A 54,266-nucleotide genomic window follows, 5' to 3' on the forward strand; every position below is an offset into this window, starting at 1 on the left:
AGAAGAAGAAGAAGAAGAAGAAGAAGAAGAAGAAGAAGAAGAAGAAGAAGAAGATGATGATGAAGAAGAAGAAGTGCTATTCAGCCACAGTTCCCCCATTCTATAGTTAGGGCTTTTGTTTTCTTGACTTAATATAAAATTTAATATTTATTATTCCAATTCACTTTGTCCCCAATATATTAACAATTAATTCCAACTTCCTATTATCAGCAAATTGGTCAAGAATGTTTTCTGTGGTTTTATTCAAATTGTTGATAGAAATCTAAAAGAGCGCAAGGCAAAGAAGAGACTCCTGGGGCACTCTTCCAGAGACCTCTCTCCACCCCCAAGTTGACATCAACCCATTAATAAGTTGACCAGTTCTCAGGTCTGATCATTCAACCAATTCCAACCCACTTGCCTGCACTACCTTCTAGTCTACATAGGATCATGAACCTGGAGCTGGAAGGGGCTTCATAAGCTATCTCAAGGTTAATCTAACCTCCTTTGACAGATAAGGAAACAGAGGCCCAGGGAGGCAAAGTGACTGACCCATGGTCACAAGATAGTGAGTAATAGACGTGGAATTGGTCCCAGTTTCTGTGACTCCAGAGTCATTGAAGGAGAAATTCTGCCAAATGCTTTGCTGAAGGACTATGATGTAGAAAAGGAGCTGTAGTATATTTTTTGTACCTCAGTAAGGAAGAATTAGAACCAGTTGGTAAAGGCTGAGTTAGAAATTAGAGGAAACATATATCAATGGGAGTGTTGTAAACTTGTTGGATGACCACCTGACAGGTATTCTATAGAATGGATCTCTACATTAGATGTGAAGTCAGATTTGGTGACTTCTGAGGTCACTTGTAAGATTCCAAGATACTGAATTACAGGGGACACAGATCTTTGGCTCTGTAAAAGGAATCATCTACTATTAATTAGAGCCTTTAGAGGTAGTAACTTACCTATCAAGCAAAAATTGGAGGACAGCTTGCTGGAGATGTATAATAATAGAAACATAGGATTTGACATTGGAAGCACCATTTGGTCCAGCCCCCTCCCCCCCACCCCATTTTGGCGCTAAGGACAGATGAGGCCTGCAGAAGTTAAAAGACATGTCTAAGCATCATTTAGGGAGGGTTCCATCAGCTCTTCTACAATTCCTCCCACACATGCAGACTACAATTCCTCTGAAACAGAATAGATTTCATGAGTTGTTATAGTCCTAAAACTCAAGCAAACATTTATAATGCCCTTTTATGGCATGGTCATTTATTTCATGAGATGTGGGAAGATATACACTCACTGGGTTGAGAATTGGACTAGATCACTTCTTGTGTTATGCTGAGATTTTATGATTCTGTGAACTGCCTTTATTACTTTCAGGTCCATAAAAAGATTATCACTTTGCTTTGTATGCCTGATATAATCAAATCTTGCTCAAATAGAGAGGAGAAATGGCCTATTCAGTAGAGCATTTCTCCATGTCCTCTGCCAAGGAAATCAAAGAAACAACTCATCATTGGAGATGTTTCTGTTCTAAGGCAACCTGCTGATACATTAGATGGTCCAGAATCCCTGGGGTCACTCTGCTGTGACATTCAGGGTATAGGTGTGCTTGCATCCTCCATTACATATGGATTCATGAAAGACAGGTACAAATATTTATGAATGAATTTACAAGAAATATAGGAATTATTAAGTATGAAGAATTTATAGAAATATGTTTAATTGAAAAAGTATGATGGAGAAAGGGTTAAGTTTTGGAGTTTGTTTGGGTTTTTTTTTCCATCTTGAGCTCTGGGATGTTTCTAAAACAAAGAAAGTCATGAGAGATAAAAGTATTTGGGAAATTCTTGTTGAAAGCATCCATGTGAATTAGGCACATCTTGCTTCGTTCCTTTCTGGGAATGTTGATTGGTTAGTTCATTGAAGGAATCAAAAATATAACATTTATGTAGTACTTTAAAACTTTCAAAATGTTTTACATAGTAATATACAGCTCACACCATTACCCTGTGAGGTATGTACTATAGGCATTATTGTTCCCATTTTTCATATGGGAAAAGTAAGTCTCAGAGAGACCCTTTACCCAGGGTCACATAGTACCAGAAGTGGGATTTGAACCTGTGATTTACTGAAGTCTTCTTGATCCCAAGTCCAATTCTCTATCCACTACACCTTAGTGTCTCCATATACTTCTTCCATATACTCCATATACTTTAGAGGCCAGATGATTGCGGGAGGGGGGCGGGGGGGGAGACGGGGCAGGAGTCCTTTTTAGCCCTGGAGGAAATACTAATCATACTATGCACCTCTGAAAATTTGGTCTCTTCTACCCTCTAGTGGCCAAACTAAGTTATGACTAAAAGCCTGCTCTAGTTAAGTTTCTCATCGGCACCTCAAAAAGATAGAATATTTTGTTTCCCAGATGAGCTGAATCACAAATGATCTTTCAAATGTCACTGCAGGTTAGAATAAAGGGCTATACATTAGTGCCTTCACACCCCCAAGCCATTTTTCTGGAAAAGGTGTAGAAGAGAATAGAAGCTTCTTTAAAGCCCATTCTGGTAGCAAGTAAGGAGGGTATGGGTATTCATGGAGGACCAGCAGCTCACGTGTGAGGGCTTGCCGAGCCCCTTTCAAGGCTTCTCATCCACCTTTGGTGTCCACCTGGCACACAACTCTTACCTGTGGCTCCACAAAGCTGTAGCAAGTAAATATCTGAGCTTGGAAAGAAAGAAGCATGCTGGGGTGTGCAAGCACCCTCTCTCTCTTTACCTCTCAGTGTCAGAATCCAGATGTTTCATGTGACCCATCCACACAGAATGTGGCTTTAGTATGCATGCTAAAATCTCTAGGGTTAACTTGCCTCTTTAAGTTGTGAAACTCCTGTGAACAATGAGAGGTATCTCTTCCCCTAATATTAAAATCAAAGAATCTTTCTGGGGGAAGTCATTACTTCTAGGGCACAGCATTTCAGAGCCCTCTCATGTAAGATGAGCAAGGAGGGTTGACTGAAACCTACAGAAAGAATGCAGAATGAATTGCTCTCTCTTTATCTCAATAGTACCTCTTCCAAAAGAGTTGCACTCTGTAAACATGACCTTCCTGCTCAAAGTTGGCTAGGTAGAGACAAATATTAGTTGAGAGGAAAGGGCCCTGAGATTAAATTCAAGGCCTCTACACAGAGTTCATGGGGAAAAAGAGTTCCCATTTTCTGGCTGACCACAGATCTAGGCACTGACCTCTTCACTTTCCAGCAAAGTCAACAATGCCTTGAGGGTACTTAGAGATACTTAGCCTTCCAAAATTATCCTAGTAACTGAGGATGACTGCCAGAGACTTGCAATCTCTGATCCAGCTATGCCTCAAAGAAGTCAAAGATATACAGCTTGTGTACGGCGTCATCCCCTAGCCCTTCGTGCCTTCCGGGACTTAAACCTCAAGCAGTTTACAGCAAAGCCTGGCATACAAGTTTTCTTCAGAAACACAGATGCATACACACACACACACACACACACACACCAGAATAGCACAATAACACTAGTAACACCAAAATGGTTGAAACAGACAAATGGGGTCTTATTCTGTACTCCAATTAATAAGACCCACACTATTCTTCCATGAAAAAGTTCTTGACTTTCTTGATCTACTTTGATCCATTATAATACCACTCTGTAACTGTAGGATAGGGTCCTAGCCTCAACACAAACCAGAAGTTCCAGATGTCCTAGCTTTCATATATTATTACCTAAAAGCATTCTCAGTATAGATAGGAGGAAAAAAAACTCCGCTCTTCTTAGGGCTATCGTCAATAGTTACCATGTTAGTGCCCTGCCATTTTGTTGTTTTGTTATTGATCTCTTTTCTGTGTTCTGAAATCTGTATGCAAAATGGTCATTTCACCTACCCTAGATCCCAAAGGTCGAAAATACAGGGAATGAGCAGGTCAAGTTAGAACCTCGGTAGTTACATATTAATGTCCATCAGGTCCAGGAAGCCTCGCCATGTCAATTCCCAGAAGGAGCAAATAGCCAGAGAAGATCGACCGTGGACATCACTATGTCCTTAGGTTTGTGGGTAAATCAAATCAAGAGAAGTATAGATATGTGCTAGGAGGAAGAATAGAAGGCAGAAAGAACTATCTGAAAGTGGGAGGAAATGAAGAAGTGAAAATCTATGTTGAAAAGTCCAAAGAAATGAGGTCTGGGAGATAGGTGACTGACCTAACTTAATGAAGGTATTCAGCAGAGGAATCTGATCAATTTGTCTTCTAAATCCTTAAGAGGGCTTACTACTGTCTGTATATGAATGTGTCTGTCAGATAACTCAAGCACCCAGGACGTTTTTTAATGTCAAAAGATTAAGAAACATCAAAATTACTTTGCAGGTACTCAAATATGTCACAGATGCCATGTTGACTACAAATTTATGGGACAGAGGTGCAACTCTTCAAAAACCAGATCAAAATCAAATTTCCCCTTCCTCAGCAGAAACAAAACCTAAACAAAGTAAGAATTACAGATTACACTAAAAGTTAACTAATAGTTGAACAAAGACACAGGTAGTTTTTCCCATATTGTCTTATTTATGTGGTCCATGACCCTTAGCCATAGTGGACCCTGTGCAGAGGTAAATTACATGGCCACTTCTATCATGTGATTTGAGAGTGACCACAAAGCTCTGTCCACCTCCAGACTATCTTATCCACCAGCCTACTCTGCCACCAAATACTCACCATTACGCTCATTCTTTTCAATTAGTCAACAAAGGCAGTGACTGTTACCAGTGTTACCCACATGCCCAAAATAGATTTCTTCTTCATTTCCACTTCTCTAAATCCTTATCTTTCTTCCATCCTCATCTCAGGCACCATCTCTTCTCTGATCACCTGAAGTGTTAATGCTTTCTTCTCTTCCCCTTCCCCCTACTTAGCCTAGTATTGACTCATCTGTGTATATTATATTCCCCACTCCACCCCCACTAGAGTTTAAACTCTTTGGGGTCAGGGGCTGTTTTGGTTTTTGGTTTTATTATTTTTTTTTGGTCTTCATGTGCCCAGTACCAAGAACTGTGTCTTGCACATAGTAGGTACTTTTAAAATATTCTGTTATTATTCTTATCATAGCTTTGCCTTTTTCACTTTGGTTTTCTTTTGGGGGCATCTTCTAGGACTATGTTTGTCAGCAGACCCTCAGACAGAGAACGATCTAAAACACAAGTGCCTACTATGTTTAAGACATTGTGATAGGGCTGGGGATACAGAGATTAAAATGGTGTTTATATGGCACTTTAAGGTTTGCTAAGTGTTTTACATATGTAAGCTCATTTGGTCCTTACAAAAACCCTGGAAGGTAGTCTCCATCTTTACAAATAAGGAAATGTAAGAGATTTGCCCAGTCACTCAGCTAGCAAGTGACTAAGCCAGGATTTAACCTTGTCTTCCCTACACTCAAAGAATTTACAATCTAAAGGGGGCGGGGGCAACACTAAAACATGTATAAGATGCCAGAACGAGGAATAAGATGCCAGTCTTATTTCCAGGGGCTCTGATCAAAACAAACACTAAAGCAACCTACTAACTAACCATGTTTCTCACTCCTCTCCTCTCATCCCACTCATATGACAATTTTCAGTCTGTTTATGAAGGAAATCTGGAGAGCCTGAAGATGTCTGACCTGCTCTAGCATATTCCCAGAATGCCCCTCTCCAGTCCTCCTTTAAAGAAACTTCTCAGAAACAATTCTTCCCAGCTGTTTCTTTTTATTTCCACTCCCATCCACTTACCCATCCTTAGAATGGCACAGCTTAAATCATTCCCATTGGGTTAATTCACCCAAAGAACCAAACATCTCAGTTCAGCTCACTATGTGCAAAACTCTTAGGAATATACAAACTAGAGGCTGCTGGCCGTGACAGCTGCCATTCACACTGCACTTAGAGGCTTACAAACTGGATCCTCCCAACAACCCCGTCTGGCAGAGTTGCTGTTGTTACCCAGCCTCATTCAACTAGTAAGCTAATGGGGTGGGTGAACTCAGGTTCTCTCGGCTCCTCTGGCCACCACTCTATTTCAGTTCTTCATAATCTCTTGCTTAGATTATTACAAAAGCCTTTGAATTGACCTCCCTGCCTCAAATCTGGGGAGGTTAGGTGGTGGAGTAAATAGAGCACTGGGCTTGGAATCAAGAAGATTCATCTCTTTTAATTCAAATCTGGCCTCAGACACTTACTAGCTGTGTGTCCCTGGGCAGGTCACTTAGCCCTGATTGCCTCAGTTTCCCCACCTGTAAAATGAGCAGGAGAAGGAAACAACAAATCACTCTGGTATCTGGCAAGAAAACCCTAAATGAGGTCACAAAGAGTCATACACAATTGAAATGACTGAACTACAACAAAAGACCTTAAATCTGACTCCTCTCGAACTCATCCTCCAGACCATATTAACTTAGAAAACCACAAATTGCCATTGTCTACATTGTATTTCAATTCATTTTGCTAAACATTACCCACTTACATTTTCATCTTGTTCCCACCTGGGAGTCTGACATCTCTAGTCCACACAACTGCCAAATTATTATTCCTAAAGCATGAGTCTGACCGTATCACTCCCTTTTGCTCAAGAAATTTCATTTCCTTCTTCCCCCAAGAATAAAATCCAACCCCCCTCGATCCAATTATTCTTCCTAGACTTAACCCACATTATTTGTCCTTGGGCACCATACATTCTAACCAGATTGCTTTACTTACTATTCCCCATACACAGCACTACATTTTCCGACTATCTGTTGTGCCCTCCCTGTGCCTGGAATGCTCTCTCTCCTCATCTCCAGCCTCTTGAAATGTCTAGTTCTAGCTCAAATGCCACCTCACACACTTGGCCTTCTATTATTCCCCTTAGCTGTCAGTCATTCCCCTTAGCTGTCAGTGATCTCTACTCCCAAACCCCTTCGTATATACTGTGAATTTTCTTATCTATTTACGTGTCCCTACTCCTCAGTTGCTTCTGCTTTTTGTCTTTATACCCCCAGCTCCTACAAAATAGTTGTTCATTTTTGTCCTTCATTCTCAAAGAGGATCATTGACATCAATAACGTGATGCCACGACTTGCAAGTGAATTGGATTTAAGTGAGGGAGGGCTGTGCAAAGTCACCAGTCCCGCTTTCTCCTCTGGAATCATCTGGGTCCAGTGGCCAGATAGAGATCAGAACGACTGGAGAGGATAGAGATAAAGACGGACCTGGACAAATGATTTCATGATCACAGGGATATTGGATAAGGAAACTCCTTAAGTGCAGGTTGGCACTTTCACTGGGACTTAAAATCTTCACTTCTCAAAGCATGTATGTCAGAGGTAAGACGTGAATCCAGGTCCTCCTTCCTCAGAGGCCAACTCTCTGTGCACCATATTTCCTCTCTTGCTGATAAACACTTGTTGAATGAGAAAGAAAAAAGATTGCCATGGCACCTGGCAGAGACCAATAATGACAATAAAGAGAGGACTTTCTTTGTATAATGGGAAAAGCATTGAAGCAATAGAGACAGAAAATGTAAATTGTTCTTTCAAGGAGCTGCTAATAAACAAGGGAAGAGAAGAGACAGCAACTCAAGCATATAGCAAAATTTAGAGAAGGTAGGTTTTATTTTTAGGTGATATGTCTACAGGCATGAGTAAGAGAATCAGTCCCCAAACTATATTACTCCAAGAACAAACCATAGATTATCTAGGACGGGGAGTACTACTTTTCCGGAAATTTATGGTTTTTTTTAGCACTTTAAAGTTTATAGAGCATCAGGCCCCAAAATGTACACGTCCACATATCTTAATATAAGTGTTTGTATATGTACATGTGTGTGTGCATACCTATATGTGTTTATATGTATATATAAATGTGCATGTGTGTTTAATATATGTATATATACCTATGTATATGCATGTATGTTGTTTGAACTTTGTTTTCAAAGAGGACTAATGATATCATAGGATGATGCTTGACTCATGTGTAGATTGGATTTGAGTGAGGCAGAGTTGCACAAAATCATCAGCCTCTTGCAGGATCATCATAGTCCAGTGACAAAGCAAAGTCAGGGTGCCTGGCAATGGCCCAGGACGCAGAGGATGACCTTGACTTCTTGGATGTGCCTCAGCCACCTTCTTGGCCATAGGAACAAATCCCCTATTCCACCAGGGGGAAGTCTCAGAGTAGACATTCCTGTACCTCAATGACAGGTTTGAGGCTTATCAGTTACCCTGGACCTGGTTCAGCCCCTCTGCTGATGAGGTTTTGCCATGATGTGGTCACTGCATGCTACAGCTTCTTAGAAGCTGTAGAGTGAGAGAGTTTGGGGGACGAGGGGACACCAAAGGTAGATTAGCAGCCCTAAAAGGGACTCAGCAAGCCCTCATACTAGGTGCTTATCCTAGTATGCTTGTCCTAGCACCATAGGAGGTATTCGTCGTCCTTAAACACCCATACATCCCATGTATATATGTGTGTGTCTGTGTATATATCCATTACACACAAATATACAAAGCATATTTTGGGGGAAGGTATAAAAACTTGTAAGAAGTGTAATGGTATTGGGAATTTGAAGATCTTCCCTACCCCTTAATAAGCCTACGGGAATTTGAAGACCTTCCCTAATTCGAAGATCTCCCCTGTCCTCTAAGAGGCTGAATGTAATCACATGGTGCTTGTGGTGGGAGGAGTTTGCTGAAGAGTAGAACAGAGCCCACAGGAAGCTGGAAGTCAGAGCCATTAGAGCTAGAGGGAGGAGAGAATGCACCCAAGGAGACAGCTAGACTTGTGAGTGTTGGTTTGTGGGAAGGCAAAAAGGATGGTGTGACTTGTGGTATATTAACTTCTATGTTGTTATGATGGATTTGGTTTCCTGGTGTTGGCGTTTGGTATTCTGGTGTCTGAATAAATGTTTTGCTTGTCTTCTATATGGGGAGTCTGTTATATTTTGAAATTGAGCACTCTGCTGGTATCTTCACAGTTGCCATTTGTGCTGTGAATATTGTATGGATGCTATAAGAAGCCATTCATGTTTATTTACATTTTTTATATTTTGACATTAAGGTTAAAACCGCATAAAGCAAGGAAGAATTAGCAGCTCAACAAGTTCACTTATTCTCCTTTACTTGACCTTGTTACAAAACGTCTTTTACACGTTTTCTCCAACCTCCAATTCCTTTAAGCAGTGAGCTGTTGTGAACCAGTGTGAATACAATGATATAGTGGTGGATTGTGTTTGCATGTTTGGCACTAAATTTGGTTTAGTGCCTTTACCCAGAATTGCATGGTTAACTATTATGACCTGTAAAACTTGGGGAAATATTTGAGGGGGAAACAAGAGAACAGACATGATAGAGTACAGAGAAAATTGTGGTTATTCAGAAGCTGGTTTTTTGTTTCCTTTTCAGAGTACAGTCTTGCTTATTATTCTTTTTTTCCCATCTCATATTTTGGAAGACTTTGAAGAATGGCAAAGAGTGAACCCAACACTAATATTGCTTGAAATTTTATTTATTATATACAGAACTAGCAGGAGCTGAATATTAAGAAGGAAAGAGGTTAGTTTTATACAAATATCTTTCCTTAAAGAAACACTTTGATGGGGGGCAGGGAAAGAAAGTAGAAAAATCAATAAATTGTAAGTAGGACCAGAAATGGACTTGCTCTTTATGTTTCTGGAAAAGAAGAGTCAACAAAAAATCAGATCATTTACTCGTTTGGCACTTCACCAGTAAAGCACCTGGGTAAGGCCAAATCTGGCTCTAAATGTAATATCCTGTAAGAAGCACAGGGACATTTTGGTGAAATATTATTAAGCTAGCATGCCATTTCTGCATCCCATTTTGGCTCAAGGGGTTTGTGGATAAATTTTCTTTCTCTGATCAGACAACATCTTGCCATGGACGTCAAAATAAAACAACAGCATTAAGTTTATCTGGTGTCATGCTCTCCCCCTAGTCAATGGACTTCTTTGCCCTTAGAATTTCATCCCTCAGAACCCTTTCATTAACGTGAAGGAAAACTGCACTTCCTACTGGCAATGATCACAGCAGATAGGTTGGCTTGTCTTATGGCAGTTGCCTAATATTGGTATTCTTGGTAAATATTTAGAAATTATGGGTCTGAAAGTCTTGTCCTGGCTGTTTCTCTGGGGCCAAAATTATTTGGAAAAAAAAAATGGACATCAATGATTAGGTAGATTGAGGGGAAATTTAAAAGATAGAACATTACTGTTTATCAATGACAAAAGGATGCTGGAAATTTTTTAGTTTCCTAGGCAATTCCTAGTAATTGATGAAAAACAGGTGAGCTCACAGCTGCAAGGGCGATGGGGTATCAGGGAAAGAGACTTGCCTTAAAGGAATAGGGAATTAAGTTTGGAGATGATAGACAGTTCTGATTAATCACAGCATCCTTGGTTCAAATCAGAACTTTCTTCAGTGTCTGAGTTATTTTTCACCTTCATTTCAGCTAGAAAAAGGGGAGAGTAGAAGTTGAGGTATATTACATCTGCTACTTTATGTAGCTTAGTGTTATACATTCAAATATCAGCTTGACCTTTACAATGGGCCTGCCTATTAGCGATGGTTTCATGGTAAGCTATAGATGCATTTAATTAAAAACTATCATCTCTCCAATGTATCCTTAGAAAGTACCAGGTGAGAAGATGAGAGTACAATCACAGTTTGGGGCTTGACAGTCCTTCACATGAAAAACACCTATGTGCCTAATATATGTGATTCTTCTAGTAAAGAACTTGGTTCATTGCTATTTCCTATTCAGGGAACATAAGTCTCTTCAAAATGAATTTTCAGGATTCACCTTCCTAACAGCAGCATCTATATTGGGTCAGGGGTGGCCCCTGAATGAAAGTGGCTCCTTATCTGATGGATTTCTTGATTAGCAGGGTTTCCTCCTGGATTTTTTAGTCTATGCTTTAGTCTTTTTGCTGGTTCTTATTCTCCACTCTCTCTCCAAGAGCAACTTCTGGGGTATCCTTGCTAGATAATACATTGTATGATTTGTGTGAAATATTCCTGAGACAGAGATAAATACTTCTTTAGTCTTTCTTCCTGGTCTTGTCTCCTTTTATACATTGAATCTTGAGGATCATTGATTATCAGTTGGCCATAGAAGCACCTATCCTCTCTCCAGACAGATGTGGACGGACATATTTCAAGTAAGTCCCCTTTCCTAGTCAATTTGATAAACACTTGATAAGCTCCTACTATGTGTAAGGTGCTGGGCTAGGATGTCATTCAAAACCTTTTTCTATGAGGTCGGCTTCTTGACAGAAACCTGGCCCAGAGCACCAAGAGAAGGCTGAACGGGAAGGAGCCTGAGACCTTAGAAGCACGACCCTGAACTGGATTGGGCATGGCACCTAGGCTCATATAATCATAGATTTAGAACTGGAAGTTGAGGGATCTGAGGCCCAGAGGAGTTAAGTACTTTGCCTGAAGTCACAGAGATACTACACGGCAAAGTCAGGATCTGAACCCAGGATCTCTGACTCCAGATCCAAGTATCTCTTCATTGTATTACACATCCTCCCTAGATAAGAACTTTTCAGTATAGCTCAGGTGTTCTTAACTGCCCCTTGGGCAATGCCTGGTGAATGGAGACTAGGGTCCCCTTCTCAGAATAATGTCTTTAAATCTTTATAGGAAATGGCATATATTTCAGTTAGAGATTTGTGAATAAAGATATGGGGCTTTCCCCAGCTAAATTCACAGACCCCCCCCTGGAAATCTATTCATGAATTCCCTTAGGACCCCAAGGTAGGAGCCCCCTGGTATAGGGATTATCTCACAAATATAATGCCAAATCTTTAAGACACTGACCCATTTGGGAAATCCTGGTGTTTGGCACATGGCAAGCAAGGGAGACCAATCTACAAAGAACCCAGGATGCCATTGGAAGAAAAATAAATCTGGACCCTAGAACTCCCCAATTCCAAACCCCGCTACAACCACTGGCCCTGAGTGATAAAAGCAATTGGCATATCTATATAGCCTGGATATATGCCTTTCCTTGAAAATCAATCATATTGTCCTGGGTCAGAATCAAGAGTTAAGGGAAAATCATTATCATCTTTACCAATAGGTCTGACCTAAGCAACACTAGAAAGATGAATTCTACCAGGCCTTCTGCTGATGGCAACATGCTTAAAAAAATAGGCATGACTTTGCCACTAACTCAGGACAGTGGTGAAGAACAGAACCAGTTCCTATAGAAATATTAAGTAGTCTGTCAGTATCATGGAGCTCTCTGATCTGCATATAAAGTGATCAAAGGGAGTGGAAATCCGGGGCCATCTTGCAATATGGAATCCTATTGCGCTCTCTTCAAGAGACTGGTTCCTGCCAACATTAAAATACGAGCTCCTTGGGAACTTCCCAGGGAAATTCACTTCTTCCAAAATGGCCATAGCATGCTGTCTTCTGATAAATTGGTTTCTTCAAGTCAAGGTCCCTAAGAGTTCAGCAAAAGGAAAGAAAATGTTCTGTTACTCTAGAATTACATCCTATGAATCACATGTATTATAAACACAGGAGAAGCAAGGGTAGGGAATACTGTCATTCTAGGCATCAGTTGGCAAGAGTACTAGTACCTGAATCACAGGGTAGTTATGGAGATCAAATAGTTGACATATGTAAAGAAAACACTAAAACACTCTAAAATATATTATTATTACTATTATTATATATTATATAAAGTTTGAGGTTTGGGGTGTCATGAAAACTCTTTGTTAGAAGATTTACTACTAGAGATGCTACTATAATGAAGAATGTTTTGACATTATTATTCCCTATGCCATGTTCTGCCATCTTTTATGGCCATATTGCCCCCTGTTCAAGAATTTTCAAGGGTTCCCTATTGCCTCTAGGAAAAACCACTAACTTCTTCAATTTGTAAAAATGTTTCACAACCTGAATCCAGCCTACTTTGCCAGGCTTACTGCACATTAATCCTATCCACATACACTTTGGGCCTTCTTGATATTTTCCATGTGAGGACATAGGGATATGCCTAGTCCTACATATTCCCTCATGCCAAGAATGCACTCCCTGTTCAGCTCTATCTGTTAGGATAGATGATGGCTCAGCTCATTCTTATGAGTGAGCCTTTCTATTTTCCTTCTTCCTCCCAAAATCACAATTCCAGAAGGAAGAAAATCGTCTGTCCTATTTCCTCTTTAGTAAATGAGGAGCGGAAGGGAGCAAAAAAGGCAGACTAGAGAAGGGGAAATGATTATTGCCTCTTTAAAAGTGTGTATTGTCTGTGTGTCTGTGTGTCTGTGTGTGTGTGTGTCTGCACATGCCCACTCATGGGAATTTTGAAACTATCAAACCATTACCTGACAATGACTCCAGGACGAAGATCAAAATTCTTATTCACCACATCTAACAGCTCTTTCTCTGTCCTTTGGGAGGTTCCATAGGTGAACAGGGAAATTGAGAGAGGCTCAGCCACACCAATTGCATAGGAAACCTTCATAAGGAGATAGAAGAGACAGATAAGCTGGGAGTCTCTACCATACCCAAAGCCATAGTTAGCAGTTCTGGAAGCAAGGTAAGCAACATGAAAATGCCCTTAAATCAGTCTTTTTTAAACAAATTCAATTAAGAAATGTATCAGGTATATACTTCAGTACTGCCCCTATGGGCAGAAATAGGCTATTGCAAGGGAGACCTTGGTGAGGAACTGGGCTATCACTTAGTCTCCTATTTTCACTCGTGATACTAAATAAGAGCTAATCTCACTTGTTGTTTTCTTATGGAATGTAAGTTCTATCAGAAACCCTAAATTTTGACACCCTAGGACAAATCACCCATTGTCCCTCCCTAGTTTTACTTCTGCCCATTCCTCATCCTAATCCAGGTCTTTATAAAAGCAAGGAATCTAAAGTATCTATTCCACCAGCTTAAGGCTAACCACTGTCCCACAAATATTGCTGGATTTACTATCCTCAATGCTGAAATAAGGTCTATTTTTTAGTCTTCTTCCTTCTTCCTAAGAGCAATATATAAGGGGAAAGGATAGCATGGGGTGAGATTGATAGAAAATAACCTTAGCCTTTAACATCCCAGAAATCACAGGTTTTAATCAGGAACTGGCCCCTGAAATAGAAAAGGTATGGGGGGGGGGGGTGGAGAGGAAGGAGAAAAGTGACAGCATACTTGCACCAGAACTCTCCGACACAGTTTGGCTTTCACTAGGGACTTTGCCACCCAACGGGCTGCATAGGCTGCAGAGCGGTCCACCTTGGTATAGTCCTTTCCGGAGAAGGCTCCTCCTCCGTGAGCCCCCCAGCCTCCATATGTGTCCACAATGATCTTCCGGCCAGTGACTCCTGCATCTCCCTGTAAGGAGGCAAGAATAATGGTCATATGAGCAGTTTCAGATTGAGGAATAACCAATAATGGCATCCAGAACCAATCAATATCTATTGAGTATCTACTATATGCCAGTCACATGCTAAGCTCCAGAGAGGCAAAAAGAGTCAAAATGTCCCTGCCCCCAAGAGGCTCACAAGAATGTTTTGGGCATAGTTCCATTTTCCTACACTGTGGCCACCACTGACAGAACTCAGGAGAGTAACTACCTTTGTTGACTTCAGTCAAGTCATATCTCCCCTTTAGACCTCAGTTTCCTCATCTGTAAAGTGAAGGGTTGGGCTGGGGAATGGGGGGGGGGGGGGAGGAGACCAAATGATGACAATGACTAATGAAATAATTCTCAAAGAGAAAATTAGCCCTACAAAGAAACTTGTAGTGTGGAGAATTCTCCACTAGATGGGGATATTGGGTCAGTGGTGTATAGAACTCTCCAGCGGGTCCTGCTTTCTGCACTGACTTCTAATCAGGCTTCCTAAGCAGGGCCAGCACCAGCCACAAAAGTATGCAGAACAGGAGATAATCGAAGTGATGTGATCAAAGTGGTACCAGGCAAGGTCACCTGTCCCAGGACCTCAGTGCCATTCATTGCTGTTCACCCTTATATCTTTAACCTTTTCTTTGGATCTTTAAGACTTTTGCAAATAACATGAAGGATGAGCCTGAACCTCTGCTTAAAACTGAATCAACTAATTTCCTAGTTCCAGTTAACCTCTTAGTAGAGACAATGAGAAATGAAACATAGGATCCTCTACCTGGCATAGGATGGTGCAAAAATAATAATTATAGTGATGATGAGAGAGTGGATAGAATTCAGGAAATAGAGTAAGGAAGACCCGGTTTCAATTCCTTCCTCAAATACTTATTAACTGTGTGACCTGGGGCCAGTCACTTAACTTCTCTATGGCCTCCGTGTTCTCCTGTGTAAAATGGGAATACTAATGGCACTTAACTTAGAGTGTTGTTGTAAAGATTAAATGAGATAGAATACATAAAGCACGCTTACAAAATATGCATACGTGAATCTATTTGCATATTACTGCACATGTTTGCAACCCTTAAAGTGCTATATAAATGTTAGCCATTAATAATAATTACTGTTGTTATTACCCTCATTGTTGTTATTGTTTATAGTGAAGAAATGGAGTACAGTGGGAAAAATGGCTCTGGAGTCTGAAGACCTGAGTTCAAATCTCACCTCTGACATTAACTACCTTGTGACCTTGAGCAATTTTTTAACCTTCTTGGCTCTCAGTTTCCTGACTTGTAAATTGAAGGCTTTGGCTTAGCTGGCCTCTGAGCTCCCTTCATGATCTAAATGTATGACCTCATGTCCCTATGGCTAAGAAATCTTCACCCCAGAAAATTCTAAGGAGAAGAGGAAAGATTATTTCCCTCATTCCAAATGTTGAGAACAAGCTGACATAAGCAAAAGAGATAAATGATCTAGGTGCTGGGGAGGAGAGGGAAGAGGAGAAAAGGAAGGGGAAAAGCAATCGCACATATACGCACATATATGTCTTATGTATATATGTATGCATGTATGTGTATGTGTTTATCATGTATGTGCCAGGCACTGTATTAAGCCCTTTTCAAATATTATCTCACCATAACTTGTGAGGTAGGTATTGTTATTATCCCCATTTTACAGTTAAGGAAACTGAGGTAAACAAAAGTTAAGTGACTTGCCCAAGGTCACACAACTAGTAAGTATCTAAGGCAGGAATTTAAATCAAGGCTTTTTGACTCTAGTCCCAGTGCTCTCGCCCCGAGAAGGGAAATGGCACTGATGTATCATAATCCTGTGTAGGGTGGAAAATAGAGAATCATCTGGGGAGAACAGGAAAAGGGCAGTCCACTATCTCACAATAAACCTTTCATGATAAGCAGCTGTATGGTCAGGCCATGGAGTTCATCCAGCAATGAATGTATCTAGGGCAAACAGAGAATTTGGACAATGGACCCATCCCAGAATGGAATAGGAGGAAGGGAGCTGATTTACATTTGGAAAGCTGGGCAGCATTCCACACCAAAACAAAGGCCAGGCCTACACTCTCCTGGTAGAACTTTGCATGGCCTTTGCTACCCTGCCTGGTTTCAGCTCTGCAGAACAAAATGTCCTTTCCCAGGACAAGCTCATTGTTTCTAAACTTACCGCCTCACTACTAACTCAAGCCTTGATGGACACTGCCTGCCTCACCCTACTCTACCCTTTGAGAACTCCTCCCAATGCCTTCCTTTATAGAGGCTGGAAACTTGACTCTCAGGTCCCTCCACTCTGCATCTGCTACTTGGCCTGCTTTCAGCTAGAAGGAACAAGATGCCTCCTGCTGTGTCTGACCCCTCCACCCTTTCCTACCTCTTTTTGCATGTTGTCTCCTCCTTCAGATTATAAGCTCCCTGAAGGCAGGGACTGTCTTTTTTTCAATGTATCCTCAGTACTGAGCAGTACTTAGCACACAGTAGGCACTTAACAAGTGTTTATTTGATTGGATTGGATAGAAGCATATGATTTCAGGTTATAGAATATCATAGTCTCTGAAAAATTAAAGTCATCTCAAGGTAGAAAAGCATGGTGGTCACAAATATATTGAATATTTTGCCAGCAAAAAATTGCACTTTAGGACAGACATGAAAGAAAACAAGGATGACATTTCTCATCCTGGGTAACTCCTTTCCATGTCTACCTGTAAACCTCCACAATCTACCTGGTGTTCTGGGGATGCCTGCCTCTGGATCTCTTGATATTGTCTGGACACTAGTGGGCTGCTCACCTGTTATCCCTCACTCGATCTAGGTTACTGGCAAATAATTCAATAATATGTTCAAGGGGGCACAGACGATAGAACATTGGCCCTGGAGTCAGGAAGACCCAGGTTCTAATGTAGCCTCAGACACCTATTAGCTCTGTGATCCTGGAGAAGACTCTCTGCACCTCAGTTTCCTCATCTGTAAAAAGCACCTACCTCCCAGTGCTGCTATAAGGATCAAATGAGATAATATTTGTGAAGTACTTTGCAAACCTTAATGCTCTATATAAATATTAGCTGTTACTATTATTGTTAAGTCCATGGAGCCCCTTAATATTTAACAAAGCATTTTTCCCATGAGAAGGAAAGTAGAATATCTCTTTTTTGGCAGATGAGAAACTAAAACTTAGGGGGATGACGTGATTTAATCATATATCCATAAACAATGGAGAGAGGATATTGAAAGAACTGGGAATATTTTAGCTCAGAGAAGGGAAGATTGAGGGACTGTGATAGCTGCCTTCAAGGACTTGAAGGCTGGTTATGTGGATGAAGTGCTAGACTTGTTCCTGTGATTCCAGAAAGTAGAGAGAAAGATAAATTCCTAACTTTAGGTAGGGCCAGATCCCACTGTGCCACCTCAAATCAACTTCTGTGCCTCCCTGGACATACATGCGGGCATGGAGCTAAAAGATGCCAACCATGACGGAGCACACTGCCCACCTCCTAACAGAGAAGTGCTTGACAAGGTGCAGATTGAGCAATTTTTTAAACATAGCCAATGAAGGAATTTGTTTTTCTTGACTATGCATGTGTGTTTCAAAAAGAGAAGGGTTGTTTCTCTTTTTTTCCAACAAAGGTTGAATGTGAGAGAGAAAGAGGGTAAATAGATTTTCACTCATTGCAAAAATGATAATAGTAATAGATTGAAGGTTTAAAAAGCACTTAAAGATCACTTCTTTTAATGATAGATAAATAGATGGATGGATGGATGGATGGATGGATGGATGGATGGATGGATGGATGGATGGATGGATGGATGGAAGGAAGGAAGGATGGATGGATAGATAGATAGATAGATAGATAGATAGATAGATAGATAGATAGATAGATAGATAGATAGATAGATAGATAGATAGATAGATGGGGAGATAGATGGGGAGATAGATGGAGAGATGGAGAGATAGATAGACAGAACAAATGTTCAACCTGTGGTATGGAACAGAATCAATATGACAAATTGCTGCCTGATTTGAATGCTGTGATATAAGGATAAATGAGACACCTGTGGCCCACCAATGACGAAACGCCCACTGGGCTGCAGGTGGTAAATTGTCTTTTCATCCAGGTATTTCGAAGGCACCACCGCTCGAATCACTTGGTCCTTTAAAGCCTGGCGCATGTCCTCCAGTGTGATGTCTTCGTTGTGCTGCACCGAGATCACAATGGTGTGAATGCGCACTGGAATGACAGCCCCGTTGTCCTGGATATACTGGACAGTGACCTGCATGGAGAAAAATCACGGGGATTATCATCCGTGTTCTCTTCACCTTGTGAGCAGAGGACCGGCTACATATTGGTGTTGTGTGGGTGATAGGTGATAAAGGTTCAGTACACAAGATCCTCTTCTCTCATGTCTCTTTACAGAATGCAGGTATCCTGGTGTTCTCAAAGGCTGTACAAGAAAAGGTTGGGGTCTGTCAGGTCCTACCAAATTGGAAAAAAAAATGGCATTTCTGTTGTCCTAGAGTCAACATGGCTAAATTTAAAAGAATATCAGCAATACCAATACCAATAAAAGAGTTTGCATTTATATAGTACTTTAAGGTTTACAAGGCATTTTACAAATGTTACTATTTTGTCCACACAACAACCCTGTAGGTAGGAGCTATTATTATCCCCACTTTACAAATGAAAAAAAATGACTTGCCCAGGGTCACACAGCTAGTAAACAGAAGAGGGACCCAAAGAGATGGATGTTTCTGTCCATAGCAAGTCACAAGAGCCTACTAGTTCACTAAGATATGAATGAGTTCTAATCTATATCACTGAAAGAAGTGACCACTGCAAATAAATTCACTTCAATTCAATAAGCACTTAGCTAGGGGCAGCTAGGTGGCACAGTGAATAGAGCCCCGGCCCTGGAGTCAGGAGGACCTGAGTTCAAATTCAGCCTCAGACACTTGACACACACACTTACTAGCTGTGTGACCTTGGGCAAGTCACTTAATCCCAATTTCCCTGCCTCTCCCCCCTCCAAAAAGACAAAAAAAAAAATAAGCATTTACCTAGCACTCACTAAATACAAGACTCTGTGAGACTTCATATAACGCAGTGGCACATGTAAGAACAAAGTTTAATGGTATGATAAAAATAACAGACAAATGTATTTGATAACTATTTAATGACAAATAATTGGTATAGAGTTGTGTGATTAGACATAAATGGCAAGTAATTCACATAAATGACTTGAATTATTATGATTATTAATCCTGTTGTTGTTCAGTCATGTCTGACTCTTCATGACTTCATTTGGGGTTTTCTTGGTAAAGATACTGGAGTGGTTTGCCCTTTCCTTTCTCAGTTCATTTTACAGATGAGGAAACTGTGGCAAAGAGGGCTAAGTGACTTGCTTAGGGTCACACAGTTACTAAATGTCTGAGGTCAAATTTGAACTCAAGAATGAATTCTTGACTCCAGGCCCAGCATTCTATCCACACTATTAACCTGGCTGACCCTATTATTTTTAAACCAGGTGGGTTTTTCCCCTCCTGTTCTGTTAGCCCTCCAGTGACATTACTTTCAGTCTAAGGCTTTTTGCTATTGATTCCCAAGTAAGATGTAAAATTGCATTTAATAGGCTAAATACTAGCCCTAACTCTCTAATACCTGAAGAATCCCATGTACCCTTCATAGTTAAGGATTGAGGCTACTTTTGCCACATCCATATTCAGCTATCTTAACTGAGAATATCTTCAACAGAGTGATTAGCTATTCCCTAATACTCAAGTCCAAATATTCTGGATTTACAAGGCACTTTGGGTCATGAAGGTGTATGTCTATACTGCCCAAGGAGTGGGCATCACTGTGTGCCAGGTATGGAATTAGTGAAGAACTAGGTCAGTCATGGTGAAGGGGCAAAGACACAGGAAAAAAAATGGATTATGAATCTCCATCATCTGAGCATCTTGGTTACAGAAGAAGAAAGAGACAAAGTCTAAGACTCCCTAACATGTAAGGATCTTGAGGAAGGGGGCCTTCCAGTAGACTGTTAGGTACAAAAACCTCTGATAATGAAACATACATATTTCACACTAGCAGCTCCTAGGAATATACCTTCATCAGCTGTAGTAACAAAGATATCCTCCCTCAGGGATCCCATCCTTTATCTAAAAGTATTGTCATGTTTATGATCAGGATCAGCTTTTTATCTAATCATAATATGATTTCAGAAGTCTCCATTACCCAAAATGGGGTCTCTCCCCACTATTGCTGATGCCTACACTTTAATTGGAGACATTCAACAGTTAGCCTTCATGCCACCCATGTCATCTACAGGGCTATCCATGCAAGCAACTTATTAGAAGTCTGCCCAGGGCATCTAAGGCATCAACCATTCAAATGGTAGGTACAGAGAACTCAATATGGGCTTGGTACCATACTGGACACTGGAGAGGAAATACAATGATCCTTGCCCTCAAGAAACTGGAGAGACAAAATGAATGTTCCTGAAACGGGATACAACTAAATGCTAAATGGTGCCTTACCAATTATAAGAACTAAATCAGTTCTTATGGAAAGGAGATCCAGAAGGGCTAGACTGGTCAAGAAGGCTTCCTGGAAGAGGTGGTACCAGATCTGGGTCAAGGATGGAAGTGGTTGACTTCATGGCTCAGTGAAGTCTTCATGACTCAGAAGGAAAATATGACTAAAAAAGTTCCCCAGATGTTGGGAGCTTGGCTACTTCAACCCCAACACTGGCTTATTTAGAAGTATGAACACATTGAAAGAGTGTTAGATTTGGAAGCAGAAGATCTGGGTTGGAAATCTGGCCTGGCAACTTACTACTTGTGTGACCTTGGGCTAGTCCCTTCAGCACTCTGGGCTTGTTTCCTCATCTGTAAAATGAAGAGGCTGACATCCAAGGTATTTAAATAAGTGATTATATGATCTCTTGACTTCCTGTGTGACAAGAGCTTAATCCCCAAATCATAGGGCTGGGAAAAGAAGTTGGAGAAGTTTGTGTTTTAGCCTTCAGGCAGAATCATGCTTAAAACTCACCATGTCTGAGTAGACTTAATACAGTGGCAAAGAAGACTTGGGTTCAAATTCCATCTCTGATGCTCATACTAGCTATGTAATCTTGGGCAAGTCACTTCCCTCCTCTGGGCCCCAATTAACTTTCTCTAAAATGAGGGGGTTGGATCAAATACTACCTGAAGTTCTTTCCAAATCTAGATCTTTGATTCTAAAAGGACTCTGGCATGTCCTTTACAATGCTAGGATTCTCTCAAATTCTTATTTAGTGTCCATTTCATAGATAGATACAAGAAATGTGGCTACTGGCTTTATTCCACAAGAAATATAGTCGGGAAAAATAAGAGTATTGCTCCCCCAAAAAAATCTGCTTCTCTTTGAGCATAAGAGAACTACCTAGGGCTCAATGAAGCTTCCTTTAGACCCTTGAAGCAAATAGTGATAGGAGGGAAGAGAGAGACAAGATATGTGTTATTATGGAGAATAATACAAATGCTATACTGGCCAGGTGAAAAAAAGGGTACATACTCTTAGTTATGGAGCCTAGGTGGGCAGTGAATAGAGCACTTTGGAATCAGAAAGACTCATCTTCCTGAATTTAAATCGAACCTGGCACGCCCAGGATGGTTGCTAGCACCAGTTCTTAGATCTGCTTCACTAGGAAAGACAGCTGTTTAAGGAGTCAACAATCTTTTTTAACTACATGCACCAGTTCAGGGGAAAAGTCAACACCCTGAACTTCAAAGAAAATACAAACAGAGAAAATACAAGCAGAGAAATAAAGACCAACAGACAGGACTCTGCCTGAATCAAAGCAATATTGCTATGCACTTGACATACATCCCTGGATCAAGAGAGCCTGCACATCTGAGCAGTTGGGGAGCTCTGAACATAGGGTCACTTATAATCTCGACCAGGGAATCACAAGACCCTTCTCATAAGTGAGCCCCCAAAGCAAAATACAGAGCCAGAGGCCATCACAACCCTCATGACTCAGTGCCTAATTAGAGATTAGCAAAAGGTGTGAGAGCCTTCTGACAAGCAAGCCTCCCTAAGAAACTTCCCTTAATGGGGGCTCCACATTAGTCCTGTTAAGGTAGGAAAAGACCTGTTAAGGAGGAAGATCTTAAATCCCATTGACATTACAGACCCTGGACTAGTCACTTATCCCTGTTTGCCTCAGTTTCCTCACATATAAAATGAGCTGGAGGAGGAAATGGCAAGCTACTCAGTATCTTTGCCACAAAAATTCAAAATGGGGTCAAAAAGAGTCAGGCGCAACTAAAAAAAACTAAATGACACTCTTAGTCATTCCTGCTGTCATCTGATCATCAATAATAGGTAACACGATGTTTTTCAGAAAGATAGACTTATCATAGGATCATAGATCTAGACCTGGAAGGAATCACAGAGGCCATCAAAACATTTTACAGGTAAGGAAACTGAGGCCCAGGGAAGTTAAGAGACTTACCCAAGGTTACACAGATAGTGACCATTGTTAGAAGTAGGATTTGAACCTTGTCTTCTTGGCTTCATACCTGTACTACCAAAAATAAATCCTGATTGAAAATAGAAACTCCATGGGAATGAGGCCAAAGAAAGAGAGGTCAGAGAGTTACCTGGAATATTAGTAGAGAAGCTCCTACTATCAAATGTCTGATCTCTAGAGAAAAGCCTAAATCCCCTTTCAGGAATCTTTGGAATAATCTATGCTAGCACAAATAATGAATGTTAATTCAGTCATATTGCAATTGACTGAGAAGGCAAGTAAGCCTTGCAAGAGTTGGCCAAAAAAAAAAATGTGTACGTGGATCCTTCATGTCCTCTGGGAAGTGTAAATCCAGAAGGAACTTGGCTTTGGATCAGTGTTTGCCCTCTCTCTCTCTCTCTCCTTTCCAGATCCAGGAACATTCCATTTCTCAGCACAGGGGCAAAGGAAGCAATTTGCTTTCTTACCTAAGTCAAATGGATAATCCCTTTCTACTAAATGCACTGCAAAAAAAAGTGTGTGTGTGTGTGTGTGTGTGTGTGTGTGTGTACATAAATATATATTTTTCATTGATCACCCAAGAAAAAGAAAATTCAGGAGGTTCAACTTATTACAGTTCAATTTCAGTATTTCCTCTTCTATGAAAACCATTCTATTTTAATATCTCTACATACAGATAAGATCAGACAACGTTTGCTGATTTTACTTGGTACAAGAAAAATATATATATTTTAAATTTCTTATCCTAATATCTACCACCTGTTCCTCTCCCAAAGGGAAGGATCTTGAGAACTGCCTTTAAAAAAAAACTCCACTGCTGATGCAATCTCTATTTGAGATTATGTGCATATGACTAAAGAAACCAGAAGACAGCCTGCTACCTGTTTGGGTTTCTTTTTAAGCAGCTTCTACATTGATGTTCTTTGCACCAATCAATTAAAAAGTTCACCTTCAAAACTGCCCAGAGGCAAGGTGGCTAAGCTCCTATAGCTAGGACATAAAAAATGAAGTCCAAAATGATTATTGAGTGGTACAATATGCAAAACTCTGGCCCACATGCTATGGATGATAAAAAAAAAAACAGAAATTTAAGACTATCCTTGTCCTCAAAAAGTTTTCAATCTAGTTGATGATTTTTTAAAATTGCATATAAAAATGCCTAAACTGAATGAATAAGAGTCATTTTCATGACAAAGTGTTAGAGATAGCACATCAAAGGAGTCAAAGATTACCCTGGACTGGTCAGGTCAGAGGAGGCTTCACCATGAAATGAGGACTTAAGCTCTGAAGTCTGGGTAAGAATGCAAGACAGATGAGAGAAGGGAAGGGAGGAGAATTTGAACAAAAAACATGTTCAAGAGCTACAATAAGGAGGGATCATGTGGAAAAGCAGATCACATGTGGAAAGTGGATTAGGAGTCATTGTCTAAGAACTCGATCATCTTACTAAATCACATGGACTTCGTTTAATGGGAAAAGAGGGAACCACTAACAGTTTTTTTTTAAGCAATTGGTTAAGTAACTTGCTCAAGGCTACACGGCCAGGTGTTTCTAGGTGGGTGCTAAGTGTCTGAGCCTGGATTCGATCCCAGGTCATCCCGACACTGGGGCCAGTACTCTTACTCGCTGTGCTACCTTGCCGCTCCGACCACTAACAGTTTTGAGCAGAGATGAAATTATGAAAGTCATGTGTTAGGGAATCTAATCTGGTGACTGTGTGCAGAATGGATTGAGGCAATCATGGGATCATAGACATAACTACAAGTGACCTTTGAGACCATTGAGTCCAACTTCTTTATTTTACAGATGAGGAAAGTGAGACAGAGAGGGCTTAAATGACTTGCCCAGGGTCACACAGCTAATAAGTGACTGAGGTAGGATTCGAGCTCAGGTCTTTCTCAGTATACCACCTAGCTGCCTGGTAGAAGGTATAATTGGTTATAGGAAGACCAGTTAGGAAGCTATTGTATTGATATGAGTCAGTTGGTAAAGGCGGAGATCTTAATAATGGCAGTGGTGACAAAAAGAAAGATGAATTTGAGACTCATTTCAAAGGTAAAATTGCCCATTTTTAGTGCCTAATTGAATATCAGAAGAAAGAAGAAAATTATATCCAAGATGACTCCAAAATTTTGAATGTAAGTAACTAAAAAAAATTACAGAGATTAACTATAATTCTGAAGGAGGAAAGAAAACCAAAGAAGGAGACAGAAAGAGTGGTAAGAAATAATAAAACAATAGAATAGTGTCACGAAGGCCAAAAAAAGTATTAAGAAAAAAGTGGCCAATAGTATGTACCACAGAAAAGTCACAGAGAACAAGGATAGAGAAAAAAACTAGAATTAATGATTAGGAAGTCTCTGGCACCAACATCTTGGGACAAAGGAGCCACAATGATTTCTAAATCAGTTATCCTAAGCACTCTTGGTCCTCTATCAATGTTGGCCCATGACACATTGTCAGGATTCCTTCCAACTACCATACTCCCAGTTACTTCCTTGCCTTGTCTCATCTCCTTTGGAGGTGTCCAGTGTCACTGTAACAGCAGGAAGCCACTCCTGTGTTCATTTCCATCTTCTACCATGAGGATCTTTCAAAGAGGGATCCCTAACCCTCTCCTGCCCCAACTCCCTGAAGCTCTTCCTGGGAGTTGCCCAATACCACCATGCCCAAATAGAGGCAGAGTGGTCTATGCCCATACCTCCATGCTGCCTGACCCCCAACTCATCTGCAAAATGAGGATACTCTTCACTAAAAGCTCACCTCTCTCTGTTCTATCCCCCTCCTTTAAGTGATTGCCTAGTTTGGCAGCAAGTAGGTATGGCAATACAACTCAGGACTTTGCAGCAGATAGACCTGACTTTAAATCTTCTCTCAGAAACTTATTCTGTGATCCTGATTATATCACTTAACCTCCATCAGCTTCATCTATAAAATGGGTATAATAGTAGTATCTACCTTTCAGGTAGTTTCGAGGATCAAGTAAAATAACATATGTAAAGTGCTTTAAAGACTTTACATAAATGCTAGCCAGGTAGGAGGAGGAGGAAGAGGAGCAGTGTAACTGACCATGGTTGAAGGTCCTCTGGAGAGTACCCCACCATTCTACTGCTGTTTCCCCTCATTCTCATCCTCTTTAGAGTGGTCTGGTTCAACTGCATCACAAGGGCTCTGATACTTCATTTACAACACCACCACCCCATCTCAAGACTGCACAAAAGACTGCCCCCCCATCTACTGGGGCCAGCTCTCTTCTATTCTTTGTACACTGAAATGTTTGTGTTTTGGGTGGTTGTCAATTTCATAGTGAAAAGATATTAAAATTGATCATTGTGTCTCTGAGTTAACCATTTTGAACTATCAGGGGACAAAATTTAAGAAGAGTTTGAGGTTGTTGAGATTTTTTTTCAGTGTCCCTCTATAGAAAATCAAAGGAAGACTTACCTGAGTTTTAGAGTCAGGTCTGAGCCAGGGGAGAACCCCTGTGCGCCTCAGATCTGCCATCCGGGCATTGAGCTTATGAGCAAGAATAATTGTGAGAGGCATACATTCTTCTGTCTCATCTGTGGCATAGCCAAACATCAAACCCTACATGAAGAAGAAAATTAGAAAGGGAGAGGAGAAAAAAACAGTTTAGTGTCCCAATTATAGGTTGCTATACCCCAGAATAAATTGGTTCTTAAATTTCTGACTCCTTGAGTTACCTGCTAACTAAGTCCCTTAACAAGTCCTGCCAAAATGTCCCCATTCTCAAGGTAAGTGATGAAGAAGGGCTTACTCTCAGGAAGGCAATAAGTTCATTTAAATGTAAACTGTGGTTAATAGCTGGATGAAAAAGAAAAAAATTGCTGTCTTAACAGACATGGAGCTTATTAAAAGAGAATGTCTGTTATTTCAAAAGCAGGAATCTATTCAGTCTTAAACCAACCAGATTTAAATTTTGAGGCATTTATAAATACATAGGTGTAGATGAAGGCCAAAGAAACTTGCATGCCTCAACATTTGAATTTCTTGAACTTGTAATTTAACTCTCAAAGCTGACCTTTGCAGATTCTGAAACTCCATTAGACTTGAGAAATGGTCATTTTGTTTTCTAACAAAATTACAAAAGGATTTTTTATTTTGGATATTAGTATCCATTATCCATGAGCAGAATGAGAAATTGATCAACTTGAAATACAGTAAATAGAAATGGATTAGTTATGAGGGCTATTGAGCATCTTTGCACTGGGAAGCTACTCAATTGCATTCCATTTCAATTTAAACTTTCCAAGTCAGACTCACTACCCATTGGAAAGTAGTTTTCTCCACGATATTTTGCTGTGACATTATGTCTTCATCTCTTCTCTTTCAGAACTAAATATATTATATACCAAACATCTAGATTTCAGTCCAAAAGAAGAATGTGCATGGACTGTTTTTTTTATTCTTCATTTTCTATTTTTTAAAAATAGATCTTCACACATCTCTCTCTCCTCTTTTTCACAGCCAAACTCCAAGAAAGAAAAGCTTTTTACTCTCATTGCCTCTATTTTCTCATCTCTCAGTTACCTCTCAACCCTTTGTAATCTGGTTTCTGATCCCACTATTCTATCAAAACTGTTCTGCAAGGTCACCAAAGATCATTTATTTGTTATATCTAGTTTCCTTTTCTCAGTTCTTATCCTTCTTATATTCTCTGCAATGTCTCTTGTACTGACCATATCCCTTAAAGAGTCTCCCCTTCCTGGATCTTCATGGCATTGTTTTCCTCTGGTCCTTCTCGTACTCTCCTGACCATTTCTCCTCAGTCTCCCAGTGGTTCCCATAATTACAGATAAGGCAAATAGCATTCTTAGACCTATCTTAGGCATCAGTTTAGTTTTCCTCATGGCAAGCATGAAGATTTATCATAGAAATTATGTCAAGCACATAAGAGTTTGGGATTTGATCTAATTTATGATTCAGAATTATTTACTTCTAGACTACAATGTCTCCTCTAAGTTAAATCATTTGTCCATTGTTTAGCTATTCTACTAAAAATAAATGGCCATATGGGGAAACCCCTCTGCCAATGCAGGTTGGTACCTTCTCTTCAACTTAGAGTCTTAGATAATCGTTTGTAGTTCTGAGAAATTAAGTGATTTGTCCAGGGTTACATAGGCAGGACTATCAACCCACTTCTTCCTTCAAGTTGACCTTTCTATCCATCACACCATGCTAATTTTCACAATAATAAAAACTTACACTTATGTAGTGATTTTAGTTTTGGGAAGCATCTTATTTATGTTGTCTCACTTTAACCTCACAGAAACCCTATCAGATATTTGCTATTATTATCCCATTTTACAGAGGCGGAAACTGAGTCTCAGAGAGGCTAAGTGATTTTCCCATGATCATCCAGTTAGTAAACATCTAAGGCAGGATTCAAATTTAGGTCTCTATTGACTCCAACATGCTTCCTATTATACAACCTGACCTTCTCTATATAGAGATAACATGTATCATGTGAGTTTATGAGTTTCTCATGCTCTAAAATAAGAAATATGCTGGTAAATATTTAACAACCATTTCTCTGGGGGGGGTAGTATACATGACACATTTTTTGTTTAATCTGCATTGTTAACATTTTCCCCAACACTTTTAAAAATCTAATCAATCAACAAGAAAATCAAGCTCTGATTTGTAGCATTTGCCAATTTCTAAAGCATAAATGCTCAGAATTTAACAATTGGTTCTCAGGAGTCAGTAGGCATCGACTTCAGCACATCCCTGTATCCTGTGTTAGATGTGTGGTCATCAAATTTATACATAACATGACGCTTTTATGGCGATTCTGACCTTTTAATACTTATTAAGTTTATTTTGGTTTACTTATAATTACTCTCTCAGAGTTTTCTATCAGGCCATATTCACATTGGCTGCCTGCCATCCAACCAACTGCAAATACCACATAGTAAATCAATCCTTCTTTGAGGGAGGATACTGAGAACTGAAAAAGAGAAGGAATAATATCGTCTTATCCAAAGCCCGAAGGTTCTTCCTAAGTCCTTAGGGGGGATAAGAAGCAAGAAAAGATGGTGGTGATCCTGTAACATACTGGCCTTGCCCAACAATTTGTAACTGGATAGAAATAAGAACATAGAAAAAACAAACACCATATGATATCAATAGGTAAGAAATCCAGATCATTGAGATATTCTAAAATCAGAGACCATTTCCTCCCTGGAATGAAGAGGCAAAGTAATTGACTAACTGGGACTGAATGATGGCTTTGCTAAGGTGAATAATGACTAGTCACCTGGTCTCCAGCACCAACATCTTCTTCATTTCTGTCCAAATGGACGCACTGGGCAATATCTGGAGACTGTTGTTCCAGGGCTACTAGCACATTGCAGGTTTTGAAGTCAAAGCCTGCAGGGGAAGAAAAGCAAATATGAGCTAATACACATTTCACAAGTGAGCTGGGCAGAGGCCTGCTCCCCAGGTGAACACATGATGACCTGGTTCAATTCCCAACCCAGGCTAAAGTTTCTAGCTTTTATTTTTTTTAATTTTACATTTTTCTCGTTTAACCCTCCAGGGAAATACTTTCTTTCTTCCTCATTTATCTAAGATAAGATCAGATACAACCTAAAACTAACCCACACCAAGGAACTTATGACCCAAGTGGGGATAATAAAACATCTTCCTCCCAGGCTTGTGGTGAAGGTAAAAATGAGGTAATATTTGTAAAATGCTTTGCAATACCGAAAATGCTAGCTAGGCATTCAATAAGCATTTATTAAGACCCTATGATGGGCCAGGCATGGTGCTAAGCAGTGGCGATGTGTGGAAAGGCAATAGACAGGCCCTGCCCTCAAGGAGCTCACAATTTAGTAGGACTACAACAAGCAAACATCTATGTACAATCAAAGTAAATACAAAATAAATTGGAGGTAATCAACAAAGGGAAGGCCCTAGAACTGTTGGTGGTGGTGGTTACCATCTGCCTGCCTGTAAACCCAAAGAAGGAAGGTAAGAGCTTGAAAAAGTCAAAGTCATAGAACAGAAAATGTAACCTGTCCAGTTTTTCTAGATAAAGGGGTCCCAAAAATTCCCCTTTTCTAAATGCCATCAGGGTCAAGTCACTTGCTAAGGGTCACACAGCTAGTAAGTATCTGAAGGCAGATTTGAACTCAGGTCCTCTTGACTCCAGGGTCAGTGCTCTATTCACTGTGCCACCAAAGTGGCCCTAATTTTAACTACTGTTGTTATTTGGTCAATTAGTTGTTGTCTGACTCTCTGTGACCCCTTTTGGGGTTATCCTGACAAAGATACTAGAATGATTTGCTATTTCCCTCTCCAGCTCATTTTACAGATGAGGAAACAGGCAAACAGGGTTAAGAGACTTAACCAGCATCACACAGCTTATAAGTATCTGAGACTGGATTTTAATTCAGGTCGTCCTAAAATAGCACTGATTGGGAAACAGGGGACCTGGGTTCCAGTCCCAGCTCAGTCACAGACTGCCTTGGAACAATCCCACCATCCCTGTGAGTCTCAGCTTCCTGTTTATGAAGAAAAGCAGGTGGGGGGTAGGGAAAGGAAAAAAATTACCTCAACAAGGGATAGTAAAAATGCTTCTAGTCATTTGATATGAAAATGATACAACACCCCCCCCAAGAAATCTCACTTTATACAATGAAACCATTCCATCTGTCATGACTAGAATTCTATACAATCAAATGCCATTTCAGAGCCAGAGGATTATTCCTTCTTGGTTATTGCTTGATTTTATATGCTGAGAAATGGTCTAATGTGAGCAACTCCATAAAAAACATAGTGGTCAAGGTGACCTGAGGATGCCAACAATATGAATAAATCAAGATTAAGGCCAAGGCATACTCCCTCCCCCCAGCCCCCACCCGGAGTAGCTGGGCTGAAAACACCTCCTAGGCTCTTCAAGGTGCATCTTGACAGCCACAACCTTTTCAGACATTCAGTACTAACCATGAATTTTGTATGTGAACAGAGAGCACTTCATGATGGACACACGTTCCAAAGGGCCTAGCCATAGTACAGGCATGAACAGAGTCTTTAACTACAGGGCTAACAAAAGGGTGGTAGAGAAAGCCTGACCCATTCCTCAGGAATTCACTAGTCAATAGTGAACTCTCCTTGCTTTGCAGGAGAACTGAAAGCACAGCAGGAGCTCAGAGGGGGCCTGTGTACCTCTGTTCCAGAGAATAGATAATGAGATTGAACTGTACCTCCCTGCTGTCCATTAGCGTGGTTACTGTGGAAATGGAATTGGCTTTAGAGTCAGAAAAAAATAGGTTCACATGTTCCCTCTGACAATTACTCCCTGGGTTACCTTGGACAAGTCACTTGCCTCTCTGGGTCTGTTTCCTCAACTGTAAAGGGAGGGGGTAGGTCTGTGATCCTCTCAGCAGAAAAGGTCACCCTGCCAGGTGTTTTTGTTTAGCTGTTTTCCTTAGTTACAAGAGAGGGTTCAATTCTTGGGGTGGCAGTATTTCCAGAAATAATGGTAACGTACCAACAAAAGGCATCAACTATACTTAAAAAAAAAGATGGAGTCAGCAGGACAGAAACAGAAGGAGCTGCAATGCATGAAAAGAAAGGACAAAGAAGTGACAAAGAAGGCTGGCATAAAACAACAAACGCACCAGAGAAGAGGAGAATGTGACTTTCTGCCCGACTGCAACAGCCAGACATTTCCTGAAATATCTTCAATGCCAGATGATGATCAAACAGACTCTAGCACCTGTGTGCAACAGTATGCGCGCACACACACACACACACACACACACACACAGAGTCACAGAGCTGCCCAGGCATCACTGGATGGAAACAACCATTTATTAAGTCCCTACTATGTGCCAGGCACTGTGCTAAGTAAGCACTTTACAAAGATTATCTATTTCATCCTTCAACACCCCTGGAAGGTAGGTGATATTATTATCCCTAGTTTACAGTTTAAGAAACTGAGGCAGACAGAAATTAAGGAACTTGGTCAGGGTCACAGAGCTAGAAAGTGTCTGAGACTGGATTTGACTTTAAGTCTTCCTGACTCCATGCCCAGTGGTCCATGCCAATTAGCAGTTACGGTCAACAGTCCATGTGCCATCTGCTACAGTAAGATGGGCTCATGAGGAAATAAAATGAGCTTTGGAGTTACTCTTTCACTTGTCTCTCCCTTTACCATTTCTAGGGGAAATCCCTTCTGGGAACTGTCTCTTGTAAAGACAAAGACACAAAGTCACTCTTGAATAAGCTCTGAATAAACCAAAATAAAGTGACTTTCTTGGTAGAACATGTTGACAGTTCTGTATGACACAACATGCCCACTTGGCATTTCAGGAAGGTTAAATAATGTTGAACAGTGTGTTCCTTGGAGAGCTGTCATAAAAGAATGCTTCTAAGAACTAATAGGGAGGAGAGAAATGTTTACTTTCAACATGCCTTTTAGCCTTCCTAGGCCTCAGTTTCCTCATCTGTAAAAATGAGGTTTGACTAAATGGCCTCTGAAGTCTCTTCCAGCTCTAAATCTATGATCTATGATGGTCTGTTGCAAAGAGCTGGGTTCAAATCCTGTCTCAGATACTAAATTTTGTAATGTGGGCAAGTCAATTATCCTCCCCGTGTTTCAGTTTCTCTATCTGTGATGTCCATTGGCTCTGAGGAATCTTTTAGTTCTAAATAGATGCTCCCATGATTCTAAGATCCTCTTGTTTCTAGGGCTCAGAGTGATGGCTGAGCATTTGGGGGTATTGTCTCTTTTAGGTACACCCAGGACAGCTGGAACATCAAAGGTGTTCTCTCCTCTCCCCAACCTTGCCTCCTTAACAGTAGTCCACAGAGACATTAAAGAACAGCCCAAGAATTCTGAAGTATCTAATGTTGCTACCACATTCTAAACTATGGTCAGCTTGACTTAAAGCTATGTTGCCTCCTTGGAGAACAAAGATGTAAAAGGGTTAGTTTTACATATTCCTGTAATCTTCTGTCCACCTAATGTAGAATTTGTGCTCCTCTCCCCTTCCCTTTCTTACCGATATTATTGGCTGGCTGAACTTTCAATCACACTCAAACTCTCAAGGGCAATACTAACAAGAAAAGCCATCCAAAACTTTCCCTGGTTGACCTGATACTGGTTGATAACTCAGCCAGCCACTGATATGTAGAAAGGTGGAAAGGGGGAGAGGGAAGGAGCCAGAAAATTCTACTTTAGGGAAAGCATGCACAAATGCAAGGTACTTTATCATGGGCAGGATTTTATTAAAATCTATGTCTCTAGAACTCAAATCACATATTCTCCTTCACTGATGGATGTGAGTAATGAATGGACAATGTGTATATGTGTATACATGTGTATATGTATGTATATATGTATGAGTATATATGTGTGTATGCATACACACCATAGAGAGATACTATCTATTCTACTGATATTACAAGAATTACTATTCCCATCTTATAGATGAGGAAACTGAGGCTCAGAAAGGTTAAATCACTTGACCATGGTCACATAACTAGTAAGTAGCATAAGCTAGAGATAAAGTTGAGGATAGGGGGTAGATGTGATTTCATTGGTGTAGGGAGAACTTCCCCTGCCAGTGAAGGTCGGCACCTTCTCTGGAATTTCTAAATAATCCCAGAGAGTTGCTTAAAGCAACAAGAGGTGAACTGACATGTCCAGCATGTCTGAGACAGAACTCAAACCCATGGCTTCTCAGTTCCAGAGCTAGCACAATATGTATTCTGCCAAGTTGCCTCTGTACTTAAAGTTATTCTGAAGGCTGCCGCACCAATTCAAATTAAAGTTAGGTCAATACAGGGAAGCTTGGTAACAGAATATAATTATTATATAAAACAATGAGGGAAATTTTCCCTGAAAGTAGATGAGCCAAGTGTTTGGCTCTGTTGTAGTGGACTTGATTCCCTTCATGTCCTCTGAGATCTAGCTATTTGGGGCTGCTTTCTATGCCTTGAACAGGACACTGCATCTCCCATCTCTGTGTCTTTGCACTGGCTGCCCTCCATGCTTGAAATGTTCAGCCCCACACCTCTCTCTCTTAGTTTTCTGGGCTTTCATCAAGACTCAGTTCTAATACCACCTTCTACAGGAAGTCTTTCCCAGTATCCCCAGCTACTAGTACCTTCCTCTCAGATGACCTTCCATCTACTATCTCTCTATCTATCCATTCATCCATCCATCTATCTATCTATCAACTATTTATCTATCCATCCATCAATCCATCTATCTATCCAACCATCCATATCTATCTATCTCTACATCATCTATCTAGATATAAATAACTAGATATGTATCCAGATAGAAAGACAGGTAAATAGACAGTTCTCTTGTGTGCATACTGTGTATATCTAGTTATTTATATGTTGTCTCCTGCTTATACATCCTAAAATACCAAGGTTAAATGCAATTAGGTCTATGATATTTATCCCACCTAAGATCTCCTTCCTGTGAAGTCTCATGAATACATATCTTCATAGCATCTCTCAAATACAGCCCCTTCTCTCCTCTAACACTGCAAGACCTGGTACAGGTCCTCATCACTTCATGCCTGGACTATTTTAACAGCCTGCTGGTGGGTCTCCCTGCCTCAAATCTCTCTAGTCCACTCTCCACTCAACTGTCAAATCCATCTTCCTAAAGTTGGGTGGTTTTTGTCTTTCATTCTTGAAGAGGACCAAGATGGCATCACTTTGTTGGGGTCAAGGTACAGTGTGTTCAACTGTGGCTGAATCAGAGCATTGCGAACTTGGAAAGCTCTGTCACATGTCAGGCACAAATAGTCCACATTCCTACTAAAAGTACAAGTCTGAACTTATCACCACCACCCTACCCCTCTCCCATTCAACCAAATCCAGTGGTTCCCTATTACCTCCAGCATCAAATATTTGTTTGATTTTGATTGAAATTCTGTTTGATTTTTAAAGCCCTGCATAACCTGGTCCTATTCTACCTTTCCAGGTTTTTTCAATCATACTCCCTTCTCTGATCCAGTGACACTGGCTCCAGTGTTATCCCTTCAATGTGACAACCCATCTCTTATCTTATTCTGCCCCAAACATATATTTTGGCCATATATTTGGGGGCATATTGGGGCATATATTCAGCCCCAAAATATTAGTATGTTTCTTTTATCCTGCTTACTATATGGCAAGCTTCCTAAAAGTAAGTACTGTGTATCACTCATTTTTGTATCTCTCATAGCACTTAACATTATGCCTTAAATAGAGTAGGTGCTCAATAATTATTTTTTGAACTTAAGTTATTTTATTTACAATATACAAGAACAATTAGTCAATCCAATGGCCTGCCATCACTCCCGCTGTGAAGGATAATTGTCAATACAAGTAATATCCTACTCCTTGAGCTAAGCCTTTGTTGTTGTCCAGTCATTTGGAGTTTTCTTGACAAGGGTACTGGAGTGGTTTGCCATTTCCTTCTCCAGCTCATTTTACAGATGAGGAACTGAGGCAAACAGGGTAAAGTGACTTGCCCAGGGTCACACAGCTACTAAGTTTCTGAAGCCATATTTGAACTCCAGAAGATGAGTCTTTTTGACTTCAGGCCCAGCACTCTATCCACTGCATCACTAGCTGCCCTCACACTGAGCCTAAACTGCTCAGCATGGTGTGCCCACACCAGAGAAGGGGCTGTGTTTTATGAACAAAGCAGAATTGAAACAGTTCAAAGGAAACACAGGATACACACATTTGGAGACTCAACCCCAAATGTTCACGCGGACTATTTGTGTCCAACCTGTGGTAGAGCATTCTAAACTCATATAGGTCAGACACATTGAAAGTTGACTTTAGCAGAGTAATGTCATTTTGGTCCTCTGACTACGAAGGACAACCACCAACCAAATCTCTATTAAAAAATGATTTTGAGAAATTCAAACATAAGCAAGGAAACACCTTTTCAACTACCAGTCAACAAGTATTTGTTTATCTCATCCAAGCTGGGGGTGGGGGAGAATACAAAAGTAGTATAAAAAATTATTCCTGCCTTCAAGAAATTGAAAATCCACCTAGGAACTCACGACTATCGAAAGCAATTTTAAACAATAACAAACAATAAAATACTACAACTAAGTGCTAAACTTTATAGCATGATAGATATAAACTGTTAGGTTCCAAGCAGAGGGAAATTAGTGTAGGTTCCAATGGTCCGAGAAATTTTCAGTGAGAAGCTGGGACTTGAGGCAGGTACTAATGACCTTAATAAAGACAAAAGATGACTTGGCTTATTCTGATCAAGACAATGATTCAAGACAATTCTAAAGGCCTTATGATGAAAAATGCCATCCACCTCCAGAGAGAGAACTACAAACAGTGCAAACTGGAGCAAAATTATCTTATGTTATTTTTCTTGCTTTCTGGTGATAGGGCTAATATGGAAATATGATTTGCATTATTTTGCATGTATAACTGATATCATATTACTTGTCTTCTCAGTGGGTGGGGAAGGGGCAGGTGGGAGGGAGAAAATTTTGAACTAAATTTTTTTAAAAGAATGTTAAAATAAATAATTTTTAAAAATATGTTTACGTGAAAAAAATAAACACAAGATATCTTAAGCAAATTATTAACCTTGATGACAAAAATATAAATAATATCAATCAATTTTTAAATATTTTTTCTCTACTTTGTTCCTTATTAGTAATGCTGGTAGTAATAACAATAAAAATGATAGCTAGCATTTATATATTGCTGTAAAGTACTATATTATTTCATTTGATCATCATAACAACCTTATGAGATAGATTCTATTATTGCCTCAATTTTACAGATGAGGACATGAGGCAGAAAGAGGTTAAGTGACTTGATCAGGTTCACATAGCTAGTATGTGATTGTGGCAGGATTCAAACTCAAGTCTCCCTGACTCCCAGTCTAGTCACTTAGCTTTAGCCTAACATGTTCCTCATGTGACTATGCTAACGGTCAAAAAAGCAGGCAGTGAACGCAATGGCAAAATGTCTTTATAGTCTCTTTTTGTCATCATAAGATTCAAGGCATTATTATGACATTTTATGGTTTGAGGGACTTTCCTGAGGTTTAATTAATATAGAGAACAAGTGGTAAGTAATAATGGAGAGGCACTTTTCTGCAATATATAATGTTAGAGAGCTTCCCAAGGCACAGAGAAGAGAAATTTCTTGCCCAAGGTCATGGCATTAGTATGTGTCGGTGGTAAGACTTGAACACAGGTCTTCCCAACAGCCAGCTCTCTTCCGCCAGGCTGCTTCTAGATGTTCCTTTCCCCCTTTTCAATTGTTTTATTTTTTCAATTCATTATTTATTTATTCTTAATATTCTTTTTTTTTTAATTTCCAAATTCTTTCTCTCCCCTCTCCTCCAGCCCCTTCTGCATTGATTGAGAAGGCAAGTAATATCATATCATGCCTGTATGTGCTGTTACATAATTCTTATGCTAGTCTTCACTCAATTACATGTGGGAAGCATATATAAAGCCACACAGTATTTGCCACTATTTCAAGAGAGCTATATAGATCTCATTTTTAGATTTTTCTACCATTCAGGTATCTAAGGACACCCACCCTTATGAAATACCTAATATTATCAATTCAACTTCAGGCCCTTGATATTTTCGCCAAGTACAATTTTGTAAGTAATCACTTGATTTTCACTCTTCAATATCTACAACAGTCGACTAATCTTGGAAAGCTTTTAGACAGAGTACAAAGTCCTCAGGAAGAACAACATTCATAGGTGATGTTTGCACTTCCAAAGACAAGGCTGCTTATTTGTTTAAATAAGCTTTTGACTAAGGTCACGCACCATTGGAGTCGAATGATGCCATAACAGACAACCTAAACAGAAATGTTTTCATTTAATTCTAATTTTCTATAACAATCAGGGGTGTTTGCCTACAGGCAATTTCTCTTCCAGTGCTTTATTGTCAGAATGAAGATATGTAGGCACAGCTCCCTGAGCTCATCTTTTTCTGACATGGCCTTTTATGCCACCCCTGAATTCCTATGAGATGGCCTGGGAATTTGGTTCACCCATCTTTATGGAGGCATCTGAACAGCCTCCAGATAAATCTGCTCTCATCCTTATACCTGTTTACAGGTAAAACAAATACGCTCTTCAGTTCCAACATTTTTCCCTACCTTTGGCTGAATCATCATAGCCTATGTGTTTAATGGTATCCCGGACTACTCGCTGATAATCCACCATGGCAATCGAAGTGATCTCCCCACAGAGTAGGACCATACCAGTTTTGCAGACAGTCTCTGTAAAGGAGAGGACAGAGGAAACCTTAGAACACATATTGCAAGGCAGCAAAGACTCCATACTGCCTGACACAGACCTCAGAGAGACATTGAAAAATCTGAAGAAGACTGGATGGCAAAACTGTAACTAGTATGGGGTGACTGGGGTTTTGTCCCAGGGGAGAGAGCATGTTTCCTCCCCATAGCAACCATCCTTTAGGTCATTCTTCATGTCGCCATACAGTACAACTTCTGTCTGCCCCCTTCCTCCCCACCAAAGGACTGGCAGTGGTCCATAATCCCTCTCTCAACCCCTGCAAAATGTATGGGACCTTGGGGTCAGGCTGTCCCCTTGCACAACTACACCTTTGGCCAGAATATGCTTCATATGTGTACTATGAAATTGGTACTAGAATAAGATCAAATGAGCCCTGTGACCCTAGAAAAGTCTCTTATGGAAGGAACACTGTCTCTAGAATCTGAGGACCCAAGTCAGATGCTACCTCTGATGCTTCTTGTCTTTATGACTAGAAAAGTCACTCAACCTCCCTGGGTCTAAGTTTTCCCATATGCAAAATAAGAGAGTTAGACAAGAAGGCCTCTGATGCCCTTTCCAGAATTAATCTATTGTCTTATGACTTCTCTGGGCTTTAGTTTTCTTACCTATAGAATGATAGAATTGGACAAGATTGATCTTTAAAAACTTTTCCAGCTCAAAAATTCTATAAATCTGTCATTATAATTCTGAGTCTTACTAAAATCAAAGGCAAATGGAAAAAGCATTCCCTTAATGTCAAGATGAAGAGCCTTGCACCTTATTCAGGTCTAAGAAATACTGATAGAGGATGATAATGATGTGAATGAAATTTAGATGGTGCCTCTGATTTAATCAAACAATAATGTGCCTTGGTCTATCTCCTGGCCTAATAAGGAGCCACAAGAGGATATTATGACATATATGGGAGAATGAATTAATTATCACATAATTTAACTTTAACCAACAGACTAGTGCCAAAATAATAATCCCCTAGACATCCACTCTTCTATCGAATGCTATGATGAATTAGAAATTAGAAATGAAAAAAATAAATTTAATCCAGAGAGGTATCTGTGTTTATGTCCCATTTTGGTATAGTGAAGGCATCATTAACTGTTACTTTAAAGGCTTGTTCCCAGGCACTGTCTGATAACTTCCTGCAGAAGGCCCAACATCTGCATTGGTACTTCCCCTAAATGAAGATAACCTGCCTCATTTCCAATCAGACACACTCTCTGGAAATTTCTAACTGTGACTAAGTTCTGAGACAGGCTGTACATAGCACTATTCTCCCAGAGATGGTAACTTATTTAGGACCGCTAAAAACACCAAGCAGAACTTCTACAACACAAAACAAAAAGATAAAACTCCTAATTTTCATATATTATGATAATTTCACCTATAGAAATGGGAGAAAAAATTCATGTTGGTGAAAGACAGTGGATTTAGGAGATAGCCTGTTTGGATTCTAGTTCCTGGCTCTGAGCTTAATTTGGCAAGTGACTTGGAAATAGATGTAACCTCTAAGACTCAGTTTCCTCACCTTTAAAATGAAAGGATTGAGCTAGATTATTTCTAAGGTCCCTTTCACTTATAATATTTTAAGCAAGTTCTTAGCACAGTGCCTATCCCATAGTAAGCACTTAAAAAAATGCTTGTTGACTAACTAAAACACTATATCCCATGAAGCATGAAAGCACCACTCAATACTCATCTGAATATTTAGATCTCTAGGAGAAGAAAATAAAATTTTACATGTACCCAAGAATAAATAGGACCTCTATTACACTTGGAAAATGACACAAAGCTAGATGTGACAGTCATCAACCAATCACAAAATCAGGATCCTGAAAGACCTTGGCAGGCTAGAATGTTGGGCTTAATCTAATAAGATGAAATGGTAAAGGTTTTAGACTGAGGTTTAAAAAATTATTTCATGAGGACATAAGATGGAGGGATATAGCTAAACTGGGAATCATCTGAAAAACTAGTGGAGGGTTCAATTGGCTGAAACCAATGTGAGCTGACAGCTTGGTGGGACTGCCAAAAGTATCATGTCAACATCCCTCATTCAGAAATGCAATGTTCAGTATTATCGAGGTGATGATCCCATCGTGCCCTGTCCTAATCAAACCACATCTGGAAAATGGTGTTGTTATGGGCACAATATTTTAGGAAAGATGTTGATCAACCAGCAAGCATCCAGGGGAGGTTAACCAGGAGAGTTGAGGCCTTCATGAACATGCCCCATGAGGGTTGGAAGAGGAAAACAGGATGTTTAGCCTAAAAATGTCTTAAGGAGAGAAAAACGATTGGTCTTGAAGTAATTGAAAAATTGTCACAGAAAATCGGGCTTGCTCTACCTCATCCCCAAATAATAGTAATTACAACAAGAATAATAGCTAGCATTTATGTATCAGTAACAATATCTAGGTATTATACCAAGTACTTTACAATTATTAACTAATTTGATCCTCACAACACTGGGATCTAGGGGTTATTGCTATTCTCCTTTTTACAGATGAGGAAACTGAGGCAAACAGAAGTTAAGTGACTTGCATAGTTAGTAAGAGTCTGATGCTGGATTTGAACCCAGGCCTCCCCTGACTCCAGGCCTAATGCTCTATCCACTGAGTAACCTAGCTGCTAATATGGTATACGGCAGAACTAGGAGCCACAGGTCAGAATTATACAGATGTAGATCTGATTTGATTTAAGGAAAAACTTGTGAACAACTAGAGGAACCAGACATGCAATAGTCACTTTGAGAGGTAATACTCAAGTATACACATACGCACACATGCACACACAAACATATACACACCTACACATATGCGCACACCTACACATGTGCAAACATACACACATGCACATACTCACAAACATACACACATACATATGTGCTCATATGTATACACACACTCACAACACATATGCACACATACACAAACATACACATGTGCATGCACACATGCACGCACACGCACAAAACATACACACCTACACATATGCGCACATACACACACAAAGATACATGCATACACATGTGCACACATGCGCACACAAACACGTTTATACACACATGCACAACCACACACATGCATGCCCACACATATGCGCACACACACAAACATGTGTGTGCACACACAAACATACGCACGCATATATGCACACATGCATACACACATGCACACAACACAATACACATCTACATATATGCACACATAAACATGCACACATATGCACACACAAACATACACACACCTACACATATGCACAATACACACATATATACACACCCCTCTACCAGAGGTCTTCAAAGAAAGGCTAGATAATCACTTGCTGGCTACTCCGTAGAGGAGATTCTTGCTCAAATATAGGTTGGACTAGATGGGCTTTGAGGTTCCTTCCAATAAGGGAATTGTGACAATTAGAAATTTTGAGACATAATTTCTGGGTAATTTAATCATTTTATCTATAAGGCCAGCACATTTACTAATAAAATGAGGGTCTTTTGGTCATCTCTCTTGGTTGTGGGTTCACAGTTATGCCCTTCAAAGAGTAGGTATTCCTGAGGGGTGGCAATCAACTCTGATTGGTTAACAATTAATGAGAGAATGAATATTACAATAAGAGGGTGGATCATATTAAAATGAGGGTCTTGGGCTAAACAACTTGGTCAGAGAGACTTATCAACTTCACCTGTCTGAACTAAAGGGAGGAGTCAAATTTTCTCAGATCTGTCTGAGCAAATACAATGTGCAGTAACACACCCATTAACCCCAATATAGAATTTCCTTTACTGTCGGATTAGATCTTGGCCTGGGTAAATCTTTAAGATGGTAGGCTTCTTGATGAAGAAGTAGAAAAAAAGAAAAACCTTGGTCCCAATACAATAGTTATTAAATACAAGAGAGAAATAATCATTTCTCTCAAAATCATGTGATTTTGTGATTCTTACCACAAGCAACTTTAGCATTTGGGTCTTGTTTGAGATGGGCGTCCAGCACGGCATCACTGATCTGATCACAGATCTTATCTGAAATAAGAAGTAAACTATGAGTCTGAAATAGTAAATACACAATATATGAATGGACAAATGTGAATATATCATCAGCTATTAAAGAAGAGACATATCAGATATCTAAGAAATGAGAAATAATTTCAAACACTGTATCCAGCACCACTCCTCTACCATCCCAACTTTAGGGTGATGTAGATTTTTGTTCTAATCCTGGAATTTCCTGTAGAGAAAAATGTATGCCAAAAACAGTTATTCCAAGACCTCCAGGGTAATTCACAAACATTCTTCTAATAATTTTTTCATCCATCAACATATATTCTCTAATTCCTGAGTGCACATCTGGAAAAGTCCTAAAAGCAGACACTCAAGCACTTCCTTCAATAGTAACAAGTTAAAGTTAGGGCAATGAAATCCGATTGGACAATAGATGGGGGTTTTTTTGTTTGTTTTGTAAGACTCAATGCACTAGGTTCAAAATGCTGTGCCTTAGCAATGTGAAACTTCTAAAACAAAAGTGAACAGGAGAATACCTCTAGGACAGTACAACAATTTAAGATATTGTCATAAGAAATTCTCTAGCCTTCTCAGATGGATCCAAAATGCCACGCATCATCATTGTTTTTAATGAAGCCAATAGTTAACTGAAACCCCCTGTGTAATGTTAGCTGCAGTAGATACAAGGGAGCTCCAATCGATAGTTTGGCGTCATTCTTTTGCTCGACATCTTTTACAGGATACCTGTAAAGAGGGAACCCAGAACTGCATTTCTCAAACGATTTTGGCCACAGAGCTCTTCAAAATCTGACACATACCAACATCATAGATGCTGATCAAGGCATTTGGAATTGCACTGGCATCAAGGGAGATCAGATAACTTTTGGATTGGGCAAATTAACCTTATTTTCATACCAAAAATACCATATCCATCTATATCTGATTGTGTTTGTCATTATTTGACACATAGTATTTTAGGGAAGAAATATCAAATTTTCCCATTGAACCATTATGCACATCTTGAAGAGCATCATGTTTGGGGAAAATATAATAAGCTGGAAAAAACTCATCATATCACTGTTACTTCAGGACAATCTGAGCTGCCCATGTTCAAAACTTAAGGAATAAAAAGCACTTTGGCCTTGCACACACAGTTTTAGATGTCAAGTTCAAGTTTCAAGTTGGCTACAAAGATCAGTTCTTGAAATCACTTCTCTGTTTCTCCAGTGAGGAACAGGCCACATAATCACGTGAATACTATCATTTAAGCCAAGAAACTTCTAAGTGTGTAGCCATGGAACCATAGTTACTATATCTAAAATTGTATTAGGCTCTGGTTCAGATGGATACTAAAGAACATGAAATATGTTTATATTGTTGTCTTTTATCAATTCCCTCTACTCTATTTTATGCAACATTTACCTGGCATTACTTTCTTCATATTTTAGGTTCATTTTACCAGTGGGAGTTTGCTTATAATATTTTTTGTTTCTATTTTAAAAAAAAATATCTATACCTACAAGTGACTTTCAATTATTTACATAAAAATTATCACTCTGGGAACTATGTAACTGAATTTAATTGGAATGTAAATCTGTTTTAAACAATATAATATGTCACACATTCCCAAATCAAATGGAATTTGTCTTAGTATTTTCTACTGCATAGAGCAATCCACTAATCTAGAAGTAGAAAGCTGACCATATATACAAATATTTTCCTGTATAGAATTTTTTTTTGATGAAACTAAAAGGGAAACGTGTCTGGGATCCTTTCACGCACCAACACTGGGTTGTATTACATTTTACTTGTAAGTATTGTTAGAACAAAATTTTAAAACTACATTCACTAAAACATTCTGTTGTTCCTCTAATAGTTCATATTATCTTTAAAAACATTCATATATATTCACATTCATCTAAAAAAATGGTTGACACTATCAAAAAAAATCTTAGAATGAACTCCATTCACTATGCCCCAACCCGAAAATTTGAATATAGTTACCTGTATACATTCAAAGCACAACAGATTAAGAACTGGGAGGAACCATCCAATCCAACCCCTTCCTTTTACAGATGAGGAATCTGAGGTACAGAGAAGGGAATGACTTATCCAAGGTCACACAAGTAGTAAGCAGAAGTACAAGTCAAACCCAGGGTTTTTTAAATTCCAAATCCAGCACTCACACTGGAAAATGTTCTCAAAATTCCTCATCTTGCTTTAACACACAGAGCATCTGAACAGCTACCACATCATAGAAACCAAAGAGCCATTCAAGGGCTATGTATCATACAAATAACAATGAATAATTTAAATGACAATTTAATGAAGCACAACAATATCCCCTTGTCTGCCTCTTTGTGTCCCATTTACATGGGTGGGACAGGAAACAGGAAACAAAATCTCATCATATCAAAATGGATATACTGAATATACTTTAAATACATTCAGCAGCGGCAGTCAAAACTGTACCTGATTGAAGAAAGGGTGCAATAATTAAAATTAAATTCAACAAACATCTATTAAATGTCTACTATATGTATGGCACAATGTTAGGTTTGGGGGATTGTAAAGACAATAATGAAACCATTCTTTTAAGCAACTTATGTTCCCTTGCCAATTGCTTTGCAAACCTGGGGGAACCTCTGGGGCCTCCATGAATGATGCAATCAATCAACAAACATTTGGTATACACTCACCCTGTGTACCTAGAAGTATACTAAGTGCCATGAATGACACAGAGCAGTACAAGATAAAGGAGAGGAAGCCCAGACCAGGGCACAGAGACCTTTTCAAGTTGACCAAGGTCTCCTAGGTTCTTTATCATGAGCGACAATGAGCAAAGGATTATACACCAATTCCCTAAAGGCCTACTGAAGAAAGTGAGTAAAGAAGCAAAGCCTACGCCTACTTGCATATGGCCATCAAACGGTCAAAGAAGGAGCTTTCCTTTATGAAAACAAGAGCTTGAGAACCAAATGCTCATGGGAGAAAGATCTCAAAATCATCTACTTTGTGAGTATGCTACAACCAAACTAAATAATTCAGTTGGCTTTACATAAGTAGCCAGTTAGATGGAGGAAAAAGAAACTCTAAGTAATATGGAAACAATAGTACTTATTTCAGAAGTTCAACAATATGCAATTTATTGGCATGGTATTCCTTCCAAAAGCAGAGATTACAACGCCACTCTAACAAAATAATTAATCTTCAAGAATTGGTGAGACCAAAACAATGCAGCACCCTGTAGTCAATGGAATGGTGTTGAGTCTCTTAAAATTTAGCTAGTCTGGTCAGACAACATACAGATGGCCCATTACCAGGTAGAGTTCTTCCAGCTGGGTAAAATCAACAGAACTTCAACTCTACTGACAATAGCTTTCAAGAACTTGATATTTCTTCCATGCTACAGTGAGGAATTGAAGAATGAGAATTTATGATATGTATATTTTAGGCTAAATCTAAAGTCTGATAAAACACATTTGCATATAATGCCCACTTCAAAATCCCCTAAACTGATAGGAGTCACCCATTTTGCTGAAAAGGGTTGACTAAGCTTGATAAAGACTAATTGAGTATGTTTTCCTGGTCTTATTGAAGAAAGTGAAAGAGTTAGATTAGTTCACAGTAGATAGAGTGCTGGTCCTGGAGTCAGGAAAAACTGAGTTCAAATCCATTCTCATATGAACTGTGTAACACTAGGCAAGTCACTTAACCTATTTGCCTCAATTTCATCATCTGTAAAATGAGGTTAGTAATAGTTTCTACCTCCCACGGTGGTGAGAATAAAGGAAGACATAGTATGAAGCACTTTACAAACCTTAAACTGTGGAAATGCAAACTATTATTATAATTGTGATTATTGGTAGAGAGTAAGCTACAGTAAAGAATGGTGATAGTCTTTGCTTACTATGTTCTTTTTCTCTATAAGTATGAACACTGTCAAGATGTCAAAGGAGACAATAGGTTATAATGTTAAACATATTGTACTTGAAGTCAATAGACCTGTGGTTGAATCCTCTCTCAAAGACTTACTAGCTTTGTGACCATGAAAAAAGTCACTTAACATCTAAGATCTTCACTTTTCTCATCTTTTAAATGGGGATGGTAATAGTTGTATCCCTAATTCACAGGCCTGCTCACGTGAAATGTGAGTAATTATTATTCTCATATAATTTTGAAGGAGGCTCTCTCAATACATGAAGTAGTTCATATTATAATAGTGTATTTGTCTTTATGATTTATATTGATGCTCCTTTCACAAAGGAATGACTAATTCCTTTTCCACATTGCCTTTAAGGTAAATAAGTTTCCAGCTGTTAGCTATTGCAACAATCTTTTAAGGATGGCTTATGATGCGCTCATCCCTACCCGGAAATCTTGCTGAGGGACATAAATCTGGTGGTATGCTTCCTCTGCAGGTCCAAATAAGAAATAGATTCCATTCTTGAGAAGGAATATCTTTTTTCAGCACTAAGGAACTATCATTCTTCTTATACGAGCTAAGGAAGGCTGCAGGATGAGTTAACATTCATTAAGCTCCCATTTTGAGCAAAATATAATTACTACACTGAAGTATCTTATAATCTACCTGGACAAGACTGAATACATGCATTTTAAAATGAATACATAGGAGTCCCAAAAGAGTGGTACGAGATAGTTAGGGCTCAAAGATTTCAATAGACTCTTGAGCGCAGTCCAATGAAAGGGACAAAAGGAATGTGCATTCTGTTTATGTTTATTTTTATTGGTATTGCTAAATATTGTAAATATAATGCCATGATTATAATCTGAAGCTTCGTATAAATGTTGCAATATTAATTTCTTTCTAGCACCAAGACTATATAGTAAGGTGAAATTGTTTACATTATCCAAAAAGTAATTTATTTGGAAATAAACCCAAATTCCAACTTTTTGAGTTATTATTTTGATCCTTCAATGGTACATCCATGGAGCTGTGATTTCATCGGTGTGGGTATTTGCTCTAATCACTAAAATCACAAATCATACATCCATGTTTGTTGATCCTGTTTTACTCTTGTCCAAGGGGTCTGCCCACCATGTTGGGGCCTTCTTCCAGATCTCTGGATGGATACCAATGCCAATAGAGCATTGGTCCTCCACTGAAAGCAAGGGCTCTCGGGATATAATCATCCTACTTCCTTTTCTAGGCATACTTCTCTTTAATAATATCCTTGATAGCACTTTTATGCATGATTCTTCATTGGTAATATGTAGCCATATTTTCCTCTCTGCTGTTTTTCAAAACTACCTTACTTCAAACATGTTGAAAGTCTCCCCAGATTTGGTGGCCTAATGACTATTCTCATATAATGGAAAAAATAAAGTGTCAATTTAATGAATTTGGAGTGAAGGGAAATGCTGGATAGGAATTCATCTAAATGGTACTTGGCAATCAAAATCATTCCTTAATTAACTGAGTTTTTTTCATTTTTCAACTATTCAAGACATTAGCATTGTATCATTATGGGCTCTTTGAAGGCCCAAACTGGTCACTGGATGTCCAAAGTCCCAAGGTTTTTTCCCTAGGTACAGAAAATCGGAATCGCTAATTGTCAGCACTTCATAAACACTTGGAGCTCTCTACAATGCATGAGACAAAGCAGTACACTGGAAAATAAATGCCATGACAACCCCAGATACCATACTTCAAAATTAGTAGACAAAAAATTTGAAGTGGAAAATAGGAGAATAAAGGCATAATAACATTCACCTACTGCACTGGGAGGTGGGGAAGGAACTAATGAACCAAAAGGAAATGTCATACAGGGGGGGAAAGAAACAAACTAGGAGAATGAAATATAGGAAAGATAATAAATGTTTACTGGATTGAGTTTGTTTCAGTGAGTAAACGTGTTATGTTGCAATACATTTCAAGTTATCAACAAAGCCTCTAAACAGCACATAAGCACATGCTGAAACTACAGATTTAAGGGTTGCCAAAATGTCTTGTGTTAAGTCTAAAGTATAAAAAACCTTGTTCAGAGCTGCAAAATATACCTGAACTTTATGATATCCCTATATCTATAACATTTTACAAGAATAATGCTAGAGACTAGAAACAACTGGAATTTCAATATTGCCTTCAGGTTAGCAAAGCATTTTATAGTCATTTCCCATGAGATTATCAATAGTCCTGTAAGATAGCGACTACAGGTATTACTGGTAAGCATTTTGCAGACAAGGAAAATGAGGCTCTCAGAAGGTAAGTGACTTGCCATTGATCACACAGCTACTAAGTGTCAGGGGCAGAATTTGAACCCAGTTCTTTCCAACTCCGGGTCCAACACTCAATCCATAATGCCATGTTGTGTCTTTGGGAGGGCATGGCATAAAGTAAAAAGAAGTGGTGTCTGAGTCAGAGGCCCTTGGTGTGAATATTGCTTTGGCTAGACTGATTGATTGTGTGGTGCTGAACAAATCACTTCACTTTCTGAGCCTTTGTCTTCTCATCTGTAAAATGTGGAGGTTGTACTAGACGACCTCCAAGGTCCCTTACAGCTCAAAGCCTATAATTCTAGGATTTCAAAGGTCTCTGGTTCTAAATTTTTGATCCTATGAATTTGATCATAGTTACAACCATCAAGAATGATGATTTCCCTTCCTGAGGTAGTTATTGTTCATATGCCTTTGCAGGAGCAGCAGGGCAAATAATTATCTTTTCAGCCAATGTTATTTTTCTTCACATTTCCTAAAATAACAGACATTTGATACCATCTCTTTCTTTCTAAAGTACATTCACTTAACATGGAAAACTCAGTGACCCTTGTCCTTGTTTGAGGGAACATTTTCTGTTGACTCAAGCTGCATATTGGTGGCAGATGACCATTTGATTTTTTTTAAAGATATGTAATTTTAAATGTTCTGACTGTATATATAGACATTCAGATGATTAATTTTGCATTACCACTTCAAGCAACTACATATATTTCCTTATTTAAAAAAAATATATAACAAGATTCTAGGGGGCTAAACATACAGCATACACTGTTGTTTGGTACCCTCTTATTTTGTTTCTTCTCTGATAGCTGAGAGAGTTCAATCTTTCTATGAAAATGGGTTTTCTAAGGCTTTGAGACCATGGAGCCCAAAGCCCATCCATTCATATTCATGACAGGATTATTATTATTATCATTATTGGCAATAATAAATAAAAACAGATTTATATAGCAATTTAAGGGTACAAAATGCTTTACATGTGCCCTCATTTTATCTTCCCAACAACCCAGAAAAGTTGATGCTAATATATTACCCTTACTTAACAAATAAGGGATCCAAATAATAAGTGGCTTGCCCAGAGTCATACAAATAATAAATGTCTAAGGTAGGATTCAAATTCAGATCTTCCTGACTCCTGGTCCAAGGCTGTAACTGCATATCTAACTGTTGTGGTTTGTTTGTTTGTTGTTAGAGAAATAATCACAAAAGTAATATAAGCTGCCCTCTTCAATGGCATTGTTGACCCTAACTATAAACTTCTTTGGGCAACCACCCACCTCTTCCATCCCATGCCACTAATTGCTAGTGACTTAACTTTGTGAAGCTGCTCCCAGGCAAACTAACTTACCAGGATGCCCTTCTCCTACAGACTCCGAAGTGAACATGAAAGCCCCTTCTTCACTCAGAGAATGGTCACACAAGCCATCCACAGGTCCATTCATGTTGCAACACTTTCCCCTTAAGTTTCTTCAAAGGAGCAGCTTGAGGACTCTTATTGCACCCTGGTTGCCTTTGGGAGCCAAAAGGAATTTCCCCCCAGCAGAGCTGTTTCTATCTAGGAGACTGCCTCTGCCTGCAGAGCTTTGAGCAAGTGTGAGTAGAACAAGGATGTATGAGAAAGTGAATGAGTGAACTGAGTGGCATGTGCCTCTTCCCCCTATCAGTGTCTCTGGCTGATTGGAGCTTCAGTTCCAGTTGCTCCTATATATGGAAAAGTGAAAGTGCCTGAATAATCATGTGAGAAATTTGGAGGAGTCCATTTTCTGGGAGAGGAGGGGAACATTCTTTCTTTGGGAGAATTTCAATGAACTCTGATCCTCCACAGCATAAAATTCAGCATTGTACACCAAGAAACCCTACGATTTTTACAAAAGTGAAGAACCTACGGGATCCTTCATTGACTGCATTAGGAATTTATGAATTACTCCCATTTTAACACCCCCTTTGGACAGATGGAAATGTTTTCACATGTGTACTGTTGTTGCATGAAAATAGAAAAATGTGGGATCAAACTCTCTTAAGGAAATGTGAGAGACTAATAATTGGAGTGGGGGGGAGGGACTCTAGTATAACTCCTCTGTTGTGAGGTCTTTCTCCCTTGTTTCTTTTCAGTACTTTTTTTCTTCTTTCTTTCTTTTATCTTTATTTTATTTCTCTTGTCCAGCATGGACTTCTCTGTTTTCATGTATCTGTTTGAGCTTATCACTAAAAGAAAGCCAAAGCTAAATTCTGCCTTTGGTTTGCAGTTGTTGAAGCATAGTTTTAACAGTTTCATCTTAGAAGGAAAGCATGCCTCTTCTTTTGTTTTCAAGTCTTCTTTGCCCACACTAATTATTGTAAAAGGTATTTCTGCTTCTATGAAGTTGTTACATAACCAGATACAGGGCTATCTGGTAGAGTGATTAGTTTTGTTATATGCTCCTAATCATTAATTTTTAAGGAAAGTGAATAGCTAATTATCAAAAGAGTTTTCAGGACATATTTGGCAGGAGGGGGAAATCCTTAATCAAGTTTCCCAGGTTACAGCAGAAAAAAATGATTTTTTTTCAGGAAAGCATTTTAAAAGTGAAAAATCATTCCTAGGGCATTTCAGCTATGGAGGAGTACAAATTTCTAGAGCTTTTAGGGTAGAGATGTGATGTTTATATGTATAGTAGCCTAAATCCAATAATTTCTAGGGAATCTCTATTCACATTGATCTTAGAGTTTTCTACTATGGCTAAAATAATAAACAAATCATATTATATAAGTAAGGAGATACTGCCCTCCTAACAGCAACACCTTCTAGTTTATCGTTGCATTCCAAGTATGTTTGGATTCTTGTGTAATTTGAAGCAATAAAAATTGAAAGTAATCAGGTTAAAAGAAAACTCGGATAAAGAAAGAAATTTACACTAGAGAAGAAGATCATCCAAAACCTAATGTCAAGCATTTCACAAATAGCAAAATGTCAAAGTCATGTAGGAATCACGATGACTACATTTGTATATGTCTCCCATAAATGCATTATTTTTTTAAGTCAAAAAAAGTCACCATTTCCTTTTGTCTCTGTAGCAACAACCAGCACATTGATGGTTTTGCTAATTGCTTAGTAACAGAAGCCACATTTAAATACTTTACTACTACCAATGAAGCTAAACCAACACTCCCTAGAGGTTAAGCAATGGGACCTTAGATTTTTATTTAGCAATATTTAACAAGGAGGGAGGATTTTTTTTGGTGGGGGGAGTTAGTAAAAGGAGAAGAAAAAGCCAATATCAGGAGTTAGATACAGAAGAAGAATCACATTAGGACAAGAGATAACCTTTGATACCATCAGTATATTGGGATTCACATTGTTTGCACCTAAAATGTTTCATCATCAATGTGCTTTAGCAAATTTCTTCTGCGTATATTTGTTTCAAACCAGGAGGTATAGTGGGCTAATGTTTAATTTGGACTGTAGACCCAGGTTCCTCCCTCAATCAGTTGTTTTGTTTGGTGGGGTTTTTTTTAATATCTACTAAACAGTGAAAAAAATAAGGCAAAGTTGAAGTATCAAACAACTATCTAAGTTCTCATATAGGAACTGGAATGAAGTAAAATATGTTCTCAATGTCCTCTGTACTGCAATAAAATTAGCAATAGCATCCTCCACCCTTTTAAAATAGTTTAAATAGCAGTAGGAGACAACTATCACTTATAATAAAGAAGGAGGAAAAAATTCAATGAAACTATGTTATTCCCTATGTAATCCTTTCAGATGGGTCACAGTTTCTGCAAACTGTAAAATGAGAGGGTTGGATTAAATCATACTAAGTCATTTTAAGTCATGTCTGACTCTTTGTGACCCTTTTTTGAGTTTTCTTGGCAGAGATACTGGAGTGATTTGCCATTTCCTTCTCCAGTTCATTTTATAGAAGAGGAACTGAGGCATACAGGATTAAGTGACTTGTCCAGGGTTACACAGCTAGTAAGTGTCTGAGGCCAGATTTGAACTTGGGAAAATAAATCTTCCTGATTCCAGACCCAGCACGCTATCCACTATGCCACCTAACTGTTTGTTTTGTGGGTCATAGACCCATTGGCAGTCTAGTAAAAGCTATGAACCCCTCTGAGAATCATATTTTTAAATATACAGGACTGGTGTATTAGCAACCACACTAGCACACAGGGTGGGCTGCTAGAATGGGTTCTTTGATCTGCTTTTCTAAAGGAAAGATAGCTTTAAAGGGGTTAACAATCTTACTTTAATTAACAGACAGATAAGTAGAAAGAAGTGAGTATTGGAGAAAGAATCCCACAGACAGGGCTCCAACTGTCTGAACAAAGTAATATAACCACCTATATACACCACTAGACCTGAAGAGCATCAACATCTGAGTGGGGGAAAGGAGGAAGAGGGACAACTCTTAGAAAATAGTGACTCAGAGTACTGTCCAGGGAATCAAAAGGTCCTTCTCTTGAGCAAGCCCCCAAAGTAAAATACCAACCTCCCAGTACATATAGGTTCAGAGCCAGGAGGTACCATAAACCTCATGACTCAGTGCCTAATTAGCTTAGTACCAAAAGGTGTGAAAGCCTTCCTACAAGCAAGCCTCCCTGTAAGCAAGCTTCCCCCTAAGCAAACTCCTCCTTAGCAAGTTCCTCCCCCAATAGGTTCTATGTGACTCAGGATGTATCACAACTCTGAAAGCAGCAAGGCATCTGTGATTGAAATACCTGTGTACCTTTAGACATGGGAACACAGCCCTTGTTCCAAGGCAAAAAGGAACTCGTGTGGTCACATAGGCCTATTAATGAATGGGGAAGATCTTCATATTCCATTAACATTACAGCTGGTGAGAACAAAGATGCACATAACACCTGAAATTTATCCAGTTAAGAACACCCGAATGAAACGATTTTTCTCTCAAGTCCCTTCTACCTCAAAATGACAACAACTGTCATTTTATGGACATTTACAAAGTGCTTTGTGGACATTGTCTCATTTGAGCTTCCTGACAACCTTGAGAGGCTGGGGATACCTCTGGATGACTATCTCCTTTTTAAAGATAAGCAATTTCAAGTAAGCAACTTGCCCGAAGTCATACAACTAACAAGTGCCAGGAACTAGATTTGAATCCAAGTCTTCTGAACTCCAAGACCAAAATTCCAATCTCTGGGCTATGCTCCTTCTCTGAATCCTAATATCCTATGATATTAAAGGAATAGAGAAGTGATCCTTTAGAAAGCCATTGGTGGAGTTATGAATTGATCCAACCATTCTGGTAAACAATTTGGAACTATGCCCAAAGGGCTATAAAACTGTGCATATCCTTTGATCTAGCAATAACACTGCTAGGACTATATGCCAAACATATCCAAAAAAGGAGGAAAGGACCTATTTGTACTAAAATATTTATAGTCACTCTTTTTGTGGTGGCTAAGAATTGGAAATTGAGAAGATGCCCATCAATTGGAGAATGGCTAAACAAGTTGTGGGATATGAGTATGATGGAAAATTACTTTACTGTAAGAAATTGCAAGCAGGACGATTTCAGAAAAAAAAAACTGGAAAGACTAACATAAACTAATTCAAAGTGAAGTGAGCAGAAGCAAGAGAACATTGTACACAATAACATCAATATTGTACAATGAAAAATTGTGAGTGATTTAACGATTCTCAGCAATACAATGATCTAAGACAGCCCATAGGACTCATGATGAAGTTTGCTATCCACCTCCAGAGAAAGAACTGATACTGTCGAAATACAGATTGAAGTATGCTATTTTTCTCCTTCTTTCTTTCTTCCTTCCTTTCTTTCTTTCTTTCTTTCTTTCTTTCTTTCTTTCTTTCTTTCTT

General features: G+C 39.3%; 1 protein-coding gene across 1 annotated transcript; it reads right to left on the minus strand.

Annotated features, from left to right (window-relative positions):
* Positions 1-9,350: 9,350 nt before the first annotated feature.
* MAT1A (methionine adenosyltransferase 1A) lies at positions 9,351-50,151 on the minus strand. Its single transcript, XM_069068383.1, has 9 exons — positions 49,791-50,151; positions 42,146-42,223; positions 38,046-38,168; positions 29,176-29,288; positions 26,340-26,483; positions 18,435-18,653; positions 14,184-14,366; positions 13,361-13,494; positions 9,351-12,474 (listed from the first exon to the last, which is right to left on the minus strand). Exons 1-9 carry the CDS (start codon positions 49,882-49,884, stop codon positions 12,372-12,374), a joined length of 1,191 nt encoding a protein of 396 aa, XP_068924484.1. The 5' UTR covers positions 49,885-50,151; the 3' UTR covers positions 9,351-12,371.
* Positions 50,152-54,266: the final 4,115 nt, after the last annotated feature.

This window comes from Petaurus breviceps, unplaced genomic scaffold (assembly GCF_028583685.1).
Source record: "Petaurus breviceps papuanus isolate PSGF00001 unplaced genomic scaffold, PetGlider_PUasm1.0 90762, whole genome shotgun sequence".
Classification (NCBI taxonomy): Eukaryota; Metazoa; Chordata; class Mammalia; order Diprotodontia; family Petauridae; genus Petaurus; species Petaurus breviceps.

What these genes read in the sequence shown, in the direction of transcription:
- MAT1A (XM_069068383.1), bottom strand. Translation starts at nt 49,884, where the DNA reads ATGAATGGACCTGTGGATGGCTTGTGTGACCATTCTCTGAGTGAAGAA. An exon ending in ATGTTGGTGCTGGAGACCAG is followed by an intron (nt 26,484 to 29,175) that starts GTGACTAGTCAT and finishes TTCTTCATGTAG; the next exon opens with GGTTTGATGTTTGGCTATGC. An exon ending in TCGTCATTGGTGGGCCACAG is followed by an intron (nt 14,367 to 18,434) that starts GTGTCTCATTTA and finishes GCCTCCTTACAG; the next exon opens with GGAGATGCAGGAGTCACTGG.